The following is a 72,089-nucleotide window of genomic DNA, read 5'->3' on the forward strand; positions in this document are numbered from 1 at the left end:
ATCAAATTACATTCAATTTAAAATCATTAAACATTCAAATATAAGTAAAACAAGAATATAGAATGACAAGTATTCATTTTCGGGTATTATACGAGTTTACGAAAGCTCTACTATTAGCTCAAGGTCGATTTAAGATCAAATTGTAATAAAATCAAAACATCAAGTTGACGTCACGACCTCAAGAATTCCTCGTCGTGATGTAACATACTGACTAGGTCTTAGTATGATGACCAATGCTCGACGTCGTAACATGACCGTCTATTATAGATACCAAATAGTCACTAACCAACAATTTCCAAATGAACCGAGACATGTTTTTATACTAATTTTTTGCTGAATACTCATTTTTAATGATATGCCACAATTTATTGTGGTAAATTAAACTATTTCTACCATTTCATGAGCTTGTATGACAGAATGCATCAATTTCGTTTTGAAGGGAACACGTCATTTGCTGATAACCTCAGTTGTGAGAGAGACATACTTCCGTTTGACAGAACTTTTCCCAAAGTGAGCAGCAAATTATGTTGGGCAACTACAGAGAGCCCACGTATGGAGCCTGAATGTACTTAAAGAAATTAGGAAGGCTATGGCACAAGTGAACTGCATGCATCCAGTGTGTCACTTGTGTGAAAACCTATGGTTTTGGGTAACGAAGTTTGACAGACTGGACCAAGGTATGTCTGGGAGAGTGTACCGTGTACACCTGAGATAAAGGACTTGCGACTGTGGGAGATTTGATGCACTTCATTTTCCATGTACTCATGTAATTGCAGTATGTAACAATCAACGCTTGGATCCCATGAGCTTTGTAGACGAAGTGTACAAATTAGAAAACTTGTACAATGTGTGGAGACACGTTTTCTCACCAGTCACAGATGAACATATATAGTCGACTGTATTGAGCGCTCCATTTAAGTTGTTACCCAGTAGGTCATTGCATCGTAAACCAAAAGGTCAACCAATGTCAACTCGAATACGATTCAACATGGATGTTTAGGAGAGGAGAAACCAATTGAGGTTATGAGGGTGGTGTAGGAACTCGAGCCATACAATGTCATCTATCCAAATTGAAGGGACGATGCTAACTAGAAAGCATTAATTTTATTGCAATTTGTAAACACGCGCTTTTGTGAAATAATAACAAATATCAACTTTATTTTTTTAATAAATAAATTCTAATTTTAATTATGTAAAATGGTAAAAAAAATACCAAGTTGGATGAAAAAATCATACTATTTTAAAAACATAATAACAAAAATAGTACCTATACAAAAAAAAGTTCAATAAAATGATAAAACTAATCAGTCAAAATGTCGGTTAGAATTTGTGCCACATCGAGGTGGTCGATGGTCGCATACCGGATCCTTCTTGGTTTAACCTCCGGTTGGGGTTGTGGTCTCGGTAGGTCATCATCTTCGCCTTTGGTTGATTGCGATCCGTGCATCTTTAGTTGCCACCGTGCATCCTCTGGTCTAGGAATAGGTGGTTGGGAAGATGATCCACCTTGGTAGAACAATGATCTTGGAGGTGTTTGTATCACAAGCAGTGAATGAGTGTAACTATGTTGTGTCTCATACACGGATGACATAACGAGTGGACTCTCGATCTGTGCTTGAAACATAGACGGCCTATACCTTGTAGTCGAAAATGTAGACGGCATGGGCATGTAATACATCAGGGATAGAGCTCCAAAAACAAAACCTAACATAGAAGTAGAAGTAGAAAAATGTGGTGGAATATATGGTGCTTGTGTGAAGAAGATAGAGTTAGTATAGACACTAGAATAAGATGGTACATACTGACCAGTAGGTGGTGCAACCATCGATGGTGCGGTCGTTGGTGCAAGTTCTTGCATAGGTGCTGATGATTGACTCACCTCGCTAGTCTTTGGAAGTATAGGGTCCCGTCGTGGCCTCCTCGTATGCAGTTGCCGATACCTCGCCTCTTCCCGTACAAGTATGGCTTGCCATGGATCCTAAACCATGACATGTACTACAGAACGCAGGTTAACTTCGGAACGATAATAGCTTCGCGAGTAGGTAAGAAATCATACCTATTATTCCATATGTTGATATATTGGGCGTGGAACATTGGCCAATTCTCATCTGCCTACTCCTGCAAATCGGTATGATGCAGATCATCAAGGTATTGAGGTGCCACGGGAATCGATTGTCGGAACCCAAATTACTACAACACTCTATTCGACTCGTGCATCTTGACGGTAACGTAAACTACCAATGACACCTTCACGTGCTAGATATTTGGATTCACAAAGAATTCCTCAATGATACATTCTCGAATTGCCGGATCCTCATATGGTGTCTATTCAAACTATATTAAAATAATCAAAACTTTAGTTATACATATATACTACAAAATCTCTAATCGACTGCATTAATTAATACAATATAATTCAAACTTAAATAAATTCATACCTCCATTTTCGATCGTTTGTCTAATAGAAGCCGTATATCTCGTAGCTCATTCGGTAACTCGGCCCATGGTTCCACCTATTAAAATAATTTTTTAGCATAATAATATTTAAATTAATTTTATTATGGACACTAATGAACTTTACATTGTTACGACTAGATATGTATACGGGTAGTTCACTCGAGGACTTAAAAACGGCAACCAATACCGCGCTCATGATTGCAGTAGTAGAATGCAACCACTAAGTTTAATTTTCTGTGATTGCGTCGCTCGACACATCTCCAATACAATATCGCCAACATGGTGAACCCCCAATTCAATTCCCCTACTTCCCTAAAGTTGACGAGTTTAAGCAGCCACATTAGATGGACAAGATTTCATGACCTGTCCAGCATTAGGATACCCCCGATGATCTGAAGAATGTAAGCTCGAGCATGTCGTTCTCTTTCAACTTCAGTCGAATCCTCATCTAGCCCTCCGAAATTTCTTCTAAACCAACTGGTTTCGATTCGGCTTCTATAAATTATCTCCGGGACCAAACCCAAAAGTTTACCGCATGCGCCTCTCCAATTGGCCGCCTGAACAAACCCAATGACTACCGACCTATCCACTAGTAATCACAACTGTAACTGCATGTCCTCTTGAGTGATAGTACACTCACTATATGGAAGATGAAATGTATGCGTCTCGGGTCTCCACCTTTCCACTAACGCACTTACGAGTGCTGAGTCCAACTTACACCCTCGACCTACAACAGCAACGTGTGAAAAATCGGCTTCTCTCAAATACAGTTTGATCAAGGGTGATGGAGGAACGGGTAGATTACGAATATAGCACTCCAAAATTCTATCTTCCGCCTATTTACGAAACAAAATTAAATTTAAATATAACAATGAAATAAAAAATTAAACAACATTGAAATATATTAAAAAATATTCTTACCATTTGCAATTGATCGACGTAAATGTGCTTGTCATCAAAACGAATTAGAAACCCGACCATTTTTAATTTTGAAAAACATGAATTAGTTTTTAATAAAAAAATAACTTGCAAAAATATCAAGATAATTATAAAAAAAATTTAATTTAGAGAGAAATAAAATTTAAGTAAGAATTTAATAGAGAATTTAAGATATTTTTTAGAGTGTTTTGAAAATTTTGAGAGATATTTGAGAGAATTTTGTGAGAATAAAGTAAAGGGGTTTTATATGGTTTAGGAAGATGTAGCTGTTGGGGTTAGGATTAGCAACGACTACTTTAATTAGCTATTGAGAGATTACTGTTGAGGAAAACGCTTTCAGCTGGAAGCGTGTTTTGGGTGAGTTAGCAAAAATGCGTCTAATTTGAAGTGCTTTATTGACAACACACTGAAAATGTTTTCAACAAGAAACATTTTTTGCATTCCACTTGAAAACACTTCAAGCTAGAAGCGTTTTTGTTAAAATGACTTATTAGCGTAAACTTTCCAAAAATTGGTTTAATAAGATAATATTTAAAAAAAAATCGACATTTATGAGTATTTTAGTCTACTTAAGATCATGTAAAATAACACTTAATATTTTTTAGAGAATTAAAATTTACTTTTTAAACTTAAAATTTTTTAATTAAAAATAATAAAAGTTAGCCCCGCAAAGCGGGGTTCTATTCCTAGTTATGAAAATAAAATAAGGATAAAAATAATCCAAGAGAAAGAATTAAATAAGTTCTTATTTTTGGGTGGGCAAAAGAGCCGATGCGATTTCAGAATTGAAAAAACAAAAAAAAAACCTTTGTTGGGAAGCGGATTAAGGAAGGAAAAAAAGGAAGGCATTGAATTCACTAGATCTATGATTGGGGAAAGAAAAAAAGAAGATGACGCTGATGACGATGCTTGGGGCAGTGCAGTTGGGAGCGGCGGCGGCCTGCGTGGTGGTGGTGTTGATCCCAATGGTAATGGCTGGTTGGCATTTAAGCCGAAACAGGATATTGCTTTACTGCGGTGTATTTTTCATTACTCTGGCTGTCTGCCTTCATTTGACTCCCTATTTCCCTTCCGTTTCTGATTTCGTTACCTCCGTTTCTTCCGTTGTTGTTTTTGATCATCGTAGTACGTGCATCAATTTGGTTAACGACATTGCATGGGAGGTCAAACCCAATGTCTCTCTCCACCATTTCAACCCCACCCACAATGTCTCATCGTCTCTCAATTTGTATGAGAAGCGTTGGGATTGGTCCAAATCCCCCAAGCATGACGCCTGCGACTTTCAAAAGTTGTCCAAATCAGATGCTTCCGACTTGTTAAATGGTTCCTGGGTGGTGGTCGCAGGTGATTCCCAAGCTCGATTCTTCACCCTCTCTTTGTTAAATTTGATTTTGGGTCCCCAAGCCAAACGCATGGGCTCGGTTAGAGCTGATTTGTTTAAGAGGCATAGTGATTACAGCATTTTAGTTCATGAAATTGGTATGAAATTGGATTTTGTTTGGGCGCCTTATGTTGTGAATTTGACTAATTCAATGATGGGTTTTAAGACCAAAAAGAGCTATCCTGATGTAATGGTCATGGGGGCTGGTCTTTGGCATATGCTTCATGTCAACAATGCATCAAATTATGATTTCGCCTTGCGGATGTTGAAAAGTTCCGTGGTTTCTTTGTTGCCACTCACTGCTTCCGCCTCCATTAAGTCACCCCATTTGTTTTGGCTGGGGATGCCCATGCTGATCAATGGGATGCTGAATACGCAGGAGAAAAGGGAGAAGATGAGTGATAGAATATGGCATGCCTATGATAGAGCTCTTGGTGACAGTAGGCTTTTACGCCAAACTGGTGGCCCTCTGGTATTGTTGGACATCCAGTCCATGACTTGGAATTGCGGACCGCGATGTACATCTGATGGTATGCATTACGATTTAGTCATTTATGAGGCTACCGTGCAGGTCATGCTAAATGCATTGCTTATTGAATCTCATCAAAGCCTTTGAAGTCGCCCCAATGATTTTACAGCAAGCTTGGCAAGCGTTTGACCCTTGAGAGACACACACACGGAGACTCGATGTCGATTCCCTTTGTCTTTGGATTAACACACAAGTAAACATTTGTGTTTGTTTGCTGTTTTATATTCGTATGATTGAAAGCCAAATATACACTCACTTGTATACTATAGTCTGATGACACTGTATGATTCACATCCAATTTTGTTCTTGGTAATATATAGCAGCAGCATTGATCTTGCTGATTCCCCCTAGTGTGATTCAATTTCATAGCTTTTCTGAATTGTTTTTTTTAGCTTTCATGACAACTTTATATAAGAAATGTTCATAGATATAGATGATATTTTCTGATTGTGTTTCTTCTGATGCTACTTGAATAGCCTTTCTTAAGTAAACCAAGAGAATCCTACGTTAACACCCACAGAGTTCTCTGAAATTAATACTTCTAGTCTTTTAAGCAGTTTTTTCATTTTAATATAACATGATAGTGAGGTTTGCATCAAGTTGACAAACAACCCAACATCTTCGAAGCCTTTTTGTCAAGACTTGTAAGTCTACAAGCTGTATAAGGTGCTCTGTGGCCTGTGTAATGAATTTATAGAGGTTATCATGTCATCACTAGGTGCTTGAAGACACCTCAATTTAACTGATGTTGCTTGATAATGCCAAAATTCTAAAACAGGAAACAACAATCTTTCATTCAGTTGTTCAAGCCCTTCATGCCAATTGATAATTCAATTTGTCTTGTATCAGAAGTGCAGGTCCGATCATTTGTAGGCATTGCTTCTATTGCATATCTAAGTTGTTTGTGGTTTTGGAATTGCCACTTTATTATTATTTATTAGACATATCGATAGACTGCTAAGATTATTAGCTATCTTTAGGTTTTAAATATGATGGGTGAGTATTGGTTACAGTTAGTGTAAGATTTTTAAATTCCATCGACAGTGTTCCCTTTTTTAAGGATTCAACTCTTTAATATAAAATAAATTTAACCTAAGTAAAGCTACAAAATCTAATACATTTAGATCATTAGCTTTCCAAAAATAAGTGATTTTCAAATGATAAATTTGAAATCTAAAAACTGCACCCAAAACATCAAATACAAAACCAAACAAAAGAAAAGAAAATCAAAGCACAATGTCATAAGAAAGAATCATCAAAATCAAGAGCAGGGCAACCGAAGTTCTAAACGAAAAGCACCCCCATGCCAACATATAAACGGATCTAGAATCGCCAAAAGGCTAAAAACTCAGCCTCCCAAATCTTGAATCCTTCCACTATGGACTTTACCTCATCCAAATGATGCAGCACCGCATCATAGTTTTGGCAAACTCAAAAGCCATCAGTTTGAAAACATAGAATACACATCCCGGTATTTGTAACGTATCACACCATTTGAACAACTCCCCCGCTGCCACCTTCATTTTTCTAACCCTCCTTAACACCACCTCTTAAAAGCACCATCACCATTAAAACTTCAAAAACAACCCATATTTGTAATTTCTATTTCTTCCAATAGAAAATCTAAATTATGGATAATGAGATCAAACAAAACCCATCTGATATTTATTGACAACAAAAAAAATTCAATTCGCACTAAGACACCCAAAAAACTCAAATAAAATAAACAAGCATTTCGAACCAACATAATCAACATTAACAACTACAACTATATTTCGTGGAAAAACACACTTGGTCGTTTTGCCTGAACTCTAATATTGACTCCCTTTGCACAACTTCAATGAGCTTCAATTCTCGTAGAAGAATCTTAACTACATTCCTAATACTCAACAATTTCGTTAGGACTCTTATATTCACCTAACTACTTTTCCCACGAAATCTTTTCATTTTAATATATACCGGACACAGCTAATCAAACACTTGCCACTATACCTTCCACCATCGTATACCGAATTACAAAACAGTGTTTCAATGGTTCAACTCAATCTCAACTAGCTCATCAATTATAGTATTCTCAAAACCAGAAGCTTAAAGTCCAAGATTCTTACCAATACTCCACGCTTCTTTCCCCTCCTTCCAAGTCATCTTTATCTTGTTATCGAGATATGAGTCTGCACATTTGCCATCAGCCCCAAATCAACAACACTTTTTTTTTCCTAGTATAGGCAAGTCCATCAATTCCCCCTTGCTGATGAAATTATTGATTTCGTTCATTTCCGTTCTTTCGCTTTAGCACTCATCTTTTCATTCTCATTTTTTCCACATTTAGATCCCCCACACCATTTATCATGTCAGATCATCAAGAACAAAAATTAGATGTGGAAGTGTACCTAAATCTATGATTTCTTGAAAACTTCAAATGAGGTAACTCTCTCTTTTCTGAAGATTGATCAGAAAAGTTATGTGTGTGCAATTTGTGTCATAACCCTAATGTATAACTTTTGCGCATTAACATTAATTTTTAATTAGCCCGTCATCATTTAAAAATTAGTTACTAGTATCTACACATATTTGGCTCATATATTATTTAATAATTGAAGTCAATGAGCCTTAACTAAATTAAATCACTTTTAAATTGGGCTAAAGTTTTATTATAATAACTAATACCATATAATTAATCTTATTATATATATGTGATGTCCATATTATCGAACAATCTTCTACTTGGACCACATGTATATACTAATTGTATTATAATTACATTTTATTATATAATCTTATGAGCTCAAAACCTTATAATCATATTTAAAAGGTATTCTGAACAATTTTGTCCATTAATTATGTTAATAAAGAACCAAAGCAACTTTCGTTACATATATGGTAACTAAATCCATGCCTGATCATGTATATTAACACAACCAAATGACATAGATCAAGTATGAATATGTAGCATGAAAATTACATGCAGTGTAATCTAAACATGTCTATTCCCAAATGGTCTTTCTTAGCTTTAGTGAGATCAAACTTTACCAAAATCAAAGTGCGAATAAACCAAATAAACTTTATTTTTGCAAAAAAATAACCTTAAAATATCATTAAATTGAAATAACCAAAATGTGTCTATAACAGAAAAGACATTTAAAATTACAAACTCCAACTAAAATTAAATATCCTCAAATGGCATTACACCCTTATGAGTAGTGTGCTCATGAAAAACCTTGGGTGGTGTTCCTTAGTAAGCGGATCCACAATCATAAAGTCTGTACCAATATGCTCGTTAGACACCTGACCACTTTGAACCCTTTCTTTAACAACTAGGAACTTAACACCTTTTCAATCAAAATCAAACAAACATTTCAATAATCCCCATGTTCGTATTTCGAAAGTAAAAGGGATCCGGATGATAGGCAATTAAAAAAAAAGAATTCTTCCTAAATTGTCTATTTTGATGAACCAGCTCTTACTAGAGTTATAAACGAACAATGAGGGACAAGGAACCCCTTTTGTTTTTCTGTATTTGCTTGTTTTTATTTCCCTCCCTCTTTACTGTTCAAAGAGAAAAAAAAGAGTCTTTTTTTATTTAATTTAATGTGTATATGCTTCAACTTTGATGTGCTCTTATTGTCACAAAAACAACTTAGGTGGTCTTTTTATTCCATCCATAATTTGCAGTTTAGTGACAAAAATTTCACATCTATATTCCATGGTTATATGCCTTGTAACATGTTATGAATTCAACTTCATTTGGAAGGAGGTACGAGTGTTTGCTTAACATGCTTCCAAGAGACAACTCCTTCGACAAGCAGATAGACATAGCTTGATGTAAATTTCATGCTATCTTGACATCCTATAAAATTGGAGGTTGTATACCTAACAATCTCTAGCTTATCTGATCTCCGATATGTGAGCAAGTGATGTTTAGTTTTCTGAAGATACCACATAACCCATTTGGTTTCTTTCCAATGATCCATACTTGAATTGCTCAAATATCAACCCAACATAGGGAATCTTTTTTATTTCCTTAGTTTCAAAATCATTTTTGGGGGAATTGATAAAGACTGAACTTGTCTCATTTAGCAATAGAGGTATCACCTGGTTTACAATCCTGCATACCAAATCTTTTTAATATATTTTCAACATAAACCTTTTGTGACAATCCAAGAATACCTTGAGAACAGTCTCGATGTATCTGAATTCCTAATACAAAATTTGCATCACCAAGATCTTCCATCTCAAAATTTTTTGCTAGAAATCTCCTGGTTTCATGCAACAAGCTTATTATGTTACTGGTAAGCAGTATGTCATTGACATATAAAACTATAAAAAATATACTTACTCCCACTGAACTTGTGGTATATACAATCATCAACTAAATTTATCTTGAAACCGAATGAGATAATCACTTGGTGAAATTTGTAAAGCCATTGACGAGAGGTCTGCTTAAGCCCTTAAATGAATTTCTTTAATTTGCAAACCATTTGACTTTGCACCACTAGACACAAAGTTTTCTAGTTGCACCATATAAATCTTCTCATCAATGTCGCCATTGAGAAACACAGTCTTAACATCTATTTGATGTAGCTCAAAGTCAAAATGTGCCACTAAAGCCATCATAATACTAAAGAGTCTTTTGATGCAACCGAAGAGAAAGTTTCTTTATATTCTATGTCTTCTTTTTGTGTAAAGCCTTTAGCAACAAGACGTGCCTTGTATTTCTCTACATTGCCTTTTGAATCCTTCTTGATTTTAAATATCTATTTGCAACCAACAAGTTTCGTACATTCTGGCAATGGAACAAGGTCCCACACATTATTGCTTTTCATATACTTTATCTATTCATTCATGGCATCTATCCACTTTTGAGAATTAGAACTTTCATGGCTTGATGAAAGTTGATTGGATCATCTTCCATCAGTCTAATGTCAACTTCATATTCTTAGAGAAATACAATATAATCATTTGGTATTGCACTTCTTCTTTCTCTAGTATATCTTCTTAATGACATCAGTTCTTGAGGTTGTAGAATTTGTTCTTCTGGAAAAATTTCTTGTACTTTATTGGGAGTTTAAATAATATTGTCTTAATTCAGAGTTGTCGCTTGAACAATATTAGGTATAATAGGCTATTCCTGATCATCGACATTACATGATAGATGAAAAGTAACGTGGTCATGGGTCATTTGTCTTAGAGATAAATGATTTAATTACTATTTGTTAGTAATTTAATTTTTATGAAAAAAGATATAATGATTACCATGAGATAAAATAATATCATAATAATATCATATTGGGAGAACAAATTTATCCCCAAAAGATTAAGGATATCCTATAAGGGTAACACACTTATGACAAAGTCATTGGATTATCACTTATTGAGTAGCTTTCGGAATGGTATATGATAAGGGGGAGTTCAATCATGATACTTTAATGAGATAACTCAATGGTTAAATAATGTTGTAATTAATATGCGAAAAGTGTAACAGTTCGATTTTGACCCTAATCGGATAAAGTGATTTCGGGACCACAAATCTGAGTCAGAAAAATATTTTAAAATTATTTTTAGTATTTACAGTATGTGAATTTGAGTGTGTGAAAATTTCGTATGAAAATTTGATCGTTTGAGTGCTCAATTTGATAAAAAGGGCTTAATCGTGTAAAATGAAAACTTAGGGATCTAATTTAAAAGCATCTATTTGTTGATGTCTTAATAATTAGGAGGCTTAAAAGTGCAATAAACCCACTATATAGATAGTGGATGGTTATGGACAAGACTAACCTTTAAATATATATTATTTAGTAAATAAGGTTAGTAAGGTAAATAGCTTATTATTACATTATATGTAATTAAAAATACATGAAATTTAAACCAGCTATCATCTTCTTCCATGGCGGAATATTAACAGAAGAAAAGAAAGAAAAACCAAGCTAGGTTTCGGCACAAAACAAACTTGATTAAGGTATAATTTTGTTTCGGTTTTTGATAATTTTTACGTTTTTGATATCGTTGCTTTGTGTACTACAAGACCCATGCTTTAATTTTTGAATTTGATGTTGATTTTGTGATATGCCATTGATGAATGCTTGAGCTTTGTAATAGTTGATGATGAAATATAGAAGATATGTGGAAGATTAACATGTTTTGTCTTTGAATTTTTGGTGAAATTGAGTAATTGGGGATAAATTGTGAAATTAAATTTTTGAGGGACTAAAATGTAAAATAAATGAAATGTGTGGACTTGTATGAGCATTAGGGATATTCGGCCCTTGTATAATGTGGGGAAATTTTGTGTATTTTGTGTTTTATGCAATAGGGATTAAATTACAAAAAGTGTAAATGTCAGGGGTAAAATAGTAATTTTCCCATTTATGTGCTTTTGGACTAAATTGAATGTAATTATATTTAAAATAGCTCATTCTGAATATATTTAGATCAAGAACAGAAGAAATCGGAGTTAGATCGGGGAAATGCTAAAGTTGTCGATTAATAGTCCGGTTTCAACTTTTCAACGTCCAAGGTAAGTCTATTAGCTATTAAATGTTATTAAATTAATATATATACATGTATATGTATTGTATTTTTGCAGAATAATTTAAAGTATATCTATTTAATATATTTAAATTTTGAATGATTTACATATATATATATGTATTTCTAATGTTCGAACATATAAGTTTATACTTATATAAATTTTTGCAAATGGTTAAAGTATGAAAGGTATATAAGCATATATATTTATAAATGTTCTTGATCATGATTGAAGTATGAGAGTTTTATATGTATATACAAGATTCAAGTTCATGTATGTATATTCTATGTATAAATTATTGATTTAATCAAAAGTTTGGATAACATAAATATATATGAAAGGGTCGAATGAATTTATAAGTATATACATGGTAAACTTTTGGATTTGATTTATAATATGTATGTTTTAAAAATATATAATAAATTCGATTAAGCATGTAAATATACATGCGTATGTTTTTTTGTATTGAATTTAGATATATTATTATTTAAATGTGTGAGGTTTGATTATGCATTATACATGTATAAATTCTTGTTATGAAATTAAGTATGAATTTACAAAAGTACATGATAAATTCGAATATATATATATGTACATGTATAATTTCTTGTATTGAAATTAGGTATGGAATTATATATTGATATATATGGTTGAAAGTATATGTATATATATGTTTAAGATTTGCATTGAATCAAAAGTATGAAATTGTTAGCTTAAATTATTTTAATATGTTCGAATGTGAAATGTATATTATTTAAGTATAATAGAAGTTAAATATTATGATGGTAGTAGTTGAATCTATAGTATAAAGATATATATATATATATAAATGTATTCGGTTGAATCATTAAATTATCAAGTTTAGAATTGGTGATTGAATTTTATATAACCATGTGTATCAATGATATAAGTTATGAATTTTAAGCTAAATCTCTATGCATGGACTTTGTATACAAATATAGTTCGAAAATGAATTATATCTGATGTGAATTGCATATTCAGGCTCAGCGCCTAGCATGTATATTGCCAGTGAATCAATTCAGGCTTAAAGCTTAGCAGGCTAAGTGCCGGTGAACTGAATCAGGTTATAAGCCTAGCAGGCTAAGTGCCGGTGATCTGAATCAGGCTTTAAGCCTAGCAGGCTAAGTGCCGGTAAACTGAATCAGGCTATAAGCCTAGCAGGCTAAGTGCCGGTGATCTGAATCAGACTTTAAGCTTAGTAGGCTAACTGTCAGTGAATCTGTTTTAATTAAGTGATTATATACATTGGGTATATATGTATATGATTTGGTTATTTGTATTGGATAAATATAAGAACATCTGTTGCTATGTTTTTGATGAGCATATAAAAGCTCGAATCTTTGTGTTTGGTGAGTATATATATATATATTGGTTATCATGAAATTGTTTGATATATATATGTATGCATTCGGCATATGTGAATTATAAGTATATATATATGTGCATTCGGCACATGTGGTTGATAAGTATAATTATTTGCTTTTGGCATATGTATTTGAATAATATATATGCATTCGAAGAAGTGCAAGTGATAAGTACACTATTAATCAAAATATGAAATTAATGAGAATGTTAACAACTCAGCTATATGCATATAATGTATATACATATGTTCGTTTATATGTATTAGTTAAATATAAATTCTTTTAGATATCAACAAAATGGCTTAAGATATTAGTGTTTGAACAGTAATTATATTGGATATTTGTGATCTTAACAATTTTACTTAAGGAATCATATGATTCTTTTATAAGTATTTTAGTTATGCTATAGACTTGCTAAGCTATAAAAGCTTACTTTGTTTGTTTACGTCTCTCTGTTTTATAGACTTAAAGAGCAAGTTTCAGGCTCGAGGATCGTCAGCAAGATCATCACTCTATCTATAGTCTTGGTATTAAATGTTTTAAATTTTTAACTTATGGCATTATAGACTGGATAATATTTTGAAATTCGTACTTGATGTACAGTATATGTAATTAATAGGCATACGAATATGGCTTATTTTCTTATAGTTTAACTGGATTCAAATCTTATGTTCTGTTTAAAATGATCAAAGTAGAATTTATATATTATACTTATTTTAATTTAGACTTTGCTTATTATATTTAATAATAATTTTCTGAAAATGATTAAACTATATTGGATGTCTGTTTTGAGTTATGTTTGATTAGTAATGCCTCTTAACCCCAAATCCGGCGACGGATACGGGGTAGGGGTGTTACAAAAAGATAGAGCTTAATTACAAATTATTTGAGATCTAATTATATATGTCCAACCGGTCCCTCCGCTAACTCGAAGTAACCTGAAACAAATTGCATGTAAAACAAATAATATGGAATGAATGAAAATGATGAAGTAAGAGAAATATATCGTAGGTATCACTATTTGTAGGGAATGCATTTTCTCGCCAGGTACAAAAGATGACTTATAAATTAATTTGATTTCTTTAAATTAATATTTAATTAATTGTAATTAAACAATTGAAGTTTGAAGTGAGAATTAAAATAATTAGTCATTGAGGATTTGTTTAATGAGACAATTAAATATATTTCCTCATAAATTCTAATACAATAAAATTGGGTTGAGAAATTAATTAGAAAATTAATTTAGTTAAATTAATTAATTAAATTAATTGATTAAATAAATAATATTTTGGGAAATAGAAAATAATTATTGGATAAAAGTCTAAGTAACACATATGATAGTACATAATATATGAAAGATCCAAAGATTAATGTAAGGGGTGACAAACCCTAGTATTTTTTAAGGCATGCCGCTGGTCCCTTGTTCTACTTCAAGTAGAACTTGTATTTTTTTATTAAAGTATTATTATTTAGTTAAACCTTATTCAAAGATAACTCTTGTACCATTTTCTATAAATAGGAATTATGAGCTAACCTATTTACATAACTTTGAGAGCACCATTATTATGTCGAAAATAATGACAATTTATTTGTGTAGAATAATTTTTATTTCAAGAAAAAACTTATAGTTTTTTTTATTTATAAAGAGAATTACATTTCTTACTGAAAGTTAATAAAAGATTTCATCTTGTGCGCTTGGTTCATTTTGTTTGATCTCACACTCAAAGTAATTTGGGATTCGAGAATAACAAAAAAGGTCATTCAGTAGGAAGCTGAGGTTGACTTAAACTGCCTCATACAAAGCACATATATAATTTCTACAAAGAACTTATTGTTATAAATATCACAAGGCTCAGTGTAGAAATCAACATACTTAATTTGTTTGGGTAGGTACAATTTTCTATAAAATTCCATAGCATAATTTTTTGGTTGAATTTATTCTTGCATCTTTCCTTTCATGTGTTCACAACTTCTAACCTTTTGATTTCCTTGAAAGGCTTCTACCATTGAAGTGCAATACCTTTTTACTTTTAACTTCACAAATAAAACCTTTCTAGTTTCAATTATGGGCTCCCGCTCAAAATAATATTTTACCATGACTTCCCAATCCAAATAATCCTCAATATTTAACTTCTCATGGAAATTAATTGTTAAGATCTTCACTCCTCCACCACTCACTTCTTAGTCATGCAACAACTACTCTTCCAATCCATCTCTTGCTACAAAATTTTCAGGTCTAACATTATGAAAAGGGTTCTTAGCCTTTTTTTCATTAAATTCATCTGTCTACTTTTTGGGGTTTAAAGGATTGTGGGTACCTTATGAACTTTTCATTTGGGTTTTTTCGCATGTTCCTATCACTACAAAACTTATACATGTTGTGACAATTCTTCAATCATACATCTCATCTAAGATAATTCCATTTGCAAACTTTGATTTCCTCTTCCCTAACTCTAGCATATCCAATTATGGCTTTAATGTGATTTCTAATATATAGCGTAGGATCTTCTAATTAAGCTTTGATGCCAAAACTAAATAAAATTGATGGAACATAATTTTAGATATATTTAATTTTTTACATGGTAATAATTTTTACATTTATTTAAAACAATGTGTGATAACTGAAATTGATAATAGTTATTCACTTAAAATTTTTACTTTTTTTTGCGTCGTTCTAAGTAAAAAATAAGTGTCACCATAGGCCTGTTTTGTTGTAGTTAACATATTTATAACCAAAATTTGTATTTAAAAGTAATATACAATAAAGGATGAAAAGTATGATTTGAACCTAATTAATAATACATCAAATATGTACAATATTAAAATAAAAAAATTAGATTAAATTGTAAGTAAAACCAAAATTTTAAACACAAACCATACTTAAATATATGCAATTAAATCTAATTTTTTAATCATAAATCTATGTTCTAAATACATAGTTTCTACATGCATACATTTGTCATAAAGTTTCTAGTAAAATTTTGGTTGAGTGGTAAATTTAAGATTTTACCAATACTATTGGCGTGGGTTCAAATCCATCCACATGCATATTTTATTATTATTATTTTAAAATAAAAATATTAAAATACCTTTGAAGAACACGACTTATTTTAATCACGGAAAGAAATTTTCATAATTTTCTTAACTGAGTTGGTGCTGGTTGACTTGTGACACCTGCAATACAATCAGAGGCTTAAATGATAGTATAGTAAACAATTAATGGAGGTAGTACAATGTGCATAATAAAATTAAAATAAAACTTTGGTTAGATGGTAAATTTAAAGTTTTACCAATGCTATTAGCATGTATTCAAATTTATAGATATGCATATATATTAAATATAAAGGCTAAAATACCTTTGAATAATATAATTTATTTTAATTATGGAATGACATTTTCATAATTTTTCTAACCGAGTTGGTTCTCGGTTGACTTGTAACACCAACTTAATCAGGGCTTAAATAATAGTATAGATATAAATTTTTAGAAAATTAAATCAAAATAAATGGATGTAATTTCATTAAACCTCTCAATTAAAAATTTTATTTAATTAATTAACACAATTTATTTAAAACAATTTAATTTTAAGATTTAAAATTATCCATTATATATGTGTTCCATTTGTACATAAACTTTTGAAGGAGAAAGGTTTCAATCGAATTTATTATTTCATATCATGCTATAAGATTTAGTATGAAATAAAATAAAAAACAAGTTGAGTTTATGAAAGTAAAAAGAATGTGTTGCACGGGTCAAAAATCTAGGTATGTCATATGATATTCATGATTTCTCTTCACAATTCTAATCACAACCCTAAACCGTGAATTGAATGTCAAAACCAACCCAATTTCAAGTACGTGGTATAATTTTTTAATTAATAATTATAATTATTTTTAATTAATAGTAGGACTCAGAATTATAGATTATAGATTATAGATTATAGATTTATTGATAAGTATGTTAGTTTTTACTTAAAAAAAACCAAAAAAGGAGTTTTGTTTGTAGTTGTACATGTCGTCCCATTTTCAATTGATTACAAATAATGGTTATAAAATCTCCTTCGTAGAATTGAAGGGTTTACCACATATAAAAGATGGTTATGACCTTGTAATCGACGGGTTTATTAACAAATGAAGAATACCAACCAGATTATTCCTCTGAAAAGTTTTGTGAAATTCCCTGAAAAGGTGAGGGAGATTCCTCCTGTGCTGCACTGCAACTTCACCTCCAGCTAAAAAGAATACACCAATGATTAGTCTTTTTCTTCCATACTAACCTTCCTTATCCACCACCCCACCTGAATTCCCTCCCTGGCCTTCACATTCACACCCCCATTTACTATTATATCCCCCATTATATTTACATGTCATAGTAAACTAGATATCATATAAGCGAAGGGAAGATTCCCAAGGTTAGCTACACCCAGCCAGCCAGCCAGCCCCAACAATACAAAAACACAACAGAACACCACCACCCAACAAATCCCCTGCCTTGCCTACTCCATCTATCTTCCATGATTCTCTCCCCCTATTCTAAGTTGTATCAACAATAATCAACTTATGATTTGCATTAATTATTAATTATTAATAACAACCAATACCAAGTGGCTAGGAAAGTCACCCCTCGTGGTGTAGTTACCAAAAAGTAATGCCCTTCACAAGAGGTTGTATGGCAGACCCCAACCTCCCCATGTTCTCTTCTTCCTCCCGTCCCCACTTTCTCCCCTTTTATATAACCCACCTTTCCCTTCTCTATTCACTCCCTCCCTCCCTTCCCTTCCATCATTACTCTTCTTGTTGCATTGCACCCCTACACTACATTAATTCCGTTTCTCACATCTCACAAAAGAGAACAAAAAGAAATATGTGTACCTCTAAGGCTAAGGTGACCACAGGCACTACTCATGTTGAAATAACACCACCTGCTGTCGCCCGGATCAATGGCCGTCCTGTCCTTCAACCTACTTGTAATCGTGTTCCTAGCCTTGATCGTCGTAATTCCTTGAAAAAAATACCACCCATCTCTCCTCCACCACCTGCATCACTACCATTTACGCCGTCAGCCACCAGTACTACAACTGTTGCCAATGGTAGCAGGGCTAGGGCCTCACTCACACTGCCTTTATCGCCAAGCTCAAAGTTCACCACCAAGCGAGGGAGTGATCCCAATGCGTTGAACTCAAGTTCTGAAAAGGTTGCCATTCCCAGAAACACCACAAAAACCTTGGATAGGAAGAAATCCAAAAGTTTCAAAGAGGGTATGGGGAATAATGGATTATCTTCTTATATTGAGCCATCATTGAGTTACTCTTCTTCTCTGCTGGTTGAGGCTCCAGGAAGCATTGCTGCAGTTAGAAGGGAACAGGTAGCTCTTCAACAAGCACAAAGAAAGATGAAAATTGCACACTATGGAAGATCAAAATCGGCCAAATTTGAATCTAAGGTTGTTCCTCTCGACAATACCAAGCCTGCCGAGGAAAAGAAGAGGTGCAGTTTCATTACGCCCAACTCAGGTACTTGTTATAGTAATTTTTACTTGCAAACTCTGTAAATTTCATAGAAATGAAATGATTTTACATCTAAAGTCATATACAATTCAATCTTAGATCCTATCTATGTGGCTTACCATGACGAAGAATGGGGAGTTCCAATCCATAATGATAGGTAAAAATCTCTTTGTCCATCTCTTCCTATATCTTTAAACGTACCAAAGCCACTAAAATGTTTATTTAATTTTTCAATAATCTTAAACTTGATAATACAGCATGCTCTTCGAGTTGTTGGTTCTAAGTGGTGCTCAAGTAGGCTCGGATTGGACTTCAATCCTGAAGAAACGTCAAGATTTCAGGTGATCACTAATTTCAGTCTTCCCTAATCAATAACAAAGTATTATTATTGTTGTAGTTCCAAGGCTACCAAAATTTTATGTTCACAGGGATGCATTTTCAGGGTTTGATGCAGAAACTGTAGCCAACTTCACTGAAAAACAAATGACCACAATTAGCTCTGAATATGGGATTGACATAAGCAGAGTTCGAGGTGTTGTGGACAACTCCAACCTTCTCGAGGTAATTAATTACTCTTTTCATCAATCTTTCATTTTCAATCAGTTTACGTTATTACTTTCAAAAAGCATATGCTTAGTGCAAAGTTCAAACTCCAAAAATAACTTTCTTGTTTTCGATTTGTGTGTGTGTACATATGTGAGATTGGTTGCTAGTTTATTATTAATTTTACTTGTCCTCCTACTTTGTGAAAAGCTGTTCTCAAAGTCTTCTTGAAGCTTGAACTCGATTCATGTACTGACCCCACGTTACCCATAAAAATATAAAAGGAAAATGTGAAAATTACTCTTTTTCTTTCCCAAAGTAAAGTAATAAGGGAGCCATGGCCCATGATTACATGGACAGTTTGATGACAGATCAGTACACCTCACATGCATTTTATTTATCCAATACTTAATAAAAATTTTGGTGTTATGTTATATGAGTGCAGGTTAAGAGGGAGTTTGGATCATTTGACAAATATATATGGGGATTTGTGAATCACAAGCCGATGTCGACGCAATACAAATTCGATCACAAGATCCCAGTTAAGACATCAAAGTCTGAGAGCATAAGCAAGGACATGGTGAGAAGGGGGTTTAGGTTTGTTGGACCAACGGTGGTCCATTCCTTCATGCAAGCCGCTGGTCTAACCAACGACCACCTCATCACATGCCACAGGCACCTTCCTTGCGCCTTGTTAGCCATCCAAAGGCCACCGGTCCACTCACTCCCTGATTTGTAGATGATTATGAATTGACATTTAGACATATCCAGGCAACAATAATGCATTGCATGGGACGACATCAAAGCAGTAGCCCAGATGCATGTACGTAACTAAAACCCAATTTCTAACTAATTAAAACCTTTTTTTCCCCCTCTTTTCCTCTTCTTTTGTGTGATTATCATGAATGATGATAATAATTAAACATATATGTATGTATGTATGTAGTAGAAAAGGTTTTTGTGACTTGTGACTCAAGAAACGGTGTGAAGGTTTGGATTTGCTTAGCTAGAAAAGAAAAGAAAAGAAAAAGAAAATGAAAAAGATGATTAGAGATAAGAAAAGATGGATTGATTGGATTAGATAGGTTGTGGGGAGGGAGTGGGGGGCAAAGTGCATGTGCAAGTGCAAGTGCATGTGCAAGTTCAAGTTCAATGCTTAAATGCAAATGCAAATGGGTAGGGTGTGGGTGGGGGTGGGGTGCAGAAGCATGTGTGGGATGTCAGTTGCTTTTGAATACATGTGATACTGGCATAATTATATATATTTTGCTTTCTAAACAGCACAGCCTGTGGTCGACTACTGCTTCCACTGCATCAGATCCTATACCTTGTATTGGACCACCTGCTTTCCCTTTTCATATTCATTTTCATTTTGGGGGTTTGAGTTGTAATTAAGTTTCTCTTTTATTTTTATTGTGCTTTTTCCTAATCTATTGCGTGGAATTTGGCTTTGGGGGGAATATTAATTTCCCGAATGGGTCTTGGTCTTGGATATGGTGTGGATTTTTCCAGTTTTGAGTGATGTTTGTTTGATAATTTTTCATGTGATTTTGCTGTATTTGCTTAGTAAATACACTCTATATAATTATAAAAATGTTAAGTTGAAAAGGTAAGTAGGTTCCCATGCCATTTGGCCACTGTCCTTTTCATACCTTCTCTCTCTCAATTATATATAGTGGAATGCTACGATATTGTTCAAGTCAATGATTAGTCCATGTCATATATGACTCCTTTTTTCATCTTTTAAACAAAGAGAATAAAATATAAACAAACACGATTTACAGTTATATAGACCCATAATATTATAGAAAATTATTTAATATTCTATCAATCAACATTTTATACTCTATCAATAACGTCGGTATTTGGTTGAGTGGATGGATTGATGGAAAAAAGCAAAAAAAAAAAAAGTGATAAAGAAAATAAATTTTAAGCGAGAGAAAAGAAGAAGAAGAAGAAGGATTATTACTTTATATCTTAATGCATAAGAATTACTCATTTCAAATTGAAACGATAAAAGAAGAGAAAATTAGAGAATAATGTATGTTAGTTCAAAATTATACATTTTTTTTAAATGTTTCATTTTCTTTCTTCTCATTTTTTAACTCTACCAAGTAATGGATGTAAATAATAATTAGATTTTTTTTATCTTTATTTTTCTACCCTTCAATTTTCCATCTTTTCAATCATTAGGCAATTTTAAAATATACACTACTATATTATGACATACTAAGATGAAAAATTAAATTTATAACTGTCTCTCGAGTCGATAGACTTTTGAATGTTCAAACTTGGTTATTTGTAGCATGTACGTAGGAGAGTTAAATGCTTGTAATGTAAAGTATGTTCTTGTGTTTTGGCATTGCTGAGCTTGAATACATATGAACATGTGCATATGGTAACTTAAGTAAATGTTGAATGATATTTGCCAATGTGAATGGCAAGCTTAAGTAATGAAAAATATATATGTTTTGGTTTAGGTTGATTTTGCTTATAAACATATATCTATGTTAACTTGATGAAATGATGTTTGGACTATGGTAAAGTTAGGAATATGACATGCATATGGTCTACTTATGTTATGAATTGAATCATGGATAATGTATGAATTATAATGGCTTGTGTCTAATGCTTGTGATGGTGCCTATGAAGGCATATTGGTTAAAATTAGGAAATTGACATGTTTAGGTATGCTTTTGGTGCATTTTGTATAGGTCTAGTGAAAGGTTAAAGGCTTGTTTATGGCACAAGTAGTTTAATCGATTGTGTGACTTGATTTAAAAGGCATATTTTATCACACACGGGCTAACACACGACCGTGTGTCACACACGGCCAAGTAACACGACCGTGTGCTCTGTATGATCTTGGTGGTTTTGGTTAAAGACGATCACAGTCTTTCACACGGCTTAGCGACACAACTGTGTGAATGTTTGTAAGATTTTACATTTAGGTCCACACATCCTCAGCCTATCACACGGCCTGGCCACACGACCGTGTGACCTTGTTTTACACTTTTGCCCAATCTTTTCTGAAATGTTTTAAATTAATCACTGTTTGTTTCGAAATTGATTTTAGAGCTTTCATAAGCTCGAATTAAGTTCAAATTTGTATGCAAGACATGATTTGTTTGGTGAATTGATGATTTAAGATTTTTTGAATAAAATACTTGAATTAAATTACACGTTTTGATTCTTTTATTTACTAGTATCCCATAACTCAATTTCGACGACGGAGACAAAGATGGGTAAGGGTTGTTACATTTAGTGGTATCAGAGCTATGATTTAGTTGATTTTAGGACTGAATGTAACATGTATTGAGTTTAGAGAATACATGCCACAATAACATGTATCTCATATACCTAGAAGTGAGGACCGTGATGCCTTTTTCCAGATGATGAATGAATGGTTTGCCCCACAACCTCCGCCCCCTCTTGTGCCTCCCCTAACACCCTTTTGTCCTCAAAGCTCAAATCAGGTAACTATTAATCGACCCACTATAGATAAGATTCATAAATACAGAGCAGAAGAATTCCAAGGGTTGTATAATGATGATCCTGCGAAAATCGAATATTGTTTAGAAAATACTCAACAGGTTTTTGATGAGCTAGCTTGTTCCCCTGATAATAGTTTGAAATGTGTCATATCTTTGTTAAAAGAAAAAGTATATCAGTGGCAGATTACTCTGACGTTAGTAGTTCCGAAAGATTGAGTAACATGAGATTTCTTCTAGACTTAATTGAAAAAGAAATATATCAGTAAGATGTATTTGGAGAGGAAGAAATGAAAATTTATGGACTTGAAATAGGGAAATAAGTTTGTTGTGGAATACAAATGTGAATTCGTCAGTCTGAGTAAGTATGCTCGAGAGCAGATATCTTCAGAAGCAGAGTTGTGTACTCGTTTTGAGTGGGGTTTAAATGAAAATATTTGAGCGATGGTGGGTGCACTGGAAATAAAAGAATTTGTGGTATAGTTTGAGCTTGTCTAGAAAATGGAAGAAATTTGGATCAAGAAGAAACGTGCTAAAGCTAAAAGTGAAAGCACAGGCAAGAGAAATGTGAACAGAACTTTTTCAGCTCCTCCATAAAAAAGGACGAAAGATTTTAGAAGTCAGTCTATTTCCATTGTCGGAAGCCCTAGAAAAAGTATACCCAAATAGAATTACTCGAAGAATCAAGCTGCATCAATAGTAAGTGCGATAGTGTTCGGAAAATAGACACACCAGTTTACGAGTATTGTGGCAAGAATTATTTTGGTGTATGTAGACTGAAAAAAGGATCCTGTTTCTGATGTGGTTCATTTAAGCAGTTTATGAGAGATTGTGTGAATAAAGCCCAGTCAGGTTTAGAATAGATTGCCAGACTAGTGATTGTTTCTCAGAGGGACAAGAAATCAAGACTTGGGAACACATTTGGAGTTAGCCGTAGTGAGGCAGGTGATACAACTATTAGGTCTAAAAGTCGAATGCCAACTAGAGCCTATGTGATTCATGTTAGAGAAGAAACATCGACACCGAATGTTACTGCTAGTACATTTTCTCTTTTTGAGGTTACTGTTTATGCATTGATTAACCCTGGGGCAACATATTCTTATATATACACTACTTTATTAACATAAAAGAATTTACCAGTAGAGTTGACTGAATTTGATTTTAGGGTGTCAAATCTGATAGCTTAGAGTGTGATTGTTAATAAAGTTTGAAAGAATTGTCTATTAAAAATTTAGGGTTACGAATTTCCTGCTGACCTGATGTTATTGTCGTTCAATGAATTTGATGTTATTTTGGGTATGGATTTACAAACAGTTCATGATGCAGTTGTCAGTTGCAAATAGAAACGAATTGTTTTGAAGCGCCAAAGAAAAGAATTGATTAGTGTCGAAACTGATAGATTTGATTGGTTTACTAGCATTGTATCGGTTTTTATTACTCAAAAGTTGATCAGGAAAGGTGCTGAAGCTTATTTCACATATATCTTAGATACACGAACATCCAAATCGAAGATAGATCAAGTTCCAACAGTGCGAGAATTAATTGATGTTTTTCTAGAATAATTACCTAGTTTGTCGCTTAAAAAAGAGGTTGAGTTTGTGATTGATTTAGTACCAAATATTGCTCTGATACCTATTACACCGTAAAGAATGGCGCCTACAGAACTAAAAGAGTTGAAAGCACAGTTACAATAATTAATAGACCGTGGATTTATTCGACCGAGTGTATCATTGTGGGGTGCTCTAGTACAATTTGTGAAAAAAAAGATGGAACTTTGAGATTATGTATCAATTACAAGCAATTGAATAAAGTGACTAAAGAATAAATATCTGTTGGCTCGAATTGACGACCTATTTGATGAATTGAAAATGCCTATCATGTTTTCAAAAATTGATCTGCGATCGGGATATTATCAATTGCGAGTCAAAGAGTCAGATGCATCGAAAACATCATTCAGAACTCGGTATGGACATTATAAATTCCTTGTTGTGTCATTCAGTTTGAATAATACTCCTGTTGTATTTATGGATTTAATGAATAAAGTGTTTCAGTCCTATCTTGACAGGTTCGTGGTTATGTTAATTGATGATATTTTAATTTACTCCAAAAATGAGGCCAAGCATGATCAACATTTGAGAGTTGTATTACAAACTTTGCGGGAGAAGCAACTTTATGCTAAATTTAGTAAATGTGACTTTCGACTACTTGAAGTTGGATTTTTGGGGCATGTGATCTTTACGGACGTTATTCAGGTTGATCTAAACAAAATTTCTGTGATTATGAATTGGAAACCTCCACAAAATGTTACTGAGGTATGTAGTTTTATAGGTTTGGCAGGTTATTATTAACATTTCATGAAAGGTTTTTCGATAATTGCTTTGTCGTTGACAAAGCTACTAAAGACTAAAAAGTGTCAAAAAAGTTTTGATTAGTTGAAAAAGATGTTGACTGAAGCTCCAATGTTGACTCAACCTAAATCTGAAAAATAATTTGTAGTTTACAATGATGCTTTATTAAACAGATTAGGTTGTTTACTTATGCAGGATGGCAAAATGATAGCTTATGCCTCTCGCCAGTTGAAATCACACGAAAGAAATTATCCGATGCATGACCTTGAGTTAATTGCAGTCGTTTTTACTTTAAATATTTGGCAACACTACCTATACGGTAAAAAATTTCATATTACACTAATCACGAAAAGCTTGAAATACTTAATGACCTAGAAAGATTTAAATCTGAGACAACATAGATGGCTCGAGTTGTTGAAAAACTACGACTTGATCCTCGACTATCATCCAGGTATAGCGAACGTTGTTGCAAATGCTTTGAGCTGGAAATTTTTATTTGCCTTGAAAGTGTTGAATACTTGATTGACTTTGGAATGCGATGGTTTTATTTTGGCTGAATTAAGAGTTAGATTGACTTTTCTTTAGCAAATTTGTGAATTGCAAAAAAAAAAAAGATTATGATTTGCAATTGAAGTTAGAATTGATTGAAAATGGTTAGATTACTAAGTTCAGTATCGATGACAATAGTAGTTTGCATTTTAGAGGTCATTTGTGTGTGCCAATTGATGCAACATTGAAGCGAGATATTTTGTGTAAAGCTCACAACAATGTTTATTCGATTCATTTTAGTACTATGAAAATGTATAATGATTTGAAACAGATGTACTAGTGGCCATGCATGAGACGTGAAATATCTGAGTTTGTGACTAAATGTTTAGTTTGTCAATAGGTGAAAGCCGAGCATTAGTTTTGGTCAGGTTTATTACAGCCTGTAATGATTTCAGAATGAAAATGGGAGCTAGTTACAATGGATTTTGTATCAGGATTGCACTTAACTCCAAAAAGGAAAGATGGCACATGGGTTGTTGTTGATATATTGACAAAATCTGTGCACTTTATTCCAGTCAAAACAAATTATTCATTCAAGAGATTAGCTAAATTGCATATCTCTGAGATTGTACAATCACATGGTGTGCCAATATATATTATTTCTGATTAAGACCTGAGATTTACCTCCAGATTTTGGAGTAAGCTACATGAAGCTTTGGGTACGAAATTGAATTTTAGTACTGCATTTCATCCCAGACAGACGAATAGTCTAAGCGAGTAATATAGATTCTTAAAGATATGTTACTAACCTTTCATCAAATGTAGTAGTCAATTCAGGTCAATTTCGCACTTAAGGATTTTTTTTACGAAATTTAGGATTTTAATTTATGTTTTTAGTAATTCGACCTTAGGATAGAAAGTTAATAAAAGTAAGTGTTTTTAACACATTTTATAAGTGTCGTGTCCCAATAGGCTGACACGGGCCTTAGGTTATGCTTATGGGTTTAATTGAGTGTGTAGGATAAAGGTATAAAGGCCCAATTAGCATAAAAGTAAAGTTCAAGTGATGCACAAGCTTCCCGGGACGTCAAAGCACCAAATGAATGACACAAGGCAAGATGTTCCTTGCGTGGCGCGACACACGTCAACATGCTACCTAAGGTTATAGGGGAGATATTTTTGTCCACACAATCAATCTTATTAAAAGACCTAAGACGTGCCAAAGACCTAATTTGGGCGACCAAAACCTCTATAAATAAGACATTAAGGGTTGAATGTAACTAAGTCATCCTAAATGTCTTAAAAAACCCTCGTAGTTTAAAAGTAGTTTTAGTTTTTTTCTTTTCAACTTTTCAACACTTTCTTATTTTCCTCTTGAAATCAATTTTAATTCAAGAGTTTATTTATATTATTCAAGTATTTCAGTTTATGTTATTTTGCATTCGTTTTATTTATTTATTCCAATCAAGAGATTTAATACTTTGTTTCCCATTCGGTATTTAATCCACAATTATTTAATTCTCTTTTCTCCTCCAAATCATCGTGTTCTTTACGCGGTTTACTCTATCGAGAGAGAGAGAGATCATGAGTGGCTAAATCCCTTAGGGGAGATTAACGAGTGGATGAGAATGTGATTAACGGAGGATTTAGGGTTTTCTGAGAGGGATTAGTTGGCATAAATTATGTATTCTTACTCAGGCTTGACAACCTTAATAAGTTATCATAGGCTAGACAAGGTAGGAAGATAAGTTGAACCAAGTAAATCATAATTTATCCTGGTTGAGAAAGTGAGGTCGAGAGATAAGTGAGTATCAACCAATCGATTAGTTAATTAGAGGCTGAGAGGTAATAATTGATTAATCAATGACTAATCCACCATTTAGCTCTAATCTAATTTAATTACAAACCCTAAAGCTAGTTAATCTTCTTGATTGTTTTATCATTTTTTTTTATTTTTTTGTTTTTTTTCTTTCTTTTAGTTAATTATTTATTTTTATCTCTTAATCTATTTTATGGTTGATCGTAATATAGAAACTAATTATTACTACTTAGACTTGTTATTGTAAAAACATTTTCATAATTTATTCCATCCTTCTTTGGGTACGATCCTCAGAATATTTCCAAGTATTTTGTTGTACAAACTATATTACAATTTGACTCATGCACTTGCATACACCACCGTTTTGAATTCTTATATTTTTGGTTTTATATTTAAACTATAAACAACCATACTTTTATAGGCGGCTAGTTACGTTGTTGCATAATTGAATTTAAAGGTAGTTGGGAAAAGTTTTTGTCGTTAGCTAAGTTCGCTTATAATAACAGTTATCAAGCGAGTACGAAAATGGAACTGTACGAGGCTTTATACAGACATAAATGCAGAGCTCTGTTATATTGGTCTGAATTGAGCGAAAGAAAAATTACCGGTACTGATCTGATCCGTGAAACATAGGTTAAAGTCTGGGTTATTCGTGATTGTCTAAATGTTACCTCTAATAGGAAAAAAATCGTATGTCAATTTGAAAAGAAAAGATATTGAGTTTCAGATTAGGGATAAAGTTTTCTTCAAAGTCTCGCCTTGGAAAAAAGTGTTGTGGTTTGACAGAAAAGGGAAACTCAACCTGAGATTTATAGGGCCGTAGGAGATCCTCGAAAGAATTGAACCTGCAACGTATCATTTAACTTTACCGCTAAATTTGGAAAAGATACATAATGTTTTCCATGTATCGACGTTGTGCTGTTATCGTTCAGATCCTTAGCATGTGATATCTTGCGACGAGGCTGAGTTACAATTGGATTTGTCCTATAATGAAGAACCAGTGAGAATTTTGGCTCAAAAAATAAAAGAACTTTGTAAGAAAAGAGTACCATTAGTGAAAGTTAGATGGCATCGACATGGTATCGAGGAAGCTATATGGGAAAAGAAAGAATATATGAAATCCCAATAACCTAATTTATTTCCAGGTAAGAATTTCGAGGTCAAAATTTCATTTAGGAGGGAGAGTTGTAACAACCCGTTTTTAGTGGTACCAAAAATAGTGGTTTCAAAGCCTCGTATTCCAATGATCGAGTCATTTAATATTATTATTTGATATTTACAAGTCTATTTGAGTATAATATTAAGTTGGTGCAGTAATTTATGTGATTAAATAATCAATTACAATATAAGGACTAAATCATAAAAACTATAAAATGTAATCGCTATTGAAATTTTTTTAGCTAAAAGCTTAATGAGTATATTTAAAAGGGCCTATAGGATAATTAGATAATTTTAATGATCATGGATGGTTAATGTTTACTTTTTAATTTGGAAAATATGTTAAATTGTTAAAAAAAATAATAAAAGAAACATATAGCTTAAGCTGGAAGGAGAGAGAAATCATATTATCATCTTCAACCTTCTACCAAATCCACCATTTTTGGAATCTCTCTTAGGGCTCAAAGCTTTCGATTATTGATTGGTAAGTAAATTCTTGTCTGTTTCTTGTAATTTCTATATTTTTGATATCTCGGGAGCTTGATTTAGGTAACCCAGGGACTATTTCGTGAAACTGTTAAAGTTTACTAAAGTTACTATTATTTATTCTTGAATATTTTGTTAATTAATAGTTGCATGTAAGCTTAGTTGGACTAATTTGTAATGTGAAGTTTTGATAGGTTTGTCATTAAGGACTAAAATGTAAAATTTGCAAACATTAGGGTGAATTATATGATACGTGCTGCTAGTAAGTTAACCAAGGATGAATCTGATATCGATTTTGAAATCGAAGCCCAAATTTGAAAGTTATTATATTATCAGTTTTAGGGATTAAATTGAAATAAAAACAAAACTTGAAGAATTATTGCATAGATGAAATTGAAATTTTTTATAACTTCAATAAGCTATTGGTTGATATTTTGAATGGATAATTGAATTAAATTATGGTTTAGATCAAGAATTACCACAATGGGAGGATTCTGCTGACTAGTCCTTGACATCTGAATCGTTACTGTTTTCTCAGGTAAGTTCCTACAATATAAATAATTTAAATTTTTTTGAGTTATATTTGAATCTATATTAATGTTTTATTGAAAATTTGGGTTGGTTGAAATAATATACAAATTGCGGTTTGAACTTAGTTGAAATGAAATGTTACTGAATGAATTGTTGAGATAATCTCAATGAACGGAGTAAAAGTATCATATATGAGGTTATGGGTTGATGCCCAATGATTCCGAACTCCAACATTTGTTGTGGACTCGAAGAGACATGTTAACAGGTTTAGCTTAGACGAGTAACATGATGTCATTTTATAGGTTTAGCCCGGACAGGTAACCTTACATGTATATTAAGCCTTGGTTAGGCTATGTGTTTGTAGGTTTATCCCGAATGGGTAACCTAACACTATTGTTTACGACTAGCTCGAACAAAATTTTGATATTATTTTCACCTGTGTATTGAGTTCTTTTACGATGTTTCATAAGGTAATAATAAAAGATGAAAAATATGAAACTATGATATTGATGGTGGGAAAAGATGATCATGATATGGATTTAAGATGCAAAATGACTTATGCTTGAGATTTGGCTACTTGAAAATGTATATGTGGTTATGAACTAAATCTCATTTGGTTGATGTTGTTGTGTATGCCATGATAGGTGAAATTGTTGCATATTGAATTATATTTGTTAAATAAATAATGTAAGCTATTGGTTTATAATATATGAGCTTACTGAGTATTTATAATACTTACTCGTTGTTACTACTTTCTCTGTAGATTTTGGACGTTCGAAATGTTTCGATCAGATCAACGAGAAGCACACACCTACCGTCTCTCGATTTAGTAGACTTTTGAATGTTCAAGCTTGGTTATTTGTAGCATATACATAGGAAGGTTAAATGCTTGTAATGTAAAGTATGTGCTTATGTTTTGGCATTGTTGAGCTTGGATATATATGAACATGTGCATATGGTAACTTAGGTAAATGTTGAATGGTATTTGCAAATATGAATGGCAAGCTTAAGTAATGACATATATATATGTTTTGGTTTAGGTTGATTTTGCTTATGAACATATATCTCTATATGTTAACTTGATGAAATGATGTTTGGACTATGCTAAATTTAGGAATATGACATGCATATGATCTACTTATATTATGAATTGAATTATGGATAATGTATGAATTATAATGGCTTGTGTCTAATGCTTGTGATGGTGCCTATAAAGGCATATTGGTTAGAATTAGGACATTGACATGTTTAGGTATGCTTTTGATGCATTTTTATAGGTTTAATGAATAGTTAAAGGCTTGTTTATGGTACAAGTAGTTTAATTGATTGTGTGACTTGATTTAAAAGGCATATTTTATCACACACGGGCTAACACACGACCGTGTGTCATATATGGGCAAGTAGCACGACCGTGTACTCTGTATGATCTTGGTGGTTTGGGTTAGAGACGGTCACAATCTCTCATACGGCTTGACGACAGGGTTGTGTGAATGTTTGTAAGATTTTACATTTAGGTGCACAAGACCTTAGCTTGTCACACGACCGTGTGACCCTGTTTTACACTTTTTTCTAATCTTTTCTAAAATATTTTAAATTAGTCATTGCTTGTTTCGTAATTGATTTTAGATCTTTCATAAGCTTAAATTAAGTTTACATTAGTCATTGCTTGTTACAATCTCTTATAGTTAATTTTATTGTCCAAAGACTTGATATTAATGTTGTGTTTGGAATCTTGATATGAGATTAGCCACTATTTTGAATTTATTGTTTACTTATGAATATTAATGTGAGCATGTTTCTATCTATTTTGTTCTATATTCAGCTTGTTCATCTTTTGCTGCCACAATATATGCTAATATAAATTTTATACCAATGTTAATGGGACTAATTTCAAGGAATGGAAAAGGCATTTTCTTATAGTTCTTGACTGCATGGACATATACCTTGCACTAATGGAAGAACAACTTGCACCTCTAACTGCGGAAGCACCTCTGATGCTAAAACGGATTTTGAGAGGTGAGATCGTTCAAACAACATGAGTCTAATTATCATTGCCACAACATTCCAGAAGCCTTTAGAAGCATAGAATCTGGAAAGAGTACTCAGGCCAAGGGTTTCCTTGACGAAATTGAAAAACATTTTTCCAAAAACAATATAATCACACGAGCTATGATAATTGAATTTTCTCACACAAGCTGTGATAGTTGGGTTGCTCACTCAGGCTTTAGGTTAGGTTTACTTTTGCATATTTATTCGATGATGCTCACTTGAGCTATAGAGAATCCGCAACAGATGTTGGATCTCAGCCATTGATAAAGAAATTCTTAGCTAACACCAAATTTCTTTTTGAACCCTAATGGCATGTCATTCATATCCTAATCGTTTACTAAGTTCACACGGGCACCATTAACATTTCTATATCATTTCAAACCCTGATATCTTATACTCGCTTTTCAAATTTCAAATAACAACCCATATACATTCTTAACCCTGTAATGCCCTTATATTCATATAATCTATTCACATATATTTCAATTCCATTCAATATATCATATCTATTTGTGGTAATCATATCATTCATTCTTTACGATTTAATCTTTTAGATGCCGATTTCACCAAGATTACATAACAATTTAAACTAATAATTAAACAATATACTACAAACATGTCATGAATTAAATAAGCAAGTCTCATATGTACTTACCTAGCAAAAACAACAATCGAAAAGGTGTCAAGGACTGTTGCGAAACTGTTAAAGTTAACTAAAGTTACCATTAATGTATTCTTGAAGCTTTTGTTGGTTACTAGTTGCATGTAAGCTTAAATTTTAGTTGGATTAATTTGTAATGTCAGGTTTTGATAGTTTTGTCTTTAAGGACTAAATGTAACTTGGACATAAGTTTAACTCAAAGATACATTTGACACAGGTTTAACTTGGACAAGTAACCTGATGTCATTTTATAGGTTTAGCCCGAACGGGTAACCTTACATGTATATTAGGCCTTGGCCAGACTATGTGTTGTGTAGGTTTAGCCCGGATGGGTAACTTGACACTATTGTTTATGATTATTTGTAACACCCCCTAACCCCAAACCGGCCTAACCCCAAACCGTGGCCGAAACAGGGTTACGAGGCATTACATAACAAATCTATAATTAAACTTTCACTTCTATTGTAATTTAATCCTTTTTACTAATTACTCTTAATTAAGATAAATTCATCTATCTAAACCTGTAACACCCCTTACCCGAGACTGTTGCCGAAGTCGAGCACGAGGCATTACTTATCTTATCTTACTAATTTGAAGCATAAAAACTTGTTTTGAAAATTAATTTCACTATTTACAGCAAATCTGTCTAATCGCGTAGAAGTTACAAAATTAAGTATAACTCAAGCTACGGAACTTGAAATTTAATTCTGTAAATTTTCCCGGAAACTAGACTCATATTTCTACTTACCATAATTTTTTTAGAATTTTTGGCTTAGCAAATTAGTACATTTTATTAGTTAAAGTCTCCCCTGTTTCCCCAATTGACTGCTCTGACCTCTTGTCACTAAAAATAAAATTTCTCATTATGGGATTTTTATATAATGCTACCACTTATTTATACAGAAAATAGACTCAATAAGGATTCCATAAATATAAAATAAAACTCATAACTATTTTTGTACCATTTTTAGTGATTTTCTAAACTCAGACTAGGGGACTCCAAAAATAGTTCTGACACTGTCTCACTAAAATTCATATATCTCAAAATATAAAATTCCTTTTGCCACACCGTTATTTTTACATGAAAATAGACTCAACAAGATTTATTTCCATATATCATTCACCCTCTAATTCATTTTATACCATCCTAGGTGATTTTTCAAATTCACGTCACTGTGCTGCCTGAATTCTGTTTCTTTGCAAAATTTTACCCCTTTCATGATTTCCATGCATAATATATCACTTAGACTCTTATAACCACAAACACTTTCATACTTAACCATTTTAATAACCATTCATCATAAAATACTTACACCTCATTCTTTAGCAAAATCATAATTACAAGCATACAAAATAACTAAATCCCTATACATGCCATAACTCAAACATGTTTCATCATAAAATCCCGAGTAGTTTTTCTTGATAGTGTGGACGATCTCCGACTTCTTTAGGATCCTTGAAGTAGCCTTGCAATACTATAAGAGAAAGAGAAATAAAAGACGTAAGCATAAATCTTAGTAAGTTAACTAGCAAATAAATAACAATATTTAACATAAATAATTAAACTCAAGTGTCTATATCTCTATTTTACTCTTTAGTTAATCTCATACTAGTTCTCTTGCTTGATTACTTAATATACTTGTGTTCATAACTTACTCTTCTCTTGCTGCATCGTTGAATATCAAATGTTAATATAATAAATTCTTAACTCCTATAACTCACCTGAGCTTGCCATTTCTTATCTTTAACTGAACTTTCATGTACCTGATTCGTTTACTATCCCCGTTGAACCACATTGGAATAATAAGGATACTCGGGCATCTTCTGATCATAATATGCCAAAGCCATGTCCCAGACGTGGTCTTACATTGGATGTACTCATGTCGGTGCCCATGCCATGTCCCAGACATGGTCTTACGGGGGACCTCTCATCTCGGTGCCAACGCCATGTCCCAGACATGGTCTTATATGGGACCTCTCATCTCGGAGCCCATGCCATGTCCCAAACATGGTCTTACAGGGGACCTATCATCTCGGTGCCAATGCCATGTCCCAGACATGGTCTTACATGGGACCTCACATCTCGGTGCCAATGCCATGTCTCAGACATGGTCTTACATGGGACCTTTTTACCCAAGTGTCATGACATTCATATCCAGTATCATCCTTATGTATCAACGGGACTTTTAAATTTTAATTCTCTATCATTTCATGCTTGGGTCATCATCAAATAAATTCATGAAATAAATATATAATTGCTGGAAAATAACAACATTAATAATAATTATTAAAATATTGTATTTATTTACCGTAAACTTACCTCGGTACCAATATAGCCCAATTCACCAACTTAGTCTTCAACTTTATTCTTTCCTTTGTCTAACCTCGAGTTTCGTTCTTCTTGATCTAAAATATCAAATTTAACTCATTTAATACTCACATTTATCAAAACAGTCCTCGACTCTAACTTTTTCAAAATTATGATTTTGCCCCTAAACTTTTGCATAATTACATTTTTGCCCCAAGGCTCGGAAATTAAACTTCATCCCTTATTCTTATGTTTTATGACATGCTGAACATTTTTCCCTTCTATGGAAACATCAAATTCCCACTCTAACATGTACTTAAGAACATTAGGTATTTTTACCGATTATGTCGTTTTACTCGTTTTCACTTAAAATTGCTTAGCAAATGTTATTTAACATAATTTCTAGCTTCATATTCTATCATAAAACACCAAAATAAACACTTTTCACCTATGGGTATTTTTCCAAATATAAACCCTAGGTTAAATTAGTGCTAGAATAAGCTAAATTAAACTACCGGGATCTCAAAAACGTAAAGAACATTAACAACGGGGCTTGGGATCACTTACTATGGAGCTTGGAAGCTTGAAAACCCTAACTATGGCTCCCCCCTTGATGGTTTCGTCCTAATGAAGAAGATGATGATTTTTGCCATCTTTTTCCCTTTTAATTCTTTTTATTACTAGATTACCAAGTTGCCCCTAACTTAAAAATTTTCTATTTCACTTATTTCATGTCCATTTTTGTCTACCAAGTTACCAATGGTCTAATTACCATATAAGGACCTTTAATTTAAATTTTCATAACAATTGGACACCTCTAACATGTAGAACTCAACTTTTGCACTTTTTACAATTTAGTCCTTTTGACTAAATTGAGTGCCCAAACGTCGAAATTTTCGAACGAAATTTTCACGAAATCATTTTGTGAAATCATAGACCATAAAAATATAAGAAAAATAAAATTTTCCTCATCGGATTTGTGGTCCCAAAACCACTGTTCCGATAATCTTAAATTTGGGCCATTACAACTCTCCCCCCTTTTTTGGATTTTCGTCCTCGAAAATCTTACCAGTAAAGAGATTCGGGTATTGTTTCCTCATTGTCTCTTCCGGTTCCCATGTTGCTTCCTCAATCCCGTGCTTTTTCCATAACACTTTCACTAGATTTACCTTTTTGTTTCTAAGCTCCTTTGTTTCTCGTGCTAATATCTTAATCGGTTCTTCACTATAAGTCATATCGGGTTGAATCTCCACTTCTGTCGGAGTAATAACATGTGAAGGATCTGATCGATACCGTCGAAGCATAGATACATGAAAAACATGATGAATTCTATCGAGTTCTGGTGGTAAAGCCAATCGATAAGCAACCGGTCCAATTCTTTCTATGATTTCATATGGTCCGATAAATCTTGGACTCAATTTACCTTTTCGACCGAACCGAAGAACTTTCTTCCAAGGAGACACTTTTAAGAATACTTTATCACCCACCTGAAATTCAATCTCTTTTCATTTAAGATCGGCATATGACTTCTGACGATCGGAAGCTACTTTTAGACTATCCTGAATCAACCTTACTTTTTCTTCTGCCTCCCGGATCAAATCAACCCCGTGTATCTTCTTTTGACTTAGCTCTGTCTAATATAATGGTGTTCTACATTTTCTACCATACAAAGCTTCATATGGAGCCATTTTAATACTGGACTGATAACTGTTATTGTAAGCAAATTCAATCAAAGGTAGATACCTTTCCCAATTACCTTGAAACTCTAATACACAACATCGGAGCATATCTTCCAATACCTGAATTACACGCTCAGATTGACCTTCTATCTGAGGATGAAATGCAGTACTGAAATGCAACTGAGTACCCAAAGCTTCTTGCAATTTGTCCTAGAAACGAGACGTAAATCGGAGATCTCTATCTGATATAATGGAGACTGGCACTCCATGTAGTCTGACAATCTCAGATATATACAACTCAACCAATTTATCTAAAGAATAATCTATACATACCGGAATAAAGTGCGCGGACTTTGTCAATCGATTGGCAATTACCCAAATGGCATCTTTCTTCTTTGGAGACATCGGTAACCCAGATACAAGATCCATAGTGACTCTTTCCCATTTCCATTCCGGTATAGTGATTGGTTGAAGTAACCCCAAAGGCACTTGATGTTCAGCTTTAACCTGTTGACATACCAAACACTTTGATACAAATTCAGAGATATCACGTTTCATACCTGGCGACCAATACATCTTTTTCAAGTCATTATACATTTTATTACTCCCTGGATGTACAGACATAGTACCGCTGTGGGCCTCATGTAGAATCTTCTGTATAAGCTTGGAATTCTTCGGTACACATACTCTGCCTTTGAATAATAAACAACCATCAGTCCGAGTCTGAAATTCTGAATCATTACCGGATTCACAATGTACCCGTTTAGCCTGTAACTTCTATTCATTTCTCTGAGCTTCACAAATTTGTTGACGAAATATCGATTTCGCTCTCATTTCAGCTATGATTGAACCATCATCAGCCAGTGACAACCGGGTATTCATAGCTCGTAAAGTAAACAGAGATTTTCAGCTCAAAGCATTAGCAACAACATTAGCCTTACCCGGATGGTAATCAATAACCAAATCATAATCCTTTATCAATTCAAGCCATCTGCGTTGTCTCAGATTCAAATCCTTCTGAGTCATCAAATACTTCAAACTTTTATGATCAGTATAAATATGACTTTTCTCACCATATAAATAATGCCGCCATATTTTCAATGCGAATACAATAGCAGCTAATTCGAGATCATGTATCAGGTAATTTCTTTCATGTGGCTTAAGTTGTCTTGAAGCATAGGCTATTACTTTATCTTCTTGCATCAAGACACAACCCAAACCATTTAATGATGCATCACTATAAATAATAAATTCCTTACCCGATTCAGGCTGTACCAACACAGGTGCTTCCGTCAACAATTTCTTCAATCGGTCAAAACTTTGCTGGCATTTTTCTGTCCATTCAAATTTAACATCTTTCTGTAATAAACGGGTCATCGGAGAAGCTATCATAGAAAACCCCTGTACAAATCTCCGATAATATCCAGCTAATCCCAAGAAACTTCTAACTTCAGATGCATTCTTCGGTGGACTCCAATTGACAATGTCTGAAATTTTACTCGGATCTACCCTGATGCCTTCTGCAGATACAATATGTCCAAGAAAACCTACCTCTCGAAGCCAAAATTCACATTTACTGAATTTAGCATAAAGCTTCTTTTCACGCAGAATTTGCAACACTATTCTCAAATGTTCTGCATGCTCATTTTCATCTCGAGAATAGACTAAAATATCATCAATGAAAACTACTACAAACCTATCCAGATACGGTCTGAATATCCGGTTCATCAAATCCATGAATACTGCAGGTGCATTAGTCAACCCAAACAGCATAACCAGAAACTAATAATGCCCATACCTGGTTCTGAAAGCTGTCTTTGGCACATTTGACTCTTTTACCCGTAACTGATAATAACCCGATCGGAGATCAATCTTCGAAAATACTGTGGCACCTTTCAGCTGATCAAATAAGTCATCAATTCGAGGCAACGGATACTTATTCTTTATAGTTACCTTATTGAGATGCCAATAGTCAATACACAAACTCAAAGACCCGTCTTTCTTTTTCACAAACAGAACCGGAGCACCCCAAGGTGAATGACTCGGACGAACAAAACCTCTGTCAACAAGTTCCTGTAATTGTGCCTTTAACTCTTTTAATTCTGTAGGAGCCATACGATACGGAGCTATGGAAATTGGGGCAGTTCCCGAAATCAGATCTATGGAAAATTCCACTTCTCTTTCCAGTGGCAACCCTGGTAACTCCTCTGGAAACACATCAGAAAATTCACATACAACTGGCACTGCCTGTATCTTTGACTCAGATACCTTAGTATCCAACACATACGCCAAATAAACATCGTACCCTTTTCTGACACACCTCTGAGCAGTCATAACTGAAATCATATCGGATAATCCCTCTGTCTGATTAGATTTAACCCGAAGTAATTCTCCATTCTGGCACTTCAACACAACATATTTCTGTTTACAGTTTACTACTGCATCATGCTGAGTTAACCAATCCATGCCCAATATTACATCAAATTCATCAAAAGGCAATAACATCAAGTCAACCGGGAAGCAAATATCTTTTACCATCAGTGGACAATTTTTACAAACTTTATCCACCATCACAAACTGGCCCAGGGGGTTCGAGACTTTAACCACAAATTCAGTAGGTTCAACAGATAAATTTTTAACAAATGCTAATTTTGTGCACATATATGAACGTGTAGAGCCAGGATCAATTAATACAATAACAGTAGTATTATAGAGAGAAAATGTACCCGCAATTACATCAGGAGAGGACGCCTCTTCAAGAGCTCGAATAGCATATGTTCTTGCGGGTGCTCTAACATCGGGTCTAGCTGCTGAATCTCTGGATGCACCCCTGCTACTCACTCCCAGTCCTGGGTTTCTCTGCGGTCTACCTCTGGTAGGAGCATTTCCTGATCTTGCACTCATTATTTCTTCCCTTTTTGTTGTTTCAGGACAATCCCGAACAAAGTGATCTGGTGCACCACATCTAAAACAAACATTTTCACCTACTCTACACTCTCCGGGGTAGCATCTCCCACATTGAGGACATTCTGGCCTAGGAGGTCGAGTGCTGCCTGTACTTGCAACAGTAGTGGTTTGAGCTCTAAAACCCTCGAATCTTCTACTTCTGCTTCGGCCAGAATATCTATCTGGAAAATATGATCTGCTAGAGAGCTCCCTAGATCTCTTAGACGTAGACTGAAATGATTTACTCATTTGCCTCTTCTTTGTATCCTGCGTTTCGGCTTCAGCTTTACTCTTCTCTTTTTCTTTTAACAAGTCTTCTACTTTACAAGCTCTTTCTACCAGAACAACAAACTCTCTGATTTCCAATACACCCACTGATAGTCGGATATCATCATTAAGCCCATCTTCAACTCTCTTGCACATGTTGGCTTCGGTGGATACAAATTCTCGGGCATACTTACTAAGTCTGACAAATTCACGTTCATACTCAGTCACGGACATCTTGCCTTGTTTTAGCTCAAGAAACTTCTTCCTTTTCTGATCTATAAATCTCTGGCTGATGTACTTCTTTCGGAACTCCTCCTGAAAGAAATCCCAGGTCACCCTCTCACTCGGTACTACTGACACGAGGGTCTTCCACCAATGGTAAGCTGAATCTCTGAGAAGTGAGACCACACACTTCATACATTCTTCCGGTGTACAAGATAATTCTTCAAAAACCCTGATAGTATTCTCAAGCCAGAATTCTACTTTTTCTGCATCATCATCTTTCGTAGCCCGAAATTCTTCAGCCCCTTGCTTCCTAATCTTATCAACAGGTGGTCTCTCCCTAATGACTATACCTGCAGCTGGGGAAGCTACATGGGGAACCTGTGAATCTTGAAGGGGTGGAGGTCTTACAGCCGGATTCGTACGAACGAACTCGGCAAACCAATCATTCATGGCTTGGAAGAAGGCTTCTCTAGCTCCTCCTCCCTGTCTAACTGATGTAGGTCTTTCACTAACATTAACATCTAGTGGCGCCGTCCCTTCTGCGGAAGCAGGCGCATTACTCTCTACTTCATCAGCACTAGCTCGTTCAGGATCCATAACTACAAAAGAAAACATTTTAAAATCGTCAGGAGTCATCACACTATCAAAATATATAAGTATGGCATGTATAGGTAGACTTTTATTCATAATGCATATTACCGAGAACTGACTAAACCTGCTCTGATACCAAAATTGTAACACCCCTTACCCGAGGCCGTTGCCGGAGTCGAGCACGAGGCATTACTTATCTTATCTTACTAATTTGAAGCATAAAAACTTGTTTTGAAAATTAATTTCACTATTTACAGCAGTTACAAAATTAAGTATAACTCGAGCTATGGAACTTAAAATTTAATTCCGTAAATTTTCCCTGAAACTAGACTCATATTTATACTTATCATAATTTTTTTAGAATTTTTAGCTTAGCCAATTAGTACAGTTTCTTAGTTAAAGTCTCCCCTGTTTCCCCAATTGACTGCTCTGACCTCTTGTCACTAAAAATAAAATTTCTCATTATGGGATTTTTATATAATGCTAAAAATTATTTATACAGAAAATAGACTCAATAAGAATTCCATACATATAAAATACAACTCATAACTATTTTTGAACCATTTTTAGTTATTTTCTAAACTCAGAACTGGGGACTCCAAAAATAGTTCTGACACTGTCTCACTAAAATTCATATTTCTCAAAATATAAAATTCCTTTTGCCACACCGTTATTTTTACATGAAAATAGACTCGACAAGATTTATTTCCATATATCATTCACCGTCTAATTCATTTTATACCATCCTAGGTGATTTTTCAAATTCACGTCACTGTGCTGCCTGAATTCTGTTTCTTTGCAAAATTTTACCCCTTTCATGATTTCCATGCATAATATATCACTTAGACTCTTATAACCACAAACACTTTCATACTTAACCATTTTAATAACCATTCATCATAAAATACTTACACCTCATTCTTTAGCAAAATCATAATTACAAGCATACAAAATAACTAAATCCCTATACATGCCATAACTCAAACATGTTTCATCATAAAATCCCGAGTAGTTTTTCTTGATAGTGTGGACGATCTCCGACTTCTTTAGGATCCTTGAAGTAGCCTTGCAATACTATAAGAGAAAGAGAAATAAAAGACGTAAGCATAAAGCTTAGTAAGTTAACTAGCAAATAAATAACAATATTTAACATAAATAATTAAACTCAAGTGTCTATATCTCTATTTTACTCTTTAGTTAATCTCATACTAGTTCTCTTGCTTGATTACTTAATATACTTGTGTTCATAACTTACTCTTCTCTTGCTGCATCGTTGAATATCAAATGTTAATATAATAAATTCTTAACTCCTATAACTCACCTGAGCTTGCCATTTCTTATCTTTAACTGAACTTTCATGTACCTGATTCGTTTACTAGCCCCGTTGAACCACATTGGAATAATAAGGATACTCGGGCATCTTCTGATCATAATATGCCAAAGCCATGTCCCAGACGTGGTCTTACATGGGATGTACTCATGTCGGTGCCCATGCCATGTCCCAGACATGGTCTTACGGGGGACCTCTCATCTCGGTGCCAACGCCATGTCCCAGACATGGTCTTATATGGGACCTCTCATCTCGGAGCCCATGCCATGTCCCAAACATGGTCTTACAGGGGACCTATCATCTCGGTGCCAATGCCATGTCCCAGACATGGTCTTACATGGGACCTCACATCTCGGTGCCAATGCCATGTCTCAGACATGGTCTTACATGGGACCTTTTTACCCAAGTGTCATGACATTCATATCCAGTATCATCCTTATGTATCAACGGGACTTTTAAATTTTAATTCTCTATCATTTCATGCTTGGGTCATCATCAAATAAATTCATGAAATAACTATATAATTGCTGGAAAATAACAAAATTAATAATAATTATTAAAATATTGTATTTATTTACCGTAAACTTACCTCGGTACCAATATAGCCCAATTCACCAACTTAGTCTTCAACTTTATTCTTTACTTTGTCTAACCTCGAGTTTCATTCTTCTTGATCTAAAATAGCAAATTTAACTCATTTAATACTCACATTTATCAAAACAGTCCTCGACTCTAACTTTTCAAAATTATGATTTTGCCCCTAAACTTTTGCATAATTACGTTTTGCCCCAAGGCTCGGAAATTAAACTTCATCCCTTATTCTTATGTTTTATGACATGCTGAACATTTTTCCCTTCTATGGCAACATCAAATTCTCACTCTAACATGTACTTAAGAACATTAGGTATTTTTACCGATTATGTCGTTTTACTCGTTTTCACTTAAAATCGCTTAGCAAATGTTGTTTAACATAATTTCTAGCTTCATATTCTATCATAAAACATTAAAATAAACACTTTTCACCTATGGGTATTTTTCCAAATATAAACCCTAGGTTAAATTATTGCTAGAATAAGCTAAATTAAGCTACCGGGATCTCAAAAACGTAAAGAACATTAAAAACGGGGCTTGGGATCACTTACTATGGAGCTTGGAATCTTGAAAACCCTAACTATGGCTCCCCCTTTCTGATTTCATCCTAATGAAGAAGATGATAATTTTTGCCATCTTTTTCCCTTTTAATTCTTTTTATTACTAGATTACCAAATTGCCCCTAACTTAAAAATTTTTTATTTCACTTATTTCATGTCCATTTTTGTCTACCAAGTTACCAATGGTCTAATTACCATATAAGGACCTTCAATTTAAAGTTTCATAACAATTGGACACCTCTAACATGTAGAACTCAACTTTTGAACTTTTACAATTTAGTCCTTTTGACTAAATTGAGTGCCCAAACGTCGAAATTTTCGAACGAAATTTTCATGAAATCATTTTGTGAAATCATAGACCATAAAAATATAAGAAAAATAAAATTTTCCTCATCGGATTTGTGGTCCCAAAACCACTGTTCCGATAATCTTAAATTTGGGCCATTACAAAACCTAATTAAACACACAACTAGTCTAGTAAATATTTCTAATAATTATTTTTGAACTCAATTTACTAAGACGGAGGCCCGATAATGTACTTTTCCAATGCTCGTGAATTTTTGGGTCATTACATTATATATATTCGAGGCAATGTCCAGAGTGTAAATACTGCAACTAAAGATATATATATTCGAGGCAGTGTCCGCAAGTATACAAGTTAGGTTGTAATATAGTTTGTTTACAACGAAACACTTGGCAAGTATTCCAAGGATCATAACCAAGGGATTGCAGTTTAGGGAAAACTGTTATCAAGCCAATTACAGGAAATAATTACTAATCTATTTGATCATGAATTAGTAGTGTTAATCAAGAAGCAAGATGATAATAATAATAAACTAAATAAGTTTAACTAAACCTAAATATACTCCTAGGCTCCTGTATTGGCTTTTCCTATTCCTTGTTTTGACTACGCAAGTTCCTTTTAGTCTAGATCCAATTGTTTTACCTAATTAATTATTGAAGTAGAGTTCAAATCAATCAACTAGTCGATACCCTAGCAAGATCTTCTGATCTTCCACTAGAATAATGAGTCGGCAAGAACTGCTTATCTTCCGACCTCATAGTCCAGATCAGTTCGGGGTTAAAGTGTTCACAGATAGACCATACCAATTTTGAGTTAATTCCCGCTTAAATGACTTCCTAGGTTTGTCAGGCCTAAGATTTTTTTCACGTTCTTCCTTTCCTAAACAGCTGATCCGTAAAGAAACTCTATCATTCAAGCAATTAATTAAGTTACAGCAATTGAAACATGCAAAATATATAGAAAGCACAAATTGATTCTAATTTTTACACAAACATTCATCTAACAATGTTAAAGAAAGAAATATAAAGAAGAGAATAAGGGAAAGAGATGCTCATGGATTTATCGACGAAAGCGTGGTTTCAAAACAATCTCCCCTCGTGAAAGTCTCACTTCGGAATAGGATCTTCGATTACAATAACATAAAATAACCTAAGTAAAAACTAAGAATGAAAGAAGAACCTACGAATCAAAACCCTAAAATTATATGTTTAAATTGATTACAATAACCTTTATATAGGCTAAACTCGGAATATTAAAGTACATAAATTATCCTTGAAGTCCTTAGAGTTCAACTGAGACAAATACACCTAATTTCCCTCGAAAGTGTAATTAAAACGTGCAGGATTTTTTGGGTTGCGCAGGGGGTCGGTTGCAACACAGGCCTGTATGTTGCAACATCAAAGTTCGATGTCGCGACACTGAAGGTCAGTACCGAGATATCGAAGGTAGTTTTGCTCCAGAACTTGTTTCTAGCTTTCGTCTTCGACGTTGGGACATCAGTATCTTGATGTTACGACATAGGCATTAGTTTTGGCCCAAATAAGCATCTTTAGCTCCTAGCTTGACCTAAAACACCATGTAACCTTTTTTAGATGTATAAAATGTAATAAAACTACTAGATTGCATAAATTTACTACTTTAAGTATGACAACTTAAATATATACTAAAATGCTTTGATTTACTATTAAAAAAATTATAATTATGTGTAAAAAGAGATGTAAATAATAATATGATATATGGCAGATTAATCATCTCGGACGAACATTTGATATTATTTTCACCTGTGTACTGAGTTCTTTTATGATGATTCATCGAGTAATAATAAAAGATGAAAATATGGAACTATGATATTGATGGAGGCAAAAGATGATCATGATATGGATTTGAGATGCAAAATGAATTATGCGTGAGATATGGCTACTTGAAAATGTATATGTGGTTATGAACTAAATCTCATTTGGGGTATATTGTTGTGTATGCCATGATAGGTGAAATTGTTGCATAATGAATTGTATTTGTTAAATAAATAAGCTAAGCTATTTGTTTATATTGTATGAGCTTACTAAATATTTATAATACTTACTCGTTGTTACTATTTTCTCTGTAGATTTTGGACGTTCGAAACGTGTTGATCGGATTAGCGAGAAGCACACACCTACCTTCTCTTGATTTGGTAGACTTTTGAATGTTCAAGCTTGCTTATTTGTGGCATGTACATAGGAGGGTTAAATGCATGTACTTAGGTTTTAGCATTGTTGAGCTTGGATATATATGAACATGTGCATATGGTACCTTAAGTAAATGTTGAATGGTATTTGCAAGTGTGAATGGCAAGCTTAAGTAATGATATATATATGTTTTGGTTTAGGTTGATTTTTCTTATAAACATATATATCTCTATATGTTAACTTGATGAGATGATGTTTGGACTATGGTAAAGTTAGGAATATGACACATATTGTAACAACTCGGTTTTGACCCTAATTGGAACAGTGGTTTCGGGAGCACAAATCCGAGTCTGAAAAATATTTTAATATTATTTTCTATGTCTGTGATATTTGAATTTGATTGTGTGAAAATTTCGTAAATTTATTTGGCCGTTTTTGTGTTTAATTTGATAAAAGTACTAAATTGCATAAAATGTAAAAGTTGTTAGTTAAAGTGTAAAGCACCTATTTGGTAATGGCTTTTTAACTTAAAGTCCTTAAAGGGCAATAAGCCCATTTAAAAGATAGTGGATGGCAAGATGGCTAAAAAGCCATGCATTATATGTTTTAAATATTATTTTAGAAAGGTTAAAATAGTAAAAGAATAATAGTGTATATTATATCATAAATATTATAAAATAAAGTCATTTTCTTCATCTTTTTCCACCGAAAACAAAAGAAAGAAAATTTGTTCTTCAAGCTTTAGCATTCGGCCATCTTAGGGATTTTAATTCAAGGTTAGTTTGATTTTAGTTTTTGATAATTTTTATGTTTTTGTGATCGTTGCATTGAATACTTCAAAACCCATGTATTAATTTTGTGAATTGATGAAGATTTTGTGTTTTGCCATTGATGAGTGCTTGAGCTTTTTGATAGTTGTTGATGAAAAATGAAAGATATGTTAAACATTAATATGTTTTGTATTGGAGTTTTTGGTGATTTTGAGTAATTAGGGCTAAATTGCAAAAATAAATTTTTTGAAGGATGAAAATGTTAAGTAAATGAAATGTATGGACTTATATGGGTACTAGAAAGATTCGGCCTTTAAGGAGTGTGGACAAATTTTGTGAATTTTGTGTTTTTTGCAATAAGGACTAAATTGTGAAAATGTGAAATGTTAGGGGTAAAAATATAATTTTCCCATTTGTGTGTTCTTAGACTAAATTGAATGAAAATATGTTTAAATGAGATTTTTTTGAATATGTTTAGATCAAGAAACCAAGAAATCAGATTTAGATTAGGGGAAATCGAAAGTAGTTGAGTAGCCGATTTATTAGTCGACGACATCCGAGGTAAGTTATTAAGCATATATTTTGTATCGTTTTAAATCACCTTAGTATCTATTTAATTATGCTGAATTGAATGGTATATATATGCATGTAGTGATAAAAATTATTGAAATAAGATGTATTGTGTTGTTGACTTTCAGCAATAAGTGTGCGGGTATAAAAATTTATGATAAAGAGATTAGCACTAAGTGTGAGTTTAATTTTAAAGTACTAAGTGTGCGAACTTATTAAATATTTTCGAATAACTATTAGCATTGAGTATTTGACTTATTGAGTAATCATGATTAGTAAAATGAGTAAATACTTGGAGTTCTTGAGTAATAACCGTTATGGTTGTATTCAAGGTTGAGCTTTGTAAGTATTAAATCTATGTGGGTGATTATATTCGGAATCAAATATATATAAGATGATTCTTTATATTACATGATGATGAGATGCATAATGTATTTGGCCTTGTATTTAAATTTGAAGAAATGCTTAAGGTTGAGTAACTATACTGATTTTAGTTAAATCATAATATTAAGTTAATAATTATTTTATGATATGGTAAGCTAAAGGTAAGATGATTTAGTAGTATGAATTGGTTAAATATTATTTGAGATATCAAGTTAAATTGTAGAGTTTATTTGCTTGTAACTTACTAAGCTAAATTAGCTTACAATATGTTGGATAATTGTTTTGATGTATAGATTTTGGTGATTGCTACATGTTCGGGGATCGTCTATGAAGCTTGTCACACCATCGTCCATAATTTGGTACTTTACTAAGTCGTTTTCGAATAAATGGCATGTATCGCGTAGTTGAAATGTTGATTTTGGAACCAATGTATATAGGTGTAATTAATAGCCATGCGAAAATGACTTATCTCTTTTGGTTTGAATTTGGTATTAATGCATATGCTTTAATGGTGTAAGATGTAGTATATGTTCATGTTATTTTGTGCATGGTTTTGTTGGATTTTGGGTATGACATATATTCGGCTATTGTATGATTGTTAATATGTTATATTTGGTTTTCTTGTTTTTGACATATTGGATGAAGATGATTAAGTAATTTGTATGTTCGGCTTAATTATTGGATTACGGATATAACATGTGATGTTAGGGTAGTTGACTTGATTTTAAGGTAAAATACATGTTGAATGTGTATGTATTGAATGAGATTAAGTTGATTGTGTGTAAGTTGGATGTGATAAAAATGACATATATATAATTTAATTGGCTATGATATGATGATTTATACATAGGTTGATTTGAGTTTAGTATTTATGAATAATAGTACAGGTGTATGGAAGTTGTATGTAATATTAGATTTAATCATTTGCTCATAATGTTAGAACTATAATAATTTGGTCAGGGCATATTATGTGCATAAAAATTTAAATCGTTAAGCGTATAATTAGTTTAGTTGATATGTTTTATTAAAATGTTAATAAATATCTTACCATGTTAAGGATGAATTCGACTAAGAATTATAGATAAAAAATATGTTTGGTTTATTTGTTTGGTTTTATTACGTGTTTGGCTATAGTGCATAAATGAAAAGATAATTTTTATTTAATGAGTTATGAGGTTTGTTCTGATAGACTATGTAGTTGGTTAACTGTCGAAACCATTTTTTAGATTTAAAAAAATGGGGATCGACTTTAAAAAAAGAAAATGGGAGTCGCCACAGATCTCTTAAAGAGGTGTGATCAGATCACCTTGAAAACGATTTTTTTTTGGTCTACGAATTTTGAGAAAATAGGTTCGGGAGTCGGTTACGCACAAGGAAGGGTTAGCACCCTCGTAATGCCCAAAATTGGTACCGAATTGATTGTTTGATGTCTTAGTGTCGAGAATTCGAATACGATTCTTCCCTTTTTATTAATGTTAATTTTATAAAAGATGCTTGGATAAATCGATGCGGATGCTAAAGACCTTCTCGTCTCAGAGTAATAAAGTGTCACACCCAATTCATTAGGACACGACATTTTTAGTCCTCGAGAATAAGCTTGTCTTTTGATTTTCAAAACTCTTGCGGTGAAGTTAAAAAGAGATATCCAATTGCTTTAAGTTAGATGAAAAATTGAAACCCAATACGTTAGGGCACAACTTCTCAAAATTCCTAGCATTGAATATAGCCCTTGTTATTTTTTTTAAAATCTTCATTTCGAGAAAACGACATGTCACATCCAATACATTAGGACACGGTGTATCGAATTCCCGAAAATGAGTTTTTTGGTTTATGTGTTTTGATTGAATAAAATTTTCGATTATTTAGATTCAACGAGAAAAATAGGAACCCAATACGTTAGGGCTCCATTCTCTCGAGGATTCCAAATTTCGAGTATTGCGTTATTTGAAAGCTTTTGAATAAAACGATTTTGATATTTAAATAAAATGCAATCCGATTGAATGGTAGTAAATTATTCAAAATGATAATTCGTAAATTACGATACATGCTAGTGAACGATAAATCATCAAATAATGTAAACAAGCAACGGATAAATTCAAACAAGAATAGCACAATAATCTCAATCATACAACATTCCAAAAATTAAACGAGTTATTAATCAATCTTAAAAGACATATTGAAAACAAGAGAAGAAATGATAACCAATAAATTATAAGCACTAAATTTTAAAATAAATATATATGAGTTCATGATAGATTCAAAATAAAGTTAATAAAATAAACACTATATAAATAATAGTATTTAAATGCATTTTTTGGAAGAAAATCGAAATTCATAATATAATGTACACATATTAATTTAAATAAGCATTACATATGGATGAAATGTTTAATAATAATACAAATAATAATATGATTAATAAATAATAGTAATATTATTGAATTAATTGATGAAGAAAATACGAAAGGGATTAAATTGCAACTAAAACAGAATTTCTAGGGAACAAACATAAATAAAGCCAAATAAGGGCCAATGTGAAATGCGCGAATAACATGGGGGACTGAAATAGGAAATATTCCCATCCCTCCAAAATGCAGCATTTCAAACTGGGCCAAAATGAAACCAAAAAAAAATGCAGGGCAAAAAATAAAAAAAATGGCAAAAACTGATTTGAACACACCCTAAAAGAGAGAGGACCATTCGCGCAAATTGACCCCAGGGACAAAACGCGCGGACCCTCCCCCTCGGGTCGGGTCGCGCGCGGGCTATAGCCTAAACGGCGTCATTTCATGGCCACCGCAATTGGCTCCGAACGAAGTCATTTCTTCTGGCGAATAAAAGCTAAATTAAGCCTAAAAATGAACAGATTTTGATCTCTTAAAAAAAACTAAGAAACCCTAGTATTTTGCTCCGCTGTTCAACACATAGGCCATTCAAAAGCCTCCGAATTCTCTAGCCTACTCCGATTGTGACGGAGTGGAAGGAGACTTGGCTACCAGGTAAACATATTTTTTTTCTTTTTTTTTTTCTCTCGTTTCAACATATGAAGCAATGAAAAAAAAAAGAAAACAAAAGAAAAAAAATTGAAGCCACCTTTCGAATTTATGCTCTTGTTTCTTCTCTTTGAATATTCTCTTTGATTCTTTTGTATTCAATATGTGTGGAAAGATCGTGTGTAAAAAAGGGGAGCCTTTTACATTGTTTGCCTTGGCTCTTTATAGCCAAAATTACAAAATAAAAAAATGATCTGTTATTGCCACGTTTTTGTTTTCTATTTTCTTTTTCTTTTTCGTTGCTGGTTGTTGCTCTGTTGGTGTTGTTTGTTTCTGTTGCAGGTGTGGCGTATGGAGGGTGCGCGTGGCTGGGGAGAAAGGCGCTGGAGCTAGGGCTGAATGCCTAAGGTTTCTGCTTCTGAATTCATTTTGGGCATGGGTCAAATTTGGGCTGATGCTTAGGATCGAGTTTAGTTTTTTTTAATTGTAATTGGGCTGTGTAAATGGACATTTGGGCTAAACTTAAATATTTTGTTTTTCTTTTCTTTTTTATTTGGTTTAACAAAATGGGCCGGGCAAATTGGCCTATTACAGCTGCCCCTCTTTGCTCGTTGTCGTGTAACGGGAACGAAGCAAAGACTTCAAAATGGCCAATTTTGCCCAGTCGTGCTGGACCTTGGTGCCCTTTTTCTTCAAGTAGCCTCATTCCATCCTACTGCATTTTCAGAGGTATAGAAATTGTTTCGATCCACTCCACCACAACGTCGGGGAGATAGGATTCGTAACAAAATTTGCTCTATTTAGCCTGCTCCACTGCAACTTCAAGGAGATAAGATTTGTAGCTTCAGCTTGTTCTGCTGCAGCTTTAAAGATAAGTTTGACACGATCTACTTTACCGTAACTTCATAGAGACGAGATCCATCATTATGATCCACTCCACTGCAACTTCAGGGAGATAGATTGGTTTCTTCTATCTGGCTGCAGTGTTGGGGAAACAAGATTTGCTGTCGTAGCTTTAATCTGTTTCATTGCACTGCAAAAGAAGTAAGATTCGCCGTTGTAGCTTTAGTCTTTTTAACTGCAATGCTGGGGAAGCAAGATTCACCGTTGTGGCTTTAATCTGTTCCACTGCACTGCCAGGGAAATAAGATTCGCTATTGTAGCTTTAATGTCGGGGAAGTAAGATTCACCGTTGTGGCTTTAATCTGTTCCACTGCACCGCTTGGGAAATAAGATTCGCTGTTGTAGCTTTAATCTTTTTTAACTGCAATGTCGAGAAAGCAAGATTCACCGATGTGTCTTTAATCTGTTCCACTACGCCGCCCGGGGAGTAAGAATTACTATTCTCAGTCTGCCCCATTGTAACTTCAGGGGGATAAGACTTGTCTTCTTAGTCTGCTCCACTGCAACCTCAGGGAGATAAGACCTTATGCGATCCACTCTACTGCAACTTCAGAGAGATAAGATCTATTACTTTAATCTACTCCATTACAACTTCAGGGAGATAGGATTATCTTGTTCAATCTGCTCCACTGCAACCTTAGGGAGATAAGATTTATCATTTTCGATCTGCCCCACTTCAACCTCAAGGGGATAAGACCTGCTTACTCAGTCTGCTCCGTTGCAACCTCAGGGAGATAAGACCTAATGCGATCCACTCTACTGCAACTTTAGAGAGATAAGATCTATTACTTTAATCCGCTCCACTACATCTTCAGGGAGATAGGATTTGTCGCTTAAATCTGCTTCCTTACACTTGAAGATAAGATTCGCCGTCTTCAATCTGCTTCGCTACTACTTAGGGAGACAAGATCTATAATTTCCCAACCTATTCCACTGCTTACCAAGGATATAGGACTTACGGCTTAAATCTGCTTCCTTACACTTGAAGATAAGATTTGCTGTCTTCAATCTGCTCCGCTACTGCTTTGGGAGACAAGATCTGTTATCTTCAACCTGCTCTACTACAACCAAGGGAGGCAAGGCTTGTGTCTTTGATCTGCTTCACTGTCGATGCAGGAAGGCAAGATCTGCTATCTTCAACCTGCTCCACTGTTGCTCAAGGAGCTAGGACTTACAATCTTCTACCTATTCCACTGCTGTTCAGGGAGCTAGGACTTACAACCTTCCACTTATTCCACTGCTGGTCAGGGAGCTAGGATTTACAATCTTCCGCCTATTCCACTGCTGTTCAGGGAGCTAGGACTTACAGTCTTCTACCTATTCCACTGCTGGTCAGGGAGCTCAGATTTACAATCTTCCGCCTATTCCACTGCTGTTCAGGGAGCTAGGACTTATAGTTTCACTGGTTTGTTCTCTGGGGAACATGACCTGTATAATTTATTTTATGAACCTAATTATGCCTAGTGATTAGGATGTCATGATCAGAATGAGTCAAATGCTTCTAACTAGGTATGTATAAATGATGTTTGCATGAATGCATAATGTCATTTTTGACAACGATATTTCTTTATCACTTAAGTTATCATTGTTCGAAGTTTATTAAGGCTTTATCACTGACGTGCTACAACGCCTTCTTGCTCGGCTGGCATCTCCAAAGAAACACTTAATCATATTGCCCCCACCATGAACTTCAAAGGTCAATCCACTGGGACACAAAACTTGTACCATCTTTCTCCCGCTGTAACCCAAGGGTAGAAAAATCTGGCCTTTTCTCGATTCTTTCCTATCACAATTCAAGGATATAGAATGTGAAACTCTTTGGTCCTTTACACCATTCCTAGGGTGTCATACCAAATGCCTACGCACAAATGAAGGATTCTCTTCTCCAAGGAAACCCCCTCTTATTGCTTGGTGATTATTGCTTGCTTTTTCATTGAAGCCCTATCACCGACGCGACATATTGTCACTTTTTCAATCAGTGTTTTGACAACAAAATCCAAAGAGAAAGTCTTAATTTAGAATCTTCTTTTTCAGATTTCCAACCTTTAAACCTGGTGCGTTCTAAACAATAGTCCTATTTCAGGCTCCTATATTATTCAGAAACTTCTAGAGTAATATGCAAACTTCCTTTGTGAAAGTTTTATTAGTCCATTAATCATTATTGCAATGCAACATGCTTGCAAAAAGGTCATAACAATGGATAAAAATAAAGTTGGTTCTCAGCATAGCTCGAAAGGAATAAATTACCAAAAATGATAAAGGATAAAAAAGAAATTGATTGGGAATATGCATCTTGGAAAAGAATGAAGTATTCTAAGAACAACAAATTTAATATAAATAGTATGAAAATTGGGTGCCCCAGATATCGCAGCTTGAACTCCTTTGTACAAACTTTCTGAAGACCATTCTGAGTTTGACATGTGTTTAAGAGATCTGTAGTACTCTGTTAACGCTCCAAGATGTTGCATACCCATTTCTGCTAATTTAGGTATACCAAGGTCATCATATTACCCAATCTAACCATAATTTGAGCCGCCCTTTTCGGGTTTTCAACTCAAATCCCCTTTGGCCTAAGGTGCCATTTACGGGTTTTCCCCTTAGCCTCTCCATTTTTTCCTTTTTCATTTTCCATTTTTCATATTTTTTCAACTCAAAGTGCCCTTTTCCGGTTTTCACCTTGGTCCTTTCTTCTTCTTCTTCAGGTGAAGAATTCTTGACTAAATCTGAGTTTACAAGATCTGGCAATCTCACTCAAGATCAGCGCTCCTCTGAAAAGGTCTTCTTTACAACATAGGGACATTCCCGGTTTGACATTCATTTCCCTCTAGAATCCTTTCGTTGTGGAAGGATCTTTTTCAACATCCAGCCCTCTCGTGGAATTCTCTGAGACGACCCTGTTTATTATGGGCCCGTATCATTTGTTTCTGGTACATCCGACCCTGATGAACAGCTTTTAACCCTGATCACATCACGATTGGATCCCTCCAACTCTAGCTCAACTAATACCCAGAGAGAAGGGATTTCAATAGGTAAAACTACCTCAATCTTGTAAACCAAAGAGAGAGGTGTTGCCCCAGTACAGATGTTTGACAAGCGATGAGGGCAAATGGTAATTTCTCATGCCAGTCCTTGCAAATCTCAATCATTTTTTTAAATTTTCTTGATGTTCATCCCTAAGCAATTCGATGACGAACCTTGGTGTCTGCTTTTGAATTGGTTTGAGACCTCAGCTATCGTGCTATTGTTCAGGCTCAACGCATTATCCAATATAATCTTCATTGGAATTTTATATCGGCATATGATGGCATTGGCGTATGAAGCAGTCTCTAATGATCTCAAAAATGAAGCAATGCCCATTAGAAGTCCTCGATAATAGTGATGTCAATGCCCCATTTAGCTCAAAATTTGAGTCGCCCTTTTCGGGTTTTCAACTCAAATCCACTTTTGGTCACAAAGCGCCCTTTGCGGGTTTTCGCCTTGGCCTCTCCTTTTTCTTTTTCATTTCATTTGTTATTTTGATTTTGATTTTGATTTCCCTTTCCCTTTTTTTTTTGAATATTGGATCTAAACTCATGGGATTAGGCAAGTCCATGGTATCTCTTTTGATTAGAACTATTGCTTCTCAATAAAGTCTTACACATAAGATCTTCCACTTTCATCTCGTATGTGAAAGATCTTTTGATATCAGATTTCTTTCATGGAGCCTTCTGGGGTGAAACTACGATAGAAAACTTTTGATCCTCCTATTCAATCAGGATAAAATCCAACAAAACTTGAAGAGATGGAAACTCAACTTCAAACGGGCAAAGCTATACTTAGTTAACAAGAAAGGCATTACCCTGGCAAAGAATTTTCATTGCATCATTCACACTGTAAATTTTTGTCATCGTGTTGTTGTGCAGATTTCATTATCAGTGCTTAACCCGGGCATATCCTGGTATGATCATATAAAAACATCTTTGAACTCGAGTGGTGACTCAACAAGGTCTTGCTTCGTCTTTGCAATCAGGTCAATTCTAATCTTCACCAAGCCTACAATTCCTAATGATTCCTTGTGAGGTAGGATCTGTCTATCCTCTTGTGCTACCATCCTCAACAAGTCTGGAGATAGGCTACAATCCATGTCATTTTCAAAGTCATGTGATCCCTCTAAAAACATATCTCGCTCAAAAGGAGATTCTAAGTCTGTAGCAGTGTCACTCATGTTATTGATATCTGAGGACCCATAGCAAGTACCAAAGAATATACAAAAGAATGTGTGAATTTATGAATAATTATTTGTACAATATAATTATGAATGAAAGAATAATATGGAAGAAAATCCAAAAGAATAGGTATTCACAAAGAATGAAAGAATATTGGCTCAAAAATGAATGCAAAGATATATTTTATTAGAATAATGACGTTCAGACATTAGCCTATTTCACAAAGAAATTTCTGTCATTTTTAGGCTAAAAACAACAAGAATGTTCTGAACATTACTCTGAATAAGCTCTAAAGACTACAGGGATTTCTTCCGCAAGCCAATTGCTTAGAACACTCCAGATTTAAAAGGGCAGATATCTAACAAGGTCTATTTTCATTTGTGTATTCTTAAATGACATTGATGTGAATACTTCCCGACACCTCTTCATATATTGCATTCACCCCATTATCAATCATGATTGGGTAGCGGGCTTTCTGCACTAGATGAGCCATCAAGCTTGACAATACCCATGTTGATGAGTCTTTCAACTTACTTTTTGAAGGCAGTGCAATTCTCTATTGAGTGCCCCATAATTCCCGCATGGTAGTCACATTGTATGTTCACATTATACCATTTGGGGTATGGCGGTTGTAGAGGTTTCACATGAAAAGGGGAGACAACATGTGCATCAAAAATTTTTTGATACAGTTCCTTATACGACATTGGGATTGGCGTAAACTGGAACTTCTCAGTCTTCATGCCAGAATCTTGCCTTGATGAATTTTGTTGATTATCAGCCACCTTTCCTGGTTGACTCACAGTAACTGATTTAGAGTAACCTTTGTTGTTCACCTCATTTTCTCTTCTCCTTGGGGCTGGCCTGTTGTTACTTTCTTCCGCCTCAATTTTTCTGGTTCTTATAGCATTCTCAATCATTTCACCGTTCATAACTATGTCAGAAAAGCTTTTTGTTGCACTTCCTAACATATGCGTGATGAACAGGGACTTCAGTGTATTGATGAAGAGCATTGTCGTCTCTTTCTCCAAGAGGGGTGGCTGAAACCTGGATTGCAACCTCTCTCCACCTCTGTGCATACTGTCTAAAGCTTTCATTCGATTTCTTTTCCAAATTTTTCAAGGTGATTCTATCGGGGGTCATATCCGTTACATGACCGTATTGTTTCATGAATGCCTGTGCTAGGTCCTTCCATGAACCAACCTCAGTACGGCTCAACTAATTGTATCATTTCGACGCTGCTCCAATAAGGCTATCCTAAAAACAATGTACTAATAGCTAATCATTGTTAATATGCCCAGTCATTCTCCTATAGAACATGGTGATATGGGCTTCAGAGCAACTGGTCCCATTATATTTCTCAAATTCAGGCATCTTGAACTTGTGAGGGAGTACTAAGTCTGGAACCAAGTTCAGATCTTTAGCATCGATTCCATGGTGACTATCGGCGCTTTCTAGGGCTTTGGATTTTTCCTCCAACCATTTACACCTATCCTCCCATTGTTTTGACAGTTCGACGTTCGCCTTTCCTTCTTTAACTGTTTCATCAAAATCTGGGACGGCAAGATTAACCGGATTATCACTAGGGTTAGGACCTGATCCAGCCAGAAAGTTTATCGGTATTGAAACATCGATTTGAAACCGCTGAGGCCCAATTGAAACAGAGGATCTGCGCGGAGGTACCTCAGTCTGAACCTGCGCATGCAGAGGCGTAAAGCCTGGAGGATAGGTAGGTCTATCCTTGTCTTCTTCTTCATCATTTACCATAGGACCTTTCCCCTTATTTACTCCTTTAGTCAGTAATTGCGTCAGCTCAGTCATCATGTCCTTTTGAGACTTTAGCATCCTTTCTGTCATTTCTTGTTGAATTTTTTCCAACTGCTCCTTCATTTGCATCTGTAGCTGATCTTGCATTTCTTTTTGCATTTGCTCCAGTTTCTCTAATCTTTGATCCATTTCCTTAGTTTTGCGACGAGTACCGTAAGGGTGTTTGGTTGGTTGGCTTTCTAGATTAGCTGAAATAAATTTACTCAATTAGACCCTTTCAATGGATTTTAATGCATATGATGCAGATGTATGAAATGCATGCCTAAAGAGACGTTGATTCTGATTCAATTACATTTAGAAAACTTTTCTAGAAGACCAATTTCTTTACATAAAGCAGATACATGTACTACCTCGCCTTTATATTCCAAGAGACAACATCGATCGTTTCCATCATCTGTATGCTAAGATAAACCTAGCGAATTCTTCAAAAGGGGTGCCTCTTATATCTCTTTTTGCTTGATCTTGGTCGCAATCCGTTGTCTGCCCATCCTCGTAATGCTCAACAGCTTCTTTAAGAGAATTGGAACATCGAAGGCTCTTGAATCCTCGGGCCAAGACGTGAAGTCACGAACTCTTCCATCACCCTCTTTGTGTTTCTCGGAATATATTCAGGCAGTCGTATTATTTTCCACTTTATCAAGGAATCCGTATTCCATGAAAAGCTTTCTAATTTAGTAATCGGACTTGAATCAATATCTCTTTCCTAATATGCAAATGCAATGCAATCAAGGAAAACAAAAGTACCTAGTCAGGTAACCACTAGGGATTTGGAGTGGCTTTACCTAGGATGGGTTCCTAAGGTATCCTACATGTGGTTTAGCTCTAGAGTCAAGGTACCCAAACCAGCAGATTCCTCGATCCTCACCCATTATAGGCTCATATGGATCGAGTTCGGTTCAGGGGAATACATTTCCCTATGGCTGCACGGAGATGAAAATCTCACGAAGACATAGGTAAGGGTGTATCCCGAAAGTGATCCACTATCCTGCACGGAGGTGAAAACCTCACGAAGGAGTAACTTCTCACTCCTACTTAAATGGGTAACACAAAACAGTCTTTATGCAATATGATGTCAAGATATAAAACTCGATTTACAGTGATCATACAAACAAGTGCAAAAAAAGGATCGTAATTTTTCAAATCAAATTTTCAATTTTCGATAATAAGACCAAAAATAATAAATTTTGCGGCTTGACTCTCTAAATTTCCCCAATAGAGTCGCCAAGCTGTCGAAACCATTTTTTAGATTTAAAAAAACGGGGATCGACTTTAAAAAAAGAAAATGGGAGTCGCCATCGATCTCTTAAAGAGGTGTGACCGGATCACCTTGAAAACGATTTTTTTGGTCTACGAATTTTGAGAAAATAGGTTCGGGAGTCGGTTACGCACAAGGAAGGGTTAGCACCCTCGTAACACCCAAAATTGGTACCGAATTGATTGTTTAATGTCTTAGTGTCGAGAATTCGAATACGATCCTTCCCTTTTTATTAATGTTAATTTTATAAAAGATGCTTGGATAAATCGATGCGGATGCTAAAGACCTTCTCGTCTCAGAGTAATAAAATGTCACACCCAATTCATTAGGACACTACATTTTTAGTCCTCGAGAATAAGCTTGTCTTTTGATTTTCAAAACTATTGCGGTGAAGTTAAAAAGGGATATTCAATTGCTTTAAGTCAGATGAAAAATTGAAACCCAATACGTTAGGGTACAATTTCTCAAAATTCCTAGCATTGAATATAGCTCTTGTTATTTTTTTTAAAATCTTCATTTCGAGAAAACGACATGTCACATCCAATACATTAGGACACGACGTATCGAATTACCGAAAATGAGGTTTTTGGTTTATGTGTTTTGATTGAATAAAATTTTCGATTATTTAGATTTAACGAGAAAAATTGGAACGCAATACGTTAGAGCTCCATTCTCTCGAGGATTCCAAATTTCGAGTATTGCGTTATTTGAAAGCTTTTGAATAAAACGATTTTGATATTTAAATAAAATGCAATCCGATTGAATGGTAGTAAATTATTCAAAATGATAATTCGTAAATTACGATACATGCTAGTGAACGATAAATCATCAAATAATGTAAACAAGCAATGGATAAATTCAAACAAGAATAGCACAATAATCTCAATCATACAACATTCCAAAAATTAAACGAGTTATTAATCAATCTTAAAAGACATATTGAAAACAACAGAAGAAATGATAACCAATAAATTATAAGCACTAAATTTTAAAATAAATATATATGAGTTCATGATAGATTCAAAATAAAGTTAATAAAATAAACACTATATAAATAATAGTATTTAAATGCATTTTTTGGAAGAAAATCAAAATTCATAATATAATGTACACATATTAATTTAAATAAGCATTACATATGGATGAAAAGTTTAATAATAATACAAATAATAATATGATTAATAAATAATAGTAATATTATTGAATTAATTGATGAAGAAAATATGAAAGGGATTAAATTGCAACTAAAACAGAATTTCTAGGGAACAAACATAAACAAAGCCAAATAAGGGCCAATGTGCAATGCGTGAATAACATGGGGGACTAAAATAGGAAATATTCCCATCCCTCCAAAACGCAGCATTTCAACCTGGGCCAAAATGAAACCAAAACAAAATGCGGGGCGAAAAATAAAAAAATGGCAAAAACTGATTTGAACACACCCTAAAAGAGAGAGGACCATTCGCACAAATTGACCCTTGGGACAAAACGCGTGGACCCTCCCCCTCTGGTCGGGTCGCGCGCGGGCTATAGCCTAAACGGTGTTGTTTCATGGCCATCGCAATTGGCTCCGAACGACGTCATTTCTTCCGCCAAATAAAAGCTAAATTAAGCCTAAAAATCAACAGATTTTGATCTCTAAAAAAAAACTAAGAAACCCTAGTATTTTTCTCCACCGTTCAACACACAGGCCATTCAAAAGGCTCCGGATTCTCCACCCTACTCCGATTGCGACGGAGTGGAAGGAGACTCGGCTACCAGGTAAACGTATTTTTTTTCTTTTTTTTTCTCGTTTCAGCTTATGAAGCAATGAAAAAAAAAGAAAAAAAAGAAAAAAATTAAAGCCACCTTTCGAATTTCTGCTCTTGTTTCTTCTCTTTGAATATTCTCTTTGATTCTTTTGTATTCAATATGTGTGGAAAGATCGTTTGTAAAAAAGGGGAGCCTTTTACATTGTTTGCCTTGGCTCTTTATAGCCAAAATTACAAAATAAAAAAATGATCTGTAATTGCCACGTTTTCATTTTCTGTTTTCTTTTTCTTTTTCGTTGCTGGTTGTTGCTCTGTTGGTGTTGTTTGTTTCTGTTGTAGGTGTGGCGTACGGATGGTGGACGTGGCACGTACGGAGGTGCGCGTGGCTGGGGAGAACGGCGCTGGAGCTAAGGCTGAATGCCTAGGGTTTCTGCTTCTGAATTCATTTTGGGCATGGGTCGAATTTGGGCTGATGCTTAGGATCAGGTTTAGTTTTTTTTTAATTGTAATTGGGCTGTGTAAATGGACATTTGGGCTAAACTTAAATATTTTGTTTTTCTTTTCTTTTTTATTTGGTTTAACAAAATGGGCCAGGCAAATTGGCCTATTACAGTTATGTTTTAAAAAAATTTAATTTATGACTATTCCGAGTTATGTTATGTCCTGTAATACCTAATAACCCTAGTTCGGCGACGGATATGGGTTAGGGGTGTTACACACATATGGTGTACTTATATTATGATTTGAATCATGGATAATATATGAATTATAATGGCTTGTGTCTAATGCTTGTGATGGTGCCTATAAAGGTATGTTTTCGGTTCATTTTGTATAGGTCTAACGAATGGTTAAAGGCTTGTTTATGGCACAAGTAGTTTAATCGATTGTGTGACTTAATTTAAAAGGCATATTTTGTCACACATGGGCTAACACATGGCTTTGTGTGTCACACATAGACAAGTGGCACGGTCATGTGCTCTGTATGATCTTGGTGGTTTTGGTTAAACACAATTACAATCTCTCACACGGCTTAGCGACATGACCGTATGGATGTTTGTAAGTTTTAAATTTAGGTCCTCACAGCCTCAGCCTGTCACACGGCCATGTGACCCTGTTTTACACTTTTGCTTTATCTTTTTTGAAATGTTTTAAATTAGTCCCTATTTTTTTTGAAATTGATTTTAGAGTTTCCGTAAGCTCGAATTAAGTTCAGTTTTTTTATGCAAGACATGATTTTTTTTTGATGAATTTATGATTTAAGATTGTTTTGAATAAAATACTTGAATTAAATTGCAAGTTCCAGTTCTTTTATTTACTGCAGCGTCCTATAACTTGATTCCAGCAACAGAGATGGGTGAGGGTTCTTACAATCGCTTAAAGTTAATATTACTCCAATGACTTGATATTAATATTGTGTTTGGAATCTTGAGATGAGATTAGCCAATATTTTGAATTAATTGTTTACTTATGAATATTCATGTGAGCTTGTTTTTATCTATTTTGTTCTATATTCAGCTAGTTCATCTTCTACTACAACAATACCTGCTAATAGAAATTCTATACCCATACTTAATGGGACTAATTTCAAGTAATGAAAAAGGAACTTACTTATAGTTCTTGGCTGCATGGACATAGACCTTGTACTAAGGGAAGAACAACCTGCACCTCTAACTGCGGCAAGTGCCCTTGATGCTAAAAGAGATTTTGAAAGGTGGGATCGTTCAAACCATATGAGTCTAATGATCATGAGCATAGCATTCTAGAAGCTTTTAGGTGCACAGAATTTGAAGATATTACTCAAGCCAAGGGCTTCCTTGACGAAATTGAAAAATGTTTTGCCAAAAATGATATACTCACATTGTAAAATCCCAAAATAGGGCTAAAATTTTGAGCCTAGCGAGCTCGCGTTCACTAGAAGACTTGGTGAGGTTGTATAACTGGAATGACAGAAATGTACAAGTGTACACAATCGCAACAAGTAATAAAGCGACAAGTAAATGTCGAGTTATCGTACTACAGGGGCTGTGAAAAGAATTATTTATGAATGCTATTTAAAACACATTGGTGAAGAAAAATATTTTGTTTGAAGAGGGTGATTAAAAACTAGGATTTTAAACTAAGTGAACTAAATAAATAAATCTCAAATGCACGATTTCAAAATACGATTTTAATCAAGATGACATAACTGTGTTAGATTAATTACATTTCTTAACTTTTAATTATTAAACTCATGTTTATATTGTTACGAATAAGTTCACGGCAACTCGGTAATTTGCTAACTTATGAACATACTCACCTACCAAAATCCATTTATCTCTTGACCATCTCCTTATGTCAATTCAACCGATTAAACAAATCTTAATAGGTAAATATCTTATTGCACATACATACTTATTAAATCGAAATAATCTCTTGTACATATCCCTATGTCAATTCAAACAATTAACTCGATTTAATAAGCACATAAAAGGCTATGTGAGGTAACAAAGTATACTTACCGTGAAACAGTTTAATCATAATAATCTTGAAAGTTATGCAAGGCAAATGTATCATCAGATACTGTTGCTAATCTAACCCACAGCTACCTTAGATGATTAAACATGCACTGATTAAGTACTGTGTCCATTAATTACAATTTCAATCCGTTTAAATAATTAATTCATTAGTTACCTAAAAATTGTAGTGCAAGAAAAACTTAGTTATGATTTTACTTAATCAAGCATCTTACCGAGATCGAGGCCTATAACAACATAATACAATTTTAAAAATTTTAAAAAACGAAATGCAATCAACCTAACACAAATTAAATTCAAGCTAAATTGATTAAATTAACCATTCCAACAACCTAAATATTCATAGATATGTTCAGCATAACAACAACAAAAATTAAAAAGATAGGGAACAAGAATCAAATCCGGTGTTTTCCGTGGCCTGACTAGTTGCTCCGTTGTCCTTGTCGAGCAAGGCTGCTATGAACACTTAATTGCTGCTCCAAATAGCTGATGAATTCTCCTTTCCCAAGAGGAGAAAACGGTAAGAGAGCAAGGGAATTTTGGAATGGAAAAGAAGAGAGAAAGTGGAGAGAAGAGAGGAAAGATGTGAATGCTTGAGGTGTGTTTTCAAAATGACCAACCTAAGGGGGTTTTTATAGCTGAGGAGGGCTGCTAAAAATAGCTAAAATTATCAGCCAAAGAGCCTCCCTTGGCCGGCCACACATGTGGCAAGGTTGATAGTTTCAACTTTGCTAATTTAGGCTTGGGGCAAATCTATAAAGCCACCAATTGTGGAGGGGTTTGAAAGCAACTTGAACAAGTCTTCAAAGGCCTCTTTGCAAGCTTAAATAATCAGCTAATAAGCTGATTTGGGTCAGCTCTTGGGACGGTTTTTGGGCTATCCATTTCTTGGTCGGTTCAGTTCACTCGATTCAGTTCAACTGGACCACTTTTTCATAATTAATTAATAATAATTTATAAACCCAAATTAAATTGGATATAAATTAAAATTAATTATATTATGACTTAATACATATAATTTTAGACCGTCTTAGGCTGAAATTTAGTTCACCTCGATACTCCAAATTACTTCTCGTTTTTGCGCTTCTAACAGTGTCTGCCGAGCCATTTTTCGCCCTTTATGCAAATTTGTCGAAAATAATCAAAATTCATCAAAATTAATTATAAAAATAACTAAAATTCAACATGTTGATATTTTAAGTGCACTTTAATTATTTTGTAAAGATTAATTATTTTTTCGACAAGAATTTTATTGAAACTGTATGATTTTAAGTTAAAAAGGGTATGTAAAAATGTGTAAATTTTCGTGTTTCCAATAATACCCCTAACCCGTCTCCGTTGCCGGATTAGGGTTATAAAGCATTACCGAACAATCAAAAAACATTTAACATCATAACATTAAAGAAATTAATCTATTTAAAAATCAATCAATCATATGCACTTGTCCCTAAATCAAGCCTTCGAGGCCTAAAAAATAGCTTAGAAGTAGTTCGGGACTATTTTGAATCAAAATAGAAGATTTAAGAAAAAGTTGCAAAATTTTGAAAACAGGGGTCACACGTCAGTGTGGCCAGGCCGTGTAACAATCGAATAAGGGTTACATAGCCGTGTCGTAGGCTGTGTAACTCATTGACTTAAAACACTAGAATTTTACAAATAGCAAACGATCGTGTAGCTGGCCGTGTGTGTCACACAGTCGTGTGACAGCTCGTGTCCTCGGCCGTGTGATCCCAAAATTTGCCCAAAATTCATGCCATTTCAAGGCCAAACCATATCTAACCAACCATTCCCATTAAGTACACATTCAAAGGGTTTAAACATCATTCAAATACACCTAAACATACCATTTCAAACATCCTAATTCATCTAACCAATATGTCATTCAAAGGCACCATAATTGTATCAAAACATCATGGATCAAACCAAAGCACCATATAACCTAGTTCAATTATCTACCAAATCATATCATAAATGATCATTGCCAAGCCATCACAAACATACCAAAAGACCATGCATTTCAATTACCTAAAAGTGGTCAAAATGATCGAACTTAACAAAGCATTACAAGCTCATTAAACCAAACATACACTTTAAAGACATAAACATACTAAATCAACCATTTGCACATTCATGAACTACCATTACAAACGGTCATATACATGCCATTTATAACCTTGGCCAAAATACACAAAAACTACCGAAATGATTGCTGGACAGTGTGATAGGTCTTCGATGAGCTTCCAACTAATCGAGCTTTAGATAATCTATAAAACAAATGAAAGAAACTACGTAAGCAACGAGTGCTTAGTAAGCTCATATAAATTCAAACATAACTTACCATTTCTTTAGCACAAACTATTAAATATGCATAATGGCATTACCAAGACCGTAAACTTAGTATAAGCCCATACAAGCATCAACAAACTCACAAGTTAATAAGTTCATCCACGATACATATGAGTTCAATTATAACATAAGTAGATTTCATAAGAGATATAATTTATTCAAAAATCTTTTCATAAAATCATGAACCATTCCATTTCCTTTACTTACCCGTTGAACCATCTAGAATTGCATCGGATACTCAAGAATGCTCACACACATAGTGTGCCTTTCCATATAACTGTAACATTTCATTTTCAATAATGCTCACACGAGTTGTGAAATAGGCCTGCTCACATGAGTTGTGGGTCGGAATGTAAGCTACACGATGCTGCTCATGCGAGCTGTGGAGAATCCACAACAAATGCAGGACCTCAGCCATCGGTAGGACATTGAAGATCAACACCCGAAACATGAAATCCTTAATGACATGACATTTATATCCTAAGAATTCTTAAGGTTCAAATGAGATTCGTTGCCCGTCAATTGTTCATACATCGATATATATATATACAATTTCAAGTTCGTTTATATTATCATAATATGGTAAATAATTAGTTTACCAATCATTAATACGATTATAATACATACGAACTTACCTCGATAACTTTGGTCATGGAAGTGGAGTTGAACGCTAATCTGAAGCTTTAACCTTTCCTTGATTTAAGTTCGATTATTATTTATCTTAATCTAAATAGACAATTTCATTCAATTAAGTACTTCTAGTATTCAATTTAATCCATAATTCACATATATGTAAAATCATTAAATTAACCCTAACATTTAACTTTTCACAAGTTAGTCCTTAGGCTCATAGTTTAAAATTTAACCATTTTAATCTTTCATGCAAGCTAGCCAAATTTCATAAGGACTCATACCAATCCACTTTAATCATCATTTCGTAATTTTACCATGAAATTTCACTATTTTCACAAATAAATCCCTAAATGCAATTTCATCAAAAATCACTTAACAAAACATATTTATTTTACAACCAAGATTAATAATCTATCAAATAACTTCAAAACCTATTCAAAAACAACAATGGCAAGTCTCTCAACCTTTAAAAATTTTGCAAATTGACCCCCGTGCTAGCTAGATTAAGTTAAAACGATCACAAAAATATAAAAATTATTAAAAACGGGTTCGAAATTACATACCATGCAAGCACCTATGCTAGCCGAACCTTAAATCCCTAAAATGGTGTTTATTTCCTTCAAAATTTCTATGGAGAAGACAACAATGAAGATGATACCATGTTTTAGTTTCTTTTCTTTTATTTTAATTATTAAATTACCATTTTAACCTTGGTTATTAACTTTACAAAACAACAAATTCATGTCCATATTCGTCCAGTAACTCTTTGAATGATATAATTACTATCTTAGTCCATTAGTTTAAGATTTCATAACCATTTGATCCCTTTAACTAATAGAATTAAACTTTTACATATTCTACAATTTAGTCCTTTTTACCTAATTAACCATTTCAACTTCAAAATTTCTTAATGAAATTTTAATACAACCTTAAAATAATCCCATAAAATATAAATAAATATTAAAATAATAACTCACTCGTCAGAATTGTGGTCCCAAAACCATTATTTTCGACACCACTGAAAACGGGTTGTTATAGGTTGAGTTTGCCAGAAGGCTTGGCGAGCTAGTATATGCCAGCAGGTCTAGCGAGATGGTATACGCTAGCAGGTCCAACGAGACGATATATGCCAGCAAGCTTGGCAAAATCGTGTATGCTAGTAGGTCTGGCAAGCTAGTGTTCAATAGTTTTACTGGTGAGATGGTGTTCGTCAATGGATTCAATAAATTATGATCGCCAATGGGCTTGGCGAATTGGGGTAGCCTTTAATGCCTCAAACCTGACTTGATTCACCAGGTCCTAATTTTGGGTGTTACTACACAAAACTATTAAACACTAGCTTATTCTTTGGCATATTCTTTGCGTTTTCTTATTTCTTATTTCTTTAAACATATTCTTTGGCATTTCAATTAAAAACTTATTGTATGAAAAAAAAGGAAATACCTTAAAATAACCTTATTACAACAGAACCGATTCAAATCCTTACAATATGAAATTTTATTTATTCTAGACTCGAAGGGCGTATTCCTTGACTACACCACAACTCCACTGTATGCACAATAACCCACTATGCCACTACCTTGGCTTACTCTTGGCATCGTCCCTCCAAGTGAAGTCTCATCACAGATACCTGAAAAGCAATAAAAATTCTTACAGAGTACGCCACAAAGGTTATATATACAGAGTATGCCACAAAGGTGATTCATATAGAGTACGCCACAAAGGTAGACAAGATGCCACATAGGAATCCCAAAATTGTCGTGCTTGAGATATGGATTTGGCTAAATTCACATTGAGTGAGGTTTTCCCATCATTGCCTTGGGAAATACAGAGAACCCCATTAGATAAAATGTCATTCAATGTTCTTTTTCAAAGTATGCCATGACCATGGACTTTTCCTTTTAGGATTCCATATCAGAGTTCGTGTTTACAGTCCTGACAGACTTCCTTATTTACCACTGCGGTGACTTCCTTATTTATAACATCTACGAACCAGACATATTCCAGACCTAAGATTTCATAATTTCATAACGCTCTTCATACATCCCTAAGAACTTAATTTCAAGCAAACTACCTTATCTCTTAATCTGATCATATCCTTATTCCTATAGTTGTATGAGTACCATATTCATACTATACTATCCATGATTTCAAGTTTCCAATTTGATATTCATCTCGAACCAACATCAACCATTACTTTCAGAACATAAGAACATCATTAAGACTCATTTGTATACTATTTATCATCAGTTTTAACAATAAAACTCCTATACAAAGCCTTATACTTACATCTTATTGTTCATGCACCTCTTACAGACTTACTCTTTCAGAATTTAACATGCAAAATAGTAATACTTACCATTGAATAGAATAACCACTGATCATAACATAACCATAGCTTCTAGATTATCGATAAAAAGATGCATTCAAACTTAAGGAAGGTATCAGTAAATACCACTTAAGGAAGAAGAAGAAGAAGAAGGAGGAAGAACCCTTTAAAAACTCATCTCTCACATATAAATATGACTCAACTTACCTAGTGGAATTTAACAAGTGTCATAAGTTTCAGAACTTGCCTTCTTAATAGCCTACAATTTTTGAGATAAATATTAATAAATGTCTTGCAATCATAATTATCCAGCTTGGCAATCATAAATGTCTTGCAATCACAATATTCCATACAAACCAGACATACTATACTTTTAGAGAATACTCCTCCTATACTTACCCTTAATTCTTTAACACGAACTTCTCCTTAATAAATGACAAAATATCAGAAAATCAAATTATTTCTTACCCTTGTGGCGGTTACTATACGCCTACACGTATACACTAAAACAATATTTTGGGTGAATAACACTACACTAGACAGACTATTTACAATTATATATCGAAATGTTGGATCCGCCAAATCTTGGGTGTTACATCGCCAATGGGCCTGGCAAACTGTGATAGTTATTTTGGGCCAAAAGTCAAAAGTAGAAGTATTCAAAGGGTAATTATACCAAAATTAAGAAGTCAACTTACTTTTCTCTTCACAACTTTCGTACACATAACTGTTTCCTACTTCTACGGCGACTAGGGTATCTCAAGCACCCTAAAATACTAGATGCCTATAAATTAGGTCATCTCTATTAGAAATTTCATATTCTATTAAAAACAAAACTCTCGTAAATTCTTCGTCAATTATTCTATTATCAAGTTCTAAGAACGCAGAACTTATCTCTTAGGATCTAAGGTAAGACTCTATTTCTATATTGTGTTTAGAAGAATTTGCAACAAAAGGGACTAGCTTCATCAAAAGACCAGAATGTGCGAACCTAGGATCACTTGTGTTTATGTATGATTTTTTATGTGTTTTGTTTGTTAGTGACTTATCTATATTTGTGAAATTCTGAACTTAAAAAAATCGCGTACAAGCAAATATAAGGGGAAAATGAAGCTTGTCTATTGGTTTTTAGTAAACTGGTGAGTGTTCAAGGTTCGCCACTCGTATGTGCGAATTGTAACGCCCCAAAACCCAGCCTAGAAGTTTAGATTGAATCCCAGAGGTTACAAAAAAAAAGTTGTTCAATCCAAATAACGTGTACTTGCATTTAACACAAAATTTCATACCACAATATTTAAAATATAACGTACAGTCCAAAATCGTTTACATAAAACTCAGATTTACAGAAAATACATTATTAACCAATTTTAAAAACAAGACGCTTCTGAGACCTCTAGCAAGCTGAGTCCAGCAACAGAAGATAGAAGTGTATTTGAAAGGGAAACACTAAGGGGGTGAGCTACACAAGCTCAGTGTGAGTTTGACATGTGACTAAAAATAGAATTATGGAACTCAATTCAGTAGAGAAACATACTTACAGATATGCACAGAATCAGAAAGTAAACTTGGAACCAACGTCTCAACAGAACGTAATAATTCAAACACACCATGTCACACAGAGTCACTTAATCACAAGTGTTATTCAGTTAGACAAAATACAGTCAAATAATCTTACACCTAGAACACTCAAATAGATGCATATGAATGCAGTCATGTGATAAAAAACCCACCCATCCAACCAAAACAACTCTCCGTCCCTCGATCACACCTTAAAAGAGCTGTTTAAGCTCATCCAACCAAACACACCGTTAGGACCTCGAAAGGTCCATCCAACCCTACACACCATGTATGTTGACTAAGCCACTCAGATAATAATACGCAGCAAGGTTGGCATACATGGAGTATAGTGCAATGCGGTAAACCATTGTACAAACATATTACAGTTTAAGCTACCAGATCAGATAATAGTATGCACCAAAGCTGACGTTAGAGGTGATCATGGATCGGGCTGGGTCGGTCCTAGACAAAATTTTAGGCCCAGTTTTAGGCCCGGGCCAGGCCTTTGTTACCACTCAAATGCGTTCTAAGACGCTTCACAAACTGAGGCTCCAACCTTAGGGGACTGCGTTCTCTTTTCTTCCCATAATCTATGCACCTAGCTTGAAGCATTTCATTAGTCCTCCCTAACCTTGCCTCAAACACTTTCTCTAGCATTTCCCTCATTATCCGAGTCAATGCTTCAGTACCAAGCTCTAGGTTATCACTACTCAAAGTTGGCAGAATCGTATTGACCTTCGAATCTTGAGTAGACACATGTCCCGAAGAAACAGACGACTCCTCGCAATCTCGCTTACCTTCAGAATCCATACCGATCTTCTACCTGAGCTTAAAGAATATACCATTTACAAAATCAAACATAAGCATTAATGTTTAATAAGCTTACTGAACTAATCTTACAATTTCCTAAGTTTCGCATGGACTGACATTAGAGTCTCGGATATCCTATTTTCACAAAAAGTTTTATTTTCCAAACACAAGTCATTTCAAAACACTGTGGTATAGGTTCCCAAAAAATTTCTTTAAAATGAATGCACACGCATACGGTTACATAAAAACATAGGCCGAGTTTTTACAAAACTAGCTCTAATACCCTTAAATGTAACACCCCAAAACCCGAATTAGAAGTTTAGACCGAATCTCGAAGGTTACAAAAAAAATTACTCAATCCAAATAATGTCTACTTGCATTTAACACAAAATTTCAAACCACAGTATTTAAAACATAACTTACAGTCCAAAATCGTTTACATAAACTCAGATTTACAGAAAACACTTTATTAACAAGTTTTAAAAACGTGACGCTTCTGAGACCTCTAGCGAGTTGAGTCCAGCTACAGAAGACGAAAGTGTACCTGAAAGGGAAACGCTAAGGGGATGAGCTATACGAGCTCAGTGTGAGTTCGACACGTGACTAAAAACAGAATTATAAAACTCAATTCAGTAGAGAAACATACTTACAGATATACACAGAATCAGAAAGTAAACTTGGAACCAACGTCCCAATAGAACGTAATAATTCAAACACACCATGTCACACACAAACACTCATTCACAAGTGTTATTCAGTTAAAAAAATATAGTCAAATAATCTTATACCCAGAACACTCAAATATATACGTATTAATGCAGTCAAGGGATAAAAAAACCTATCTATCCAGCCAAAACACCTTTTTGTCCCCCGATCACACCCCAAAAGAGTTATTTAAGCTCATCCAGCCAGACACACCACTAGGACCTCGAAAGGCCCATCCAACCCTACACACCATGTATGTGGACTAAGCCAGTAAGATAGTAATACGTAGAAATGCTAGCGTATATGGAGTATAGTGCAATTCGGTACACCGCTGTACAGGCATGTTGCAATTTAAACTGCCAGATCAGATAATAGTACGCAGCAAAGCTGACATACATGCGGTACTGTACTGTAAACCGCTATACGAATAAGTTGTAGTAAAACTGCCAGATCAGATCAGAATCAGTCTTCTTTCTCTTCACAACCAACCCCAAAATTTCTTTATGCAAGTGCATGTATGCTTTCAACCTCACAGAAACAATGAACACATCGACAGATAGTTAGACAAAAATAGATATGCACACACCCAGCTAACCGGGTTTAATATCAGATATCTCACACAACAGTCACAAATAACACATAAGCCGAAGCCCAGATCAGAGTCTTATCTACCCTCACTAAAGCCTAACCAATGGTCAGAAAACATACACATTTTCAGATAAAAAAACATACACAGAACTAAAATAGGTGACTTATGACCACACGGCCATGTGCTCTGGCCGTGTGGAAAAGCCTAGGACGTGTGGGGGTCAACACGCCCGTGTGGGAGGAAGCACATGACCGTGTGGCTGAAGCACACACTCGTGTGAGCCAGGGACATGGCTGTGTGAACAGGCTATGTAACTCTCTATCTATATGTGCTAAAATAGAGTACCGAGTAGACACAGTCGTGTGTCCAAAACACACGCCCGTGTGGGATACCTAAATCCCCAAATCAGCCACACGACTGTGCGACACCAAATCATTAAACCCTAATTACCAAACACACACGGCCGTGTGGCACCCAGGTTAGCCTAGAAACTCTAAATCCTAATTGCGCACGGCCGTGTGAACCGCCTGTGTAGCCACCTATGTGGTCACGAAACTACACCAAAATCGACTGAAAGCCTTATTTTCCGATCACTAAAATGACTCATAATCATAGTTTTTTAGAAACACACCATAATAAACCGAATTCATGCTATTTAAAACCATTACAAACCTCAATTGCTCAA

At 34.3% G+C, this 72,089-nt stretch overlaps 2 protein-coding genes and 1 long non-coding RNA gene across 7 annotated transcripts; all 3 read left to right on the forward strand.

Annotated features, from left to right (window-relative positions):
* Positions 1–4,094: 4,094 nt before the first annotated feature.
* LOC107921096 (uncharacterized) lies at positions 4,095–5,656 on the forward strand. Its single transcript, XM_016850964.2, has one exon. It carries the CDS (start codon positions 4,287–4,289, stop codon positions 5,391–5,393), a length of 1,107 nt encoding a protein of 368 aa, XP_016706453.1. The 5' UTR covers positions 4,095–4,286; the 3' UTR covers positions 5,394–5,656.
* Positions 5,657–11,161: 5,505 nt separating this feature from the next.
* Positions 11,162–13,931, forward strand: LOC121213866 (uncharacterized). Its single transcript, XR_005909347.1, has 3 exons — positions 11,162–11,262; positions 11,735–11,820; positions 13,681–13,931. It is a non-coding gene; the product is annotated as an uncharacterized lncRNA (long non-coding RNA).
* A 4,027-nt stretch (positions 13,932–17,958) lies between these two features.
* On the forward strand, positions 17,959–30,611 carry LOC107922225 (probable GMP synthase [glutamine-hydrolyzing]). Of its 5 annotated transcripts, XR_005909349.1 has the most exons (7): positions 17,959–18,729; positions 18,823–18,880; positions 18,981–19,064; positions 19,152–19,284; positions 19,712–20,089; positions 29,525–29,595; positions 30,352–30,611. XR_005909349.1 is itself a non-coding variant. In XM_041087110.1 (5 exons), exons 1-5 carry the CDS (start codon positions 18,081–18,083, stop codon positions 20,003–20,005), a joined length of 1,218 nt encoding a protein of 405 aa, XP_040943044.1. In that variant the 5' UTR covers positions 17,959–18,080; the 3' UTR covers positions 20,006–20,875. The 5 variants fall into 5 exon arrangements, 1 of the variants encoding a protein (XP_040943044.1); XR_005909350.1 differs by lacking the exon at positions 29,525–29,595; XR_005909348.1 differs by lacking the exons at positions 29,525–29,595; positions 30,352–30,611 and adding an exon at positions 20,548–20,875.
* The last annotated feature ends 41,478 nt before the right edge of the window (positions 30,612–72,089 follow it).

This window comes from Gossypium hirsutum, chromosome D01 (assembly GCF_007990345.1).
Source record: "Gossypium hirsutum isolate 1008001.06 chromosome D01, Gossypium_hirsutum_v2.1, whole genome shotgun sequence".
NCBI classification, from domain to species: domain Eukaryota; kingdom Viridiplantae; phylum Streptophyta; class Magnoliopsida; order Malvales; family Malvaceae; genus Gossypium; species Gossypium hirsutum.

Excerpts from the sequence above, each read along its gene's own strand:
- LOC107921096 (XM_016850964.2), top strand. The coding sequence starts at position 4,287 with ATGACGCTGATGACGATGCTTGGGGCAGTGCAGTTGGGAGCGGCGGCG.
- LOC107922225 (XM_041087110.1), top strand. The coding sequence starts at position 18,081 with ATGTGTACCTCTAAGGCTAAGGTGACCACAGGCACTACTCATGTTGAA. Across the intron at positions 18,730-18,822 it reads TTTCATTACGCCCAACTCAG|ATCCTATCTATGTGGCTTAC; the intron begins GTACTTGTTATA and ends ATTCAATCTTAG. Across the intron at positions 19,065-19,151 it reads AAGAAACGTCAAGATTTCAG|GGATGCATTTTCAGGGTTTG; the intron begins GTGATCACTAAT and ends TTATGTTCACAG.